This window comes from Pleuronectes platessa, chromosome 4 (assembly GCF_947347685.1).
Source record: "Pleuronectes platessa chromosome 4, fPlePla1.1, whole genome shotgun sequence".
Classification (NCBI taxonomy): domain Eukaryota; kingdom Metazoa; phylum Chordata; class Actinopteri; order Pleuronectiformes; family Pleuronectidae; genus Pleuronectes; species Pleuronectes platessa.
This window is the reverse complement of record NC_070629.1, coordinates 23,915,204-23,986,055: the sequence shown is the minus strand read 5'-3', so window position 1 is coordinate 23,986,055 and position 70,852 is coordinate 23,915,204. Positions and strand designations below refer to the sequence as shown.

General features: G+C 41.4%; 4 protein-coding genes across 5 annotated transcripts; 1 reads left to right on the top strand and 3 right to left on the bottom strand.

The window, feature by feature from the left end:
* Positions 1–26,220: 26,220 nt before the first annotated feature.
* Positions 26,221–29,643, bottom strand: pcna (proliferating cell nuclear antigen). The gene is made up of 6 exons (XM_053420624.1): positions 29,212–29,643; positions 28,008–28,105; positions 27,850–27,917; positions 27,564–27,758; positions 26,860–26,983; positions 26,221–26,749 (listed from the first exon to the last, which is right to left on the bottom strand). The coding sequence occupies exons 1-6, from the start codon at positions 29,430–29,432 to the stop codon at positions 26,673–26,675; spliced, it is 783 nt and encodes a 260-aa protein (XP_053276599.1). The 5' UTR covers positions 29,433–29,643; the 3' UTR covers positions 26,221–26,672.
* Positions 29,644–31,843: 2,200 nt separating this feature from the next.
* Positions 31,844–38,621, bottom strand: zgc:152830 (uncharacterized protein LOC767682 homolog). Its single transcript, XM_053421276.1, has 16 exons — positions 38,505–38,621; positions 37,626–37,667; positions 37,446–37,536; positions 36,254–36,402; positions 36,060–36,168; positions 35,362–35,489; positions 35,177–35,276; positions 34,941–35,016; positions 34,748–34,833; positions 34,291–34,395; positions 33,955–34,030; positions 33,723–33,841; positions 32,936–33,019; positions 32,759–32,816; positions 32,445–32,626; positions 31,844–32,356 (listed from the first exon to the last, which is right to left on the bottom strand). Exons 1-16 carry the CDS (start codon positions 38,513–38,515, stop codon positions 32,222–32,224), a joined length of 1,551 nt encoding a protein of 516 aa, XP_053277251.1. The 5' UTR covers positions 38,516–38,621; the 3' UTR covers positions 31,844–32,221.
* An 886-nt stretch (positions 38,622–39,507) lies between these two features.
* fahd2a (fumarylacetoacetate hydrolase domain containing 2A) lies at positions 39,508–44,228 on the top strand. 2 transcript variants are annotated; one of them, XM_053421277.1, is made up of 8 exons: positions 39,508–39,624; positions 41,097–41,353; positions 41,482–41,698; positions 42,112–42,171; positions 42,268–42,430; positions 43,220–43,328; positions 43,576–43,663; positions 44,053–44,228. In XM_053421277.1, the coding sequence occupies exons 2-8, from the start codon at positions 41,097–41,099 to the stop codon at positions 44,113–44,115; spliced, it is 957 nt and encodes a 318-aa protein (XP_053277252.1). In that variant the 5' UTR covers positions 39,508–39,624; the 3' UTR covers positions 44,116–44,228. The 2 variants fall into 2 exon arrangements, with proteins under 2 accessions (XP_053277252.1, XP_053277253.1); XM_053421278.1 differs by having other exon boundaries at positions 39,517–39,624; positions 41,123–41,353.
* Positions 44,229–45,482: 1,254 nt separating this feature from the next.
* Positions 45,483–70,303, bottom strand: gpat2 (glycerol-3-phosphate acyltransferase 2, mitochondrial; the record flags this gene model as incomplete). The annotated part of the gene is made up of 22 exons (XM_053421079.1): positions 45,483–45,990; positions 48,376–48,431; positions 48,808–48,876; positions 49,076–49,196; positions 51,521–51,643; positions 52,048–52,125; positions 52,767–52,951; positions 54,911–55,014; positions 55,137–55,297; positions 55,554–55,624; positions 55,752–55,882; positions 59,346–59,428; positions 60,019–60,117; positions 61,293–61,472; positions 63,521–63,620; positions 63,912–64,045; positions 65,005–65,104; positions 66,338–66,460; positions 66,888–66,998; positions 67,078–67,148; positions 67,474–67,584; positions 70,214–70,303. Coding segments are annotated over 22 exons (2,418 nt in total), but the record flags the coding sequence as incomplete, so codon positions are not given.
* Between the last annotated feature and the right edge of the window lie 549 nt (positions 70,304–70,852).

The following is a 70,852-nucleotide window of genomic DNA, read 5'->3' as shown; positions in this document are numbered from 1 at the left end:
CATCACTGAAGGTTATTGGGAAATATCAACACCACATGTTTTATATAGTGTTGTGCGTAATGTGTCTCTTTACGTGAAGCCACATATGTGAGAGGGCTGATGGTCGAGAGCTGGTGCTATTTGTGTCTTGACTGTTTGGGCCTCTCAGTATGGCTGTCAGTGCGAATCAGTGTGTGAGTGGGAGGATAGCACTTCCATATGGAGTGCATACTGTATGTGTGTGTGAGTGTGAGTGTGTGTGTGTGTGAGTGTGAGTGTGAGAGTGAGTGTGAGTGTGAGTGTGTGTGTGTGTGTGTGTGTGTGAGTGTGAGTGTGAGTGTGAGTGTGTGTGTGTGTGTGTGTGTGTGTGTGTGAGTGTGTGTGTGTGTGTGTGTGTGTGTGTGTGTGTGTGTGTGTGTGTGTGTGTGTGTGTGTGAATGTTTAAGAGAGAGTACTATTTTGATCTGTTAGCCTTCTCGTGGAAAAAGACGCAAGGCTACACACACACACATATACACACACACACTGGCACACACACACAAAGGTCACTTTTGAAGACATGGCTTTTGTCACCCATTGGACAAGCAGTCCCCAGTTATCTGATCTTTAATCTGAAAAGAAAGCCTATGACACACACTCGCACACATACACACACACGCACGCAAACACACATACTGGTTTCCATGGTTTGTGGGGCGTGCACTTTTTATCATAACCTGTGGGGACCACCCTTTCTAGAGGTTGTGGAAGTATGAAAAAAATCAGGGACACTAAGAAAAAATCTGTTAGTACATGCACACCTTAAAATATCTAAATTTATGAAGTAGTGTTTTGACTGTGCAAAATGGGGACCTTAGAAAAAACGGGTAGGTATGGCTGATGGGGACCTCATTTACATATCATTTGCATGACTCACACAACTTGTTATAAGACTAATGGGGACCATGCTTCAATAAAGCATTATTATATACATTATTACTGATACCGTAAGTCCTTCCATTATTACATTTGTTAGAGCTGTTTGTTTAAAACTAATAAAGTCTAGCCAAAAAAGAACAAAAGTTGTTGATAGAAAATGTAGAGATATAACATGATACCTGTAAATGGTGATAGGGATGCAAAGCATCACTTTGTACAGAAAATCTTGCTGTTCATGAACTCCGCCTTACAATGATGCAGAATTTGATAGGACTATTAGTGTAATGTGGTTGAAGTGAATATAAACTTATCAAACAGTGACGGGCTATCTATATCCCTACAAAGAATAATTCTTATTCAGTCAAATTTGTAAGATATTTTTAATTTCAGACAGACAACCACATAGCAACCGCTTACTGGTGGTAATCTTCCCATTATTTACTTAATTTCCTCTTGTTGGCTGTAATGCGGTTATATATGTAGAATTTCACATTCTGCCAGCTCCGGTCCTTAAGAGCTTCTGGTTCAGCCCTTTAACACTTCTCACAGTCAAACTTTGCTGGAACAATTCAAGATGTGATGAATCGATTCATGTGCCTTTCCACTGCCTTCACGTCTGTCCTCTTCCAGGGTGTTTTCTTCTTTTGGGCAGTTGTACCTTTAAGTGGTCGGAAAAACACATTTGTAAATACAAGGACTCCAAAGTGTGTAAGAGTTATAATCCAAAGTTACAAGTTCTATAAAGTATAAACTAACTTCTACAGTATAAGAAAACTAAAATATACAATTACTCGGCCAAGAAAACACTGATATGTGCATTCTGCCTGAAATTGTCAGTGGGAAAGAGGATTTTGATTCAATTTTCTTATAAGCTGTACATGCTGTGTTATATTAAAAAATACCCTGTTCATTCTGATCAATGACATGGACTCACATTCACTGACATAAATTTCTCAAAATTGTCATGAAGAAAATACTGTATTTATAAAATGTTGAATCTGTTGGATAAATAAAAACAATGTACTGATTCACTCATTAATCTAACTAACTATGGATTTGTGAGGACGTAGGACAGGTGGTTGGTATAGGGACTAGTTGTTTGTATGTTTATACTATTAAAACTAACTGTTTTGAGTCCTACTTTAAGCACCTAATAGACTCTAGAATCAGCCAAACAACCCTTTATCTGATTATTGCAGACATGAATATACAGATAAAACTAAATTAAATGGGGGCAGCAACAGTTATGCGGCAAAGGTCTGAAATGACAAAGTATTGGTGGCAACATCTTCAGTTGGCGACACCGAAAACAGTCTCTGATCTGGCCTTTTTTTTATGACTGCTATCTAACGATGTCCTTTATAGTCTGACTTGACCGGGGTTCTTCTACTGCTCTGTGGGCTTCAGGTGTAATGTTTTGACCATCCAAAATCATGTTGTCTGGTGTTGTATAATCGCAGACAGTGGGGCCCATTGAGCTATCAGGATCATTAAGAGGCAGAAATGTGTTCTTAAAGTTTAGTTGAACTGAAGCATCACTGTCACTGTCACTTTCGGATATGGTATCTGGTACGTGATCATCTGCACTCTCTGATGACGAATCAAATAGTTCAGAATCTTCCAGATCTGTGTCTTTCATCTAAAAAAATGTATGAAAAGATTATAAATATGTAGAGCTGTAACAGTTAGATGAGAAATTATTCATTGTGCTGTTTTGCAAGTTTTGTGTCATAATTTGATTATTTTAGCAGTTTATATTATAATAAGCAGAATAATTTGACTGTTCTGAAAAAAAAAGACTATATCAAATTGCAGCAACTTGAAAAATTGAAGTGCAACTGAAAGTGATTGTAGGCCGTCTTAATTTTGGTACAAAAGTCTCAGTTTCATTTTTGAACTCTGTAATCTGAAAATAAAGGCACATACGCAATAAATAATTTAGTAAAAATGCATATAAGAATTTTTGAGACCAAAGTTGTGTCTGCTCTGCTAAACTAATTCTGAATTCACAATCTAGAAAAAACATGTTTCACACATTTTACACACAACATTATAGTTCATCGTGGGGACCAGTTTTATCTAACTTTTCAAAAACAGTTACTACTTGCACACTGTCAGAAGGTGTGTTGTGGGGACCACGTGAATACAAAATGTAGAGTGATAATTTATCAAGAAAGAAAATACTGTGAAGTTTGAAATCGACCATGAATATACCTCTACCACTAACCTTCAAGATGCCATACTTGAAATGTCATTGTATACCAATTTACATAACTTCTGACCAGTAAAGCTATTTGTCATTCACACAACTTAAAACAGGCTTTGTGGGGACATTTTACACACAACATTATAGTTCATTGTGGGGACCAGTTTTATCTAACTTTTCAAAAACAGTTACTACTTGCACACTGTCAGAAGGTGTGTTGTGGGGACCACGTGATTCCAAAATGTAGAGTGATGATTTATCAAGAAAGAAAATACTGTGAAGTTTGAAATCGACAATGAATATACCTCTACCACTAACCTTCAAGATGCCATACTTGAAATGTCATTGTTTACCAATTTACATAACTTCTGACCAGTAAAGCTATTTCTCATTCACACAACTTAAAACAGGCTTTGTGGGGACATTTTACACACAACATTATAGTTCATTGTGGGGACCAGTTTTATCTAACTTTTCTGAAACAGTTTCTACTTCTGACCAGCGAAGCTCTTTCTCGTTCACACAACTTAACACATGCTTTGTGGGGACATTTTACACACAACATTATCGTTCATTTTGGGGACCAGTTTTATCTAACTTTTCAAAAACAGTTACTACTTGCATACTGTCAGAAGGTGTGTTGTGGGGACCACGTGACTCCAAAATGTAGAGTGATAATTTATCAAGAAAGAAAATACTGTGAAGTTTGACATCGACCTTGAATATACCTCTACCACTAACCTTCAAGATACCATACTTGAAATGTCATTGTTTACCAATTTACATAACTTCTGACCAGTAAAGCTATTTCTCATTCACACAACTTAACACATGCTTTGTGGGGACATTTTACACACAACATTATAGTTCATTGTGGGGACCAGTTTTATCTAACTTTTCTGAAACAGTTTGTTCTTCTGACCAGCGAAGCTCTTTCTCGTTCACACAACTTAACACATGCTATGTGGGGACATTTTACACACAACATTATAGTTCATTGTGGGGACCAGTTTTATCTAACTTTTCAAAAACAGTTACTACTTGCACACTGTCAGAAGGTGTGTTGTGGGGACCACGTGAATACAAAATGTAGAGTGATAATTTATCAAGAAAGAAAATACTGTGAAGTTTGAAATCGACCATGAATATACCTCTACCACTAACCGTCAAGATGCCATACTTGAAATGTCATTGTATACCAATTTACATAACTTCTGACCAGTAAAGCTATTTGTCATTCACACAACTTAAAACAGGCTTTGTGGGGACATTTTACACACAACATTATAGTTCATTGTGGGGACCAGTTTTATCTAACTTTTCTGAAACAGTTTCTACTTCTGACCAGCGAAGCTCTTTCTCGTTCACACAACTTAACACATGCTTTGTGGGGACATTTTACACACAACATTATCGTTCATTTTGGGGACCAGTTTTATCTAACTTTTCAAAAACAGTTACTACTTGCACACTGTCAGAAGGTGTGTTGTGGGGACCACGTGAATACAAAATGTAGAGTGATAATTTATCAAGAAAGAAAATACTGTGAAGTTTGAAATCGACCATGAATATACCTCTACCACTAACCGTCAAGATGCCATACTTGAAATGTCATTGTATACCAATTTACATAACTTCTGACCAGTAAAGCTATTTGTCATTCACACAACTTAAAACAGGCTTTGTGGGGACATTTTACACACAACATTATAGTTCATTGTGGGGACCAGTTTTATCTAACTTTTCAAAAACAGTTACTACTTGCATACTGTCAGAAGGTGTGTTGTGGGGACCACGTGACTCCAAAATGTAGAGTGATAATTTATCAAGAAAGAAAATACTGTGAAGTTTGACATCGACCTTGAATATACCTCTACCACTAACCTTCAAGATACCATACTTGAAATGTCATTGTTTACCAATTTACATAACTTCTGACCAGTAAAGCTATTTCTCATTCACACAACTTAACACATGCTTTGTGGGGACATTTTACACACAACATTATAGTTCATTGTGGGGACCAGTTTTATCTAACTTTTCTGAAACAGTTTGTTCTTCTGACCAGCGAAGCTCTTTCTCGTTCACACAACTTAACACATGCTATGTGGGGACATTTTACACACAACATTATAGTTCATTGTGGGGACCAGTTTTATCTAACTTTTCAAAAACAGTTACTACTTGCACACTGTCAGAAGGTGTGTTGTGGGGACCACGTGAATACAAAATGTAGAGTGATAATTTATCAAGAAAGAAAATACTGTGAAGTTTGAAATCGACCATGAATATACCTCTACCACTAACCGTCAAGATGCCATACTTGAAATGTCATTGTATACCAATTTACATAACTTCTGACCAGTAAAGCTATTTGTCATTCACACAACTTAAAACAGGCTTTGTGGGGACATTTTACACACAACATTATAGTTCATTGTGGGGACCAGTTTTATCTAACTTTTCTGAAACAGTTTCTACTTCTGACCAGCGAAGCTCTTTCTCGTTCACACAACTTAACACATGCTTTGTGGGGACATTTTACACACAACATTATCGTTCATTTTGGGGACCAGTTTTATCTAACTTTTCAAAAACAGTTACTACTTGCACACTGTCAGAAGGTGTGTTGTGGGGACCACGTGAATACAAAATGTAGAGTGATAATTTATCAAGAAAGAAAATACTGTGAAGTTTGAAATCGACCATGAATATACCTCTACCACTAACCGTCAAGATGCCATACTTGAAATGTCATTGTATACCAATTTACATAACTTCTGACCAGTAAAGCTATTTGTCATTCACACAACTTAAAACAGGCTTTGTGGGGACATTTTACACACAACATTATAGTTCATTGTGGGGACCAGTTTTATCTAACTTTTCTGAAACAGTTTCTACTTCTGACCAGCGAAGCTCTTTCTCGTTCACACAACTTAACACATGCTTTGTGGGGACATTTTACACACAACATTATCGTTCATTTTGGGGACCAGTTTTATCTAACTTTTCAAAAACAGTTACTACTTGCACACTGTCAGAAGGTGTGTTGTGGGGACCACGTGACTCCAAAATGTAGAGTGATAATTTATCAAGAAAGAAAATACTGTGAAGTTTGACATCGACCTTGAATATACCTCTACCACTAACCTTCAAGATACCATACTTGAAATGTCATTGTTTACCAATTTACATAACTTCTGACCAGTAAAGCTATTTCTCATTCACACAACTTAACACATGCTTTGTGGGGACATTTTACACACAACATTATAGTTCATTGTGGGGACCAGTTTTATCTAACTTTTCTGAAACAGTTTCTACTTCTGACCAGCGAAGCTCTTTCTCGTTCACACAACTTAACACATGCTTTGTGGGGACATTTTACACACAACATTATCGTTCATTGTGGGGACCAGTTTTATCTAACTTTTCTGAAACAGTTTGTTCTTCTGACCAGCGAAGCTCTTTCACGTTCACACAACTTAACACATGCTTTGTGGGGACATTTTACACACAACATTATAGTTCATTGTGGGGACCAGTTTTATCTAACTTTTCAAAAACAGTTACTACTTGCACACTGTCAGAAGGTGTGTTGTGGGGACCACGTGACTCCAAAATGTAGAGTGATAATTTATCAAGAAAGAAAATACCGTGAAGTTTGAAATCGACCTTGAATATACCTCTACCACTAACCTTCAAGATGCCATACTTGAAATGTCATTGTTTATCAATTTACATAACTTCTGACCAGTAAAGCTATTTCTCATTCACACAACTTAAAACAGGCTTTGTGGGGACATTTTACACACAACATTATAGTTCATTGTGGGGACCAGTTTTATCTAATTTGTCTGTAACAGTTTCTGCTTCTGACCAGCGAAGCTCTTTCTCGTTCACACAACTTAACACAAGCTTTGTGGAGACATTTTACACAAAACATTGCATTTCCTTGTGTGTACAAGTTTTACCTAATTGTTCACACACAGTTTCTACACAAACTCTGAACAAAGAGTGATCATATAATGATAAAACAGTGATGGACATGAATTTACCTCTTCAGGTGTGGTCTTTGGCCCAAAGGCACAATCCATCAGACTCTCTGAGTGGACAGGATCTGAATCATCCTCCTCCATGGTGTTAACAGTGATGCTGGTTGTCTGTAAACAAAAGTAAAACGTTCCCAATATTTACTTATATTATATTCCAATATTTCTATTCAGATAAAGTTTTGAGATTACATCCATGTCATAAGCGGGACTGGATACATTTGGCAAATGACCCTGATTCTTTAACATATAAAGTGATAGCATTTCAATGCTTTGTAATTATGCCCAAACCCATTTCGCCCCTTCTCCCTAACCCTACCCCTTGTTTTCGAGGGTATTCTTGCCCCTTGAAACAGAGGTTGAAATCTTCCCCATCTAATTGGGACAGCCCTCCAAGAGCCGTTACATAACCAGTGGTCATCGCAAAAACCTGCGACGACATCAGTAGTCTTCGATGTAAACACAAGCGACAAAAGGTTTTGCTTGGTATGTCATTGTAAAAACATTATTGAGATCTTTAATGAACCAATGCTATTGTTTGCAATCACTAAAGTGACAAACCTATAATATCCTAATATCATCTATGCTAATGCAGGTGAATCAATGACTTTTCCATTCATCCAATGGAAGTTGAAAAGTTTGGACACTCTGCACTATTTCACATATAAATCCAAATCAGAGCTTGAGGCTGCTAGCAGAGGTTTGTAGACAACCCTGCTAGGATGCAGTGTTAATAGAGGATCATTCAGTTCAGTAACATAATATCTATAATGATCTAAACTGACCTTCAATAGCTTCTTAAAACTTTTGTAAATTAGATTCCTGTTTGTTATTTCATGTTCCTGTTATTTTCACTACACTAAGTGGTCGCTCATGCATTGCAGCTTAAAGTCCAAACAAGTTGTGATAGGCAATCCTGGTATTTTTTGTATATGTAACGTGTACATGGTTATAACAATATTAATACAGCCAAATTAGGTCCACATATTTCTCATTCTACTAAATTGTTGTGATACTTGACTCATTGTATTTGCTGTGTTCTGTGCAACATACCTGTGTTCGCCATGGGCAGTCTTCACCTCCATAATTATAGGCGATTTCTTCTCCTTCTTTAATGTCATCCAGGGCAAATAAACAAAGGTGGGGTTCTCCATTAACATCAATTTTTTTTCATTTTGGAGTTAGTACGTCTGTGTTCATCATTAACTTGTCACCCAATTGAGCCATCTTCTCTAAAGGCATCAATACTTGAGAAATTGGAAAAATTTAAAAAGAAAAAATACAAATGTCACAATATATAGTATATGAAGTGTAGTTTAGGAATTCTTAAGTCCACTTGAAGGCAAACATGAATGCAGCACATCAGGGGTGGTAAAGTTTTCTCCTTCTCTGGGATTCTGCATCACTTATTATATCCTTAAAATGCAGATGCAGATTAAGATGCATTTATTATTCCCAAACACATGCACAGACATGCAAAGGCACACTCATGCAGGTAGGGAAATGTAATCTCTGCTCTTGACCCATCTGGTGCAGGACACACAGAGCAGTGAGCGACCATGTACGGCGCTCGGGGAGCAGATGATGGGGGAGTAAGGTGCCTTGCTCAGGGGCACTAGACAGGGTAGGGAAACTCTTGGATTTTTGGACAGATCAATCCAGGTTCGTCTTTTGTTGTCTCTCCGTGGAGTCGAACCAGAGACGAACCAGAGACCTTCTCTGTCCAAGTTTCTGCCACTAGACCACCGCCTCTAGACCTCCCCCCTATATTGTACAACAAAGTCTCCTTTACAAATTGTACCCTTTGCAAATATACCACGTCCTGCAAACAATAAAAACATTTTCAATAAAACAGGAGGATCCATTAATTATATTTGTTGACAATGAGTTTATGCTAATATATACTACAAAAGAAACCAAAACTGACCACTGCAGCATTCTAGTCCCTATTAAATGTACTCTGGAGCTTTTCTTTTGATTTTAAATGATAATTATTCATTGATTATTTACAGCAGATACCACCTTACCTTTTACTGCATACATATACTGGACCTCTAATTTGCAGATTTTGTCAGTCTGTGAAATATCATGTTGAATTGCTGATCCGTGGTGGCATTTCTGAAGGAAAAGATTAAAACAAATGAGTTTACTTTAAAATATTTGTTTGATTTGTTTGCTTAGTAAGATTTTGTGGTACTACAAATTGTTGTTGTTGCCTAAAACCTCATGAGGATTGTTTTTCTTGCAAAATTCAACTACAGAAACATTCTCCTTCACTCTCTGTCATGAGTAACGTTTCTGCCTACAGGATGATGCATACTCCCGTGCGTTGTTGCATAAACTATACACATCTACAAACATATATGCACCGTATATCTGTCTTGTGCATGTGTGAAAGCTAAACCGGGTCAAAATCTAAAGCCAATTCTTTAGATTTTACCTGCAGGTCATGCCTGAAAACAGCTTAAATGAGAGATGTTTATGTCTGAATAATTATGAAGGAGTTTGGCTTTCACATATAAAAAACACAGCAGTAGAATTCAGAGAGGAGGAGGCGCCTGGGTAGAGCAAGCCAGAGGCATGACATGATGACAAATTCAGTAGCAGAGAGCATAGTATTTTTGTTAACAGCACATCAAAGATGATGGCAAAAGAATGTCATTGTATTTAGTTTTGCATTTACACCAATGTTACAAGCATTTGAATATGTCCACATTATCAACAAAGAGTCAACAGGGAGATTTTTCATGCTGAGATATTTTTATTATCCCAGTCTCACGTGTGTGAGCTGTTAAAAACACTATGAATTTGCCTACTTGCCGGCTCTGAATCCTCCGGATAATCTCCTGCTGTATTTTCTCAATGGCTTATTCGGACAATCTGCAGAGTTTTTACTGGGGGGGTGACAGGAGAAACTCTGGATTATCCGGAGCGTTTGCGTTTTTACAAACTGCCCCTATCTGGATAGTCTCTTGGTATAATCCAGATTGCAGTGCATGTTTAAAAGCAACTTAAAGAGAGTGAAGTAAGAAGGAAAACACAGCAGCAGCTATTTTTCTGTTGTGATTTTAAACAGGAAATAAATGCATCACTATTTTTACTTCATTTAAATTCAACAAATGTGGTGTTATTCCCACATAATAACTGGTAGTGTTGACACCTTTTCTCTTATCTACCAGGGCAACATAGAACAGAACTGGGTTAAATGAAAACCATGAAAGAATTATCCATAGACTATTCAATATTATTAAGATTAAGATTAAGATGCATTTATTAGTCCCAAACACATGCACAGACATGCAATGGCACACTCATGCAGGTAGGGAAATTTAATCTCTGCTTTTGACCCATCTGGTGCAGGACACACAGAGCAGTGAGCGACCATGTACGGCGCTCGGGGAGCAGATGTTGGGGGAGTAAGGTGCCTTGCTCAGGGGCACTAGACAGGGCAGGGAGACTCTTGGATTTTTGGACAGATCAATCCAGGTTCGTCTTTTGTTGTCTCTCCGTGGAGTGGCACCAGAGACGAACCAGAGACCTTCTCTGCCCACAGTCCAAGTTTCTGCCACTAGACCACCGCCTTATGAATACAGATACACCTTTCAATTACATTGACCTCATCACACAAGAACTTCTCTCTCCCCTGCTTTAGCTGTACAAACACTTTAACTTTCTATCTGCAAAAAAAGTAATATTTACAGTAAAATTTCTCAGCTTTTACCTGTTTATTTGCCTGACTTTAATAACCTTTCTACTGCTCTACTTTTCTATTCTAGACATTTTATCATATTAGTGACTTGTCATTTGTGATTGTGGCTAATTTAACTTAACTGCAGGTTTTAGATTTAATCTTCTATCATTTAATTCCAGATTTATGACTCTGACCATGTTTCTTTAATAACCTGCTCTGCCTCTTCCACATGAACCTGCCCATTGTTAAATAAGAAAATAAGTTAAAAGGGCCGGTTCATAACCAGCTTCCAAATAGAGGCTATCCAGAGCAGCCAGGTTACACTTCCTCTGTTGTTTAAAATTTAAAGCCCCTCAGCGGAAGCTACAGTCAGACTTAAATTATTCTGTATAATGGTACTGTCTACAATGAGAACAACTGTAATTTGAATTGTCTGACTTTAGTCAAAACCTGTGCTCTATAATGTTCTCTATTAATTAACTTAAACATACTAAATATAGCATAACAGGGCTTATATTGATCTTAAGTTCATCATAACAAAATGAGACTCAAAACTCAGAAATGCTTGACTTGATTGTCTCCTTCAGTTTACATAAACTCCTACATATATGCATCATGCATGCAAGTAGTAAGAGAAATGCAGTAAAACATTTGAGGTCTTACACTTAGCCTTTGTAGCTAATCAGAGCTATTAATCATGCTAGCTAGGTACAGGTAATACATGCAATTTGAGGATTCAACACTGCTTATACTTATTTAAGATACAACTGTGCTTACCTTATGCTTTACTTTTGCTCCTCTGCACATGTTCTTATCTTCTTAGCTAGTTTCTCCGGCAAATAATCTTCTTTTACTGTTGATAGCTACCTCTTGATGCTGAAAATGTCATCGCTGCTTGAATCATTACTAATGGGGACAAGGAAGTGGGTGGCACCCAACCATATTTGGAAGATGTGTGTGTGTGAAGCAGTGGGTGCAGTACTAACTAGAAACAGTAGGGCCACCAATGAGCAATGCTCACACACTCACACTCACCAAAAAACATGTCATATGGGCCAATGCTTAAAACTTCACGGGCACCTTCAGAGTAGCTCTAGTAGTCATTTAAAAGGGTTATCCTCATGGGGACCGGGATTTTGGTCCCCAAAGCGCAACCGGTCCCCATGACGTGACTGTGTAAACAGTTAACGGTCCCCATCGCGTGATGATTACCCGAACACACACACACACACACACACACACACACACACACACACACACACACACACACACACACACACACACACACACACACGCCTCCTCAGTGTCTGGTGTTGAACTTTGATCAGAAGTGTATGTTGCCCATTCTTGCTCCCACTTTGACAGATACAGTTCCCAGATCTGTTCAATTATTTAAACGAGTCTACATCTAAGAATCACTCCACCTATTGGACAGGTGGGGCCCGCAGTCCCTGTATCAGGTGTGTGTGTGTGTGTGTGTGTGTGTGTGTGTGTGTGTGTGTGCGTGTGTTAGCCGTCAGCCTGTCTGGTGTCCTGTCACTGATCTGTGCAGGTCGACTTTGTGTCACTGCTTTGATTGATGTGCTCTAATGTGAAGAACTGCAGCATCAGTCTGAGTCTCTTAAAGCTAAAGTCCACTCTAAAACACAGTAGTTGTTACCTGAACTTTACAGTCGCACTGAAACCACAACTTTAAGAAACGGTCAATAAAGCATCATTGTGTTAATCTTTATATTATTATGCACAGTCCATTTTATATTATATATATAAATTATGCCAGATATAATTAAAAGCTCATTTATATCTGCGGCCCCTGTGTGGGGGCCACACGGGATTCCACAGATAACTGAGGATAAGAATAACTGAATTGAAAACCCTAAACTATAAAAAACTGACTAGATTAAACATTAATATGACAAATCTAAAAAACAAAAGAAAAACAACAGAGGCAAAAACACACCACATCCCAATTAGCGTTAGCATCAGTAAACTCAACATCATTAAAACAGACATTCCATTATTTCAATGCCAGCCACATAATCAGAGTCTCTCAGCTCAGTGACCACAGTGTCCTGCAGCCAGGCTCCCAAACTAGATTTAAAATATTTAAATGTCGGCTTCTGCTCCCTCAGAGACTTCTACGTCTGTGTTTATATATAACGGCTTCACTTCACTCAGTGTATTTATACGACTGGAGTTTAATCCAAGTAGCTCTAATTAATTTAGTATGAAAAGGAAAAGGCTGCTGAACCTGTCTTCATCTGCTTTTAATGTGTCATCTCCACTTAGACATCAGGAACCTGTTCGTGTTGCTGCTGTGCACATGTGGAGCTCCTGGAGCTGCTGCAGCCGGATTTTTGAACATGGAGGTAAAGTCAAACAATAAATAAAGACTCTTCTCGAGATACTTTCCAAGTTTACCAGCTCCAGCTTATAAAAAACAGACATACAATTATGGATACACACAGAGCTGCCATTCATATCGTAAATCATCGTTGAGAGAAGAAGAACAAGAAGATGAAAGTGGATGGAGCAAAACATTTAATATTTTTTGGAACCCACAAAGCATTGTGTGATGACAGAAAGCAGAAGTGTAGCGATGATACAAAGATTGAATAAAGAAAATGTTGGGACTCTTTCTGACAGCCACTGTGATCTCGCTGAAAATGACTCTGAATGAACAATGACAAACCCCCACTGAGCATACACCCACTCTGCAGCCGAAACACCCACACACACACACACACACACACACACACACATACCCAAACATACACACTAAAGTCACACACTGAAATATCCGACACACATTTGCCTAATAGCATGATTGAATTTCAACACGGGCATGTCAATAACTGGAGAAAGAAAGAGGGAAACAAATGTAAATGTTGGAGGAGGAGTCATTACTTCCTTTTTAAAGTAGGTTTGAGCTGCATCACCTAATTGATCGATTGATTGGTTGATTGATGGGGAAATTAATATGCAACTGTTTTGATGATCAATGAATCATCAGTCTGTGTGTGGCTCACAGTCGTATCTCGAGAACGGCTCGTCTCATCGGCTTCACGCTTCAAATGTGTATTGTCAAGGGCCAAAAATGGTGCAGTGTCAGATTCGATGCAATTTGGACACATTCAATATTAAAACATTTTTGAATTAACAGGGACAAGCGCTCTGTAGCAGGGGCGGATGGGATTCATCAATGGGAGTGAGGTTGTTGATCACATTCATGATAACTTATTCTCCAGTTGGAGCTTCACAGAACTTTGAACGAGCAGGTGAGCAGCTCTTTGTGCAGCAGCAGTAGAGCAGCATCAGGACCGAGTCCAGCAGAGGCTTGAATCACTGCAGGTCACTCTAACAATAACAAACAGATCTGAAGCCAGCATCACCACGCGCCGATTCCCATTCCACACAGGCGTGTTAAGAATGGGAGCTGCACTAGTTCAAGTCATCTTTTAAAGCAAAAATAATTGGTTTCATCTTTTCAAATGCAAATATTTTGAGATGTCTATATTCTTCTGTGCAGGAAAACTAAATATCTTTACGTTTCGGACAGTCAGTCGGACAAAACAAGACATTTTTAAAGCATCACCAAATGCTCCGGGCAATTGGTGATTAACAACAATTTGCTGACAATACAATTCAATGGTTAATTGACTTATTCAAACAAACTGCCTGTAGATGAATTGATAAAGAAGACAATCGTTTGTTGCAGCCCTGACAGGAATCTATACTTTGACCATTACCATCCAGCACCAGTCACATGATGAGCAAAAAACAACAGAAAAACAAGTCCACATGCATCTAAAGAAACAAAGACACCCAGGACCATGTTTCAGCCCAAAGAGCCCAGCTCTCCATCTCATTATGTTTGTGATCGATTCAACGAGTCACTGAGTGATTGATGATAAGTCGCACAACTCACAGGGAAGCGCTGGCTCACTCATCAGCATCATCACTGGCGCTCATGTATGCCAAGAGATGTGTGTGTGAATGTATGTGTGTGTAGGAAGTGACAAGTTGTTCCTGTCCAACGTGACCACATGTATCATTATTTCTCAGTGATCCGTTGCCTCCATCTGTCCTCAAACACACAATGGTGAGATTAAATAATGCACACAGACAACGCAGCCTCCTGTCGCCCCATGAACACTGTGCAGACAGTTGCTTCCACCCTCCCTTAAGAGACTGGATTTCCACTGACAGTAACATGTTCCCCTTGTTTCCCACATGAGGTGTAATAATTCATTTTGGGGCTTTTTCAGACTCAGAAGCTGCTTGTTGCTGAGGACTGATCTGCTAAACTGACTCATCTGCCATGCAAGAGGTAAAGAGGAGAAGCACGGGGAGAATTACAACAACGATCTCTCCTCTTCCCAGAACTGAGGATTTTGACTGTGCATCTGTTAGGGCAGACTATGAAGTCACACGTAAACTGCTGGGAGCAACACGAGGTGCACACACACACACACACACACACACACACACACACTACGAGAGGCACATGAACCACGCTGAAAAATTAAGGATGTGAGAGGAAGGAGAAAGTCGTGGCACAAGACGTGATGCAAGTGACACTTGCTGGAAGCAGCCGTCCTCAGGATTTCTCTCTGAGCGCACAGCCGAGTCTCCTCCACCTCAGCTGCCAACAGGAAGGATGCAATTACATAACTTCACTCCCAAACTCAGCTCTGGGCAAAAGTGGGAGCGAACGAGCTGCTGAGGGTCGAGAGGGAATTTAAAGAATTAAGAATACACAATATCATAATATCAGCCAAGATCCAGGCTTGTTTAACTTGTTCTCATTTGCAACCTGCAGGGGGAAAAAATCCTCTTTTCTCTCCCTGTCCTCTTGTTCTACAGCACAACATGTTGTTCTATAGAAGATCATTGAAACTGTTTCTCACCTGCATGTTTGCGGAGCTGAAGCAGCGACACTGATGGTTTGAATTTCTGCAGAGTGAGACCTCTCTGTGCGGACTCTCCACCTCCGACTGCCGCTCCACTGGATGCGAAGGAATGCGCGCACACACGTTCCCTCTCTCCCTCTCTCTCCCTGTCTCCCTCTCTCTCCCTCTCTCTCTATCTTTCTCTCTCACACACACACAGACACACACACATGGAGGGGTGGGGGTGGGGTGATGGGAGCCGAGAGAGAAGAAGAAGAGGACCTTCATCGTTTCACAGCCTATTGAGAATAAAGTCAACAGGCTGGAAGAGCATTTTAACACCTGGACAGATGTTGATCTGGAATATCAGAAAACTGCACAGCTGGCTCCGCACATACAAACAGAGCTGCATGATAATAGGCAGCCATTTACAAAGCTCAACTATAATGACTTCGTTAAACAGGCTGAATATTTTACTAATGGTTTACGGATTAATAGGAACATATTTTAGGTTGCCAGGTTGCGGAAAATCCTCTTTTTGCCTCTTCACACAGAGATTTAATGAACAAGGAGACAGTGGGTTGTTTATCCTCCTGATAAACAAACAATTGTTTCAGTGACTTTTAAAGACAACATTTCCCCTATTTGTTTGTTCTTAAATGTCAAGCTCTTTTGTTTGTCTTTGTCCTACATAATAGTAAATTAAAAGAAATCATAATTTATCATTTAGAAGTAGTATACACACGTAATACATGTTTTCAATTACTATATTTGAGAGCAGACTTTAATGTATATTAACATATTTATCAACAATTATTCCTCATATGAAGCCTGGAGTTTACTGTGGTTTGTATAAACTATCAATCAATAATATTCATAAATAATTAGCGATACACTACAGCTCACATCTAATCACATAAAGCATTTAGAGAGTCATTACTGCATATAGCCTGATGGGGGGGGATGCATCACATCAAACATTTAGAGCTGCAGACTTATTCATTATTGTGAGAAACATACTAATTAGTCTTACCTGTAGATTACATAGTAACATTTGCTGCTGGTCTAATATAAAGTAGTGATTAACAACCTGGCAGACTCTGATGTATCTGAGCCAGTAAATTATGCTAATCAACAAGTGGCTATGTATGCTTTATTAAATCTATTAGTGTAACAGCATCTGAAAAAAAGACAAATATTTCACCGTAACAACCTTTTACATTAATATATCCATTCAGCCGTGATCGCTGAGGCCAATGTAGGGATGTCAAGTGAAGAGGAGGAGGGTGTGTGTGTGTACGTGTGTGTGTGTGTGTTGGATTAGATTACAGTACGTAATTGTCATGAGAGTGATTGGTACAGAAACGCAATTAAAGCCCTGCTGGAGAATCCCTGTGAGCGACCTTGTCTCCATGTGAAGCTGCCCGGAGGAGAGAGAGGGGGAGAGAGAACGAGAGAGAGAGAGAGAAAAAGAGAGAGGGGGGGCGAGAGGGAGAGAGAGAGAAAGAGAGAAAGAGAGAGAGGGGGGCTACTGTGCAATCAAGCCAGGTCAAGCATCCTCACACATCATCCTGATTGCATAATGAACAGCCATGAAAATGTAAATAGCCGACGGGATGAATGAGGAAAGGCCATCTGTCTAATAAAGCCGCCTAAAGCCACCAAAGCTGAAGACACGTTTCCACATGTGTCCACATGTGTCCACATGTGTCCACACGGGTCCGACAGCACGCAGAGGACAAACACACATTCACACACTCATTCATTTGAAGGTACAGCCTACAGTAGATCAACTAATAGAAAACAGAATTAAAGAATTACAGAGTTGTGGTGGAAGTGAGAATGTATCACCCGGGGCTGCTGACTCACTAGAGAAATTGAGCTTGTTTATAATGTTTCTTCTTTAAACACCACATCCTCACTTCTTCACCTCAGTTGTGCTTGAGCTAGAATTTCGCAAACTGATCATCTACATACACATAAGAGGAAATCAAGACATGACGTCTCCAGCCCGAACAGATCTGCAACTTTTTGCTGCAGTTTGATAAGAAAATGATTTATCTGATTGCAGATGTTTCGATTGTTTAACGCGGAACAAACAGGATCAGGTGGAGATGTGAGCAAAGGTCAGGAGGAAGTTCAAATTCTTCTTCTTGAAGTCCTTATCTCTAAAGTGACTTTTAACAAAGTGGGTTTTTTATAGTCTCAGATCCATTAGCATCCTCGTTCTTGCGTCACTCAACCTTATCTCAGTCTCCGTCTCTCCTTCCCTCCTCCTCTCTGTTTTCCACTTTATCTCTGCCCCAGAAACACACAAACACACACACAATTTCTCATTCTTTAAACCTAAATCTTACCAATGCACACACACGGACACACACACACACACACATGCTGCATTCAATGAAGGTCCTACGGGCTCAGTCGGACAAACAATCTGAGCGAGAGTCAGTTCCATCACAGAATAAACATGTTGGAAACAGCTGTGGTTGGACGTCAACAGTGGCTCTCTAACCCCGGAGGGACATCAGCTGGTTGAGCGGAGCCATTTAAATCAGTTGTTGGAGCCCCCCCCCCCAAGGACCTCCATTGTCACAGAGGAGAGATAACATCCAGCAACCAGGAAACCCACTGTGGGAGGGGGGGACAGATGTTAGAGTATCGAGAAGCGTGATGTGGAAAGCCGATGGATTATGATCACTCTAATACTACCAGGATTCAAAGGTGCGTGTTTACACAAACAGGGTGTTTAACATTTAAGAAGGATAAATCTCTTCAGACAGAAGTTGCGATCGATGCAAATGTTATTTCAGCATCTTTTTTAAAAGCCTGACGAAATAAAATAAATATATATAATATAAAATACATTTTTCCTATCCAATCAATCATCCTGATTCATCTGTCCTTACCCCCACGGGCAGGAAAAACTACATAATAAAAAAAAAGTACTGTTGCAGTGTAGATACATATAACTTCTGACTAAGAAATGTGTCTTCTGTTTCAGGCTAAAACCCGACACACCAAATATTATTTTCTTGAAACACAAGTCAACTTTCTTATATTCATTTATCATAAGACGAGCATCAAAACATCAAACTGACTTCATCTTCAGTTTCAAAATCTCATGACAGTCAAACGCAGGTTTATCATTCCTCCTGTGGAACCAGCTCCCCCTTTGGGTCCCCCCCCCCCCCCCCCCCCGCCGCTGCACATAAGGTTTGTCTTTAAAACTCAACTCTATTTCAAAGCTCATAGTCATTATGATTGGCTCAGGTGAGATTTGAAGCATCCCTAAGTTCTGCTGCTGTGGGCGTAAACTGCTGAGGGAACTCCCATGATGCATTGAGCACTTCTATCTCTCTCTCTCTCTGATGTATTTATATCACAGTACTGCTGCATGTCATTAAGTTTGTTTTTTTCTAGCATCTGTACTTTGTGCTTTTTCCTCTCTGTCCTCACGCTGCAGGTTCCTCTGACTCCAGAGCTGCAGAACCCAGATCTGCAACTTCAACTCTAACACACCAGCAACATCGAGTATTAGAGTTTCCTCATTCATATCGCCAGTGTCTTGACAAAGGGAGATTCATGTCAAAGTAATGAACGAGCTTCAGGTGAACATCAGAGAGAGAGTTCCACAGCAGCAGGGTGATACTACACACAGTGCAGTGTTGATTCACAAGAACCAAAGAGCAAACCTCACCTTCCAAACAACAACAGCTAAAGCATCTTAACGGTTTGTTGAAGACATTCCATCATAATATGGCTTCTCCTCATCTGAGCATTTTTAAACAGATATTTCAGTTGGAAATGTTCACGGAATTTCGCCTTTTCTCCTTCAACTCTAGACAATGTCTTCCCACACACACATCTTTACTGTAAAATAATATGCATGAATACACTGTCAGCTTACAGCCCCTCACTGTGCAGGGAGGTTGGAGGGGGTGGATCATCAAAGCCGTGTAAAATCCAGTCTGCTGTAGACTGAGAGCAGAGAATCCCCAAGAAGGAGCCTCACGGCTGAGATGGTAGTCAGTTATTTGCTTTCACTTTTAAAAGAAACAGAAGAATAACACACACGCGTGCTCGTGCACACACACACATGCACGCGCACATGCACACAGCAGCTCGAGAGTAATTCGCCGCTCACAAGGATTTCATGTTTCTATGGAGAAGAAAGTCTATATTTAGTAGTGATATAAATAGATCTTCCCGTGGCTCCGATGCTTGCGTTCATGTCTGAGTATACCCTGCGGCCTTTACAGTATATTATTTTCTTATCGCTATGTGCCTCTGTGGACGTGTTTTTCTAAATCACAGTGACAAACATTCCTCCTCTCTCCTCCTGGGAGTGTGTACGAACGGTTTCCCGAGCAAGTGCAGACAACGAGGAGCAGTTTGTCACAGTGACATTGGAGCTGAGGTGACTGGTCCCTGTGCAAGGTGACACTCGGCCGAGGAGGACCGACACCGAGGACACGTAGATGTGGCTGAGTGTAATTGGCAAAGATGTTGTCACATTCATCAATTAACTTCCTCCGACCCTCCTCAAATCGAGATAACAACCATTTCTCCACCCGGAGGAATGATGTCATGTTGAGCTGGATAACGGTCCTGAGACAAATGACACCGAAACAGAAGGATTGCTTTTTCCTGATGGCTTATAAAAAAGATAACCGAAAGGCTCACAGCATCCCCGGGCTTTAGGAAGTGGACACAAAGGAGCGGGGGGAGGGGGGGGGGGGGGGGGGGGGGGGCACCGGCGACTTATTGCGGAGGAGGGAGACGGGGAGCAACTTTGTATCCGTGGAAACAGTTGCTAAGTAGCGAACCGAGGCATCCCTTGACAAAGAAGGACCAAGATATGATTGTGAGGGGGGGGGGGGCAAAGTGTAGGGAAAAGAAGGGAATATAAAAATGTGTGTGTGTATTATTTTCCCCTTAATGGATTCATTTTTCAAAGAATTCTCAATAAATTGAAATTCCAAATATAAGGAGAATCTATATTATCTCTACTATAGAGTCTTAAAGTGACAGCTTCCTCTACACCTATAGTTCCAATCTATTGATCATTGATGGGACAATCATTTCATGCATTAACATTTGAATACCGTAGATCATGTACCTCCAACAAAGCCCTACAACCCCCCTCTGAAACCACATTTAAAATAGTCTCTATTTCCAAATGGTGGAATGAAACTTCAGATTTAATACTTTATGGATTCAGGGGGAGAAACACTGTGATTTTAGTTTTTGTCTGTAAATGGGTTCGGTGTCACTTGCACAACAAAACAATCCACAACCGTATTGATTCTTCTTTTCCCACTTGTTCCAATTACACACCTGTGTCTCCCGAGCTACACCGCGCTCCGCCCTTCCTGCACCTCCCTCCCCTCTTCCTCCCCATCTGCATCCCCCTCTTCCTCGCTGCTGTGGAACCTGATTGATAGAAAACAGGGACAAAGAGGACAGCCCATTAATATGCTAATCCGTGCAGGGACGACTTCGAACACACGCAACGTAGTCTGAAATACATGTGTGTCGACTGTGAGGCACGCAGTGTAAAATCAAAAATCGGGCAGGAGGTGGAGGAGGAGGAGGAGGAGGAGGGGAAGAGGAGGATAAGGGGGGTGGGAGAAGGATGAGGAAGAGGAGTGTGATGTTAATGTAATGTGGGCAGGGAGCTATGGTTGTTGGCACATAAAAAGTGAAGTGGTGGCATTTGGAGGAGGAATCCCCCGTCATCCTCACACAACACCTACATGTGTGCAGCAGAGAGAATGACATGTGACCTGAGTGCTATGTCCTTGCCATGTGCGGCCTCGCTCACTCAGCCCTGGCATCAATAATCCATGCGACCTGCTCTGGTGGAGAGACAACAGGGCGCAGAGGGCTTATGTAAGAGAGTGTCAGGTCTGAGGGTCGGGCCGGGATCGATTCCTCCAGGACCTGACCGAGTGACACGAGGGGACGAGTCCACACGAGCGTGCACGATCACAGTGGAGGAGAAGCAGCAGAAGCGTCTGTGCTGTGCGTCCACGTCGTCTCTGAAACAGAAATACACTTTGTTTTGACATTTGTAATCTACAAGCGGTTCGTTCTGTTGCCGCTTGAGGCCGGTGGCTGTTTGAAGTGGGTTTGAAAGGATGTCGCCAGCATCTCCACGGCTCCACTGACCCGAGGGATGAGCGAGTACACCCCCCCCCCCCCATCCCTCTCTCATCCCTCTCTCCTCTATCTCAGTATATGTACAGCGCTCGGCAGACTCCCCCTGCCTCGCAGAGAGAAGACTGAGATAGACAGCCAGCGAGAGAGAGGGTTCCATCCGTATTCCCCTTATCTCCCCGGCCAAAACCCCCCCAGCCTCCGGTAAGCAATTTAAAGGCCAGACAGAGACAGAGAGGGAGGGAGTCGGAGGGATTCATCTTAACACTGTGGAGCTCAGGCTCACTATAGAACAGGATACATCCAAACCATAAGTACATCAAATACGCCTTAACAATAAGGGAATGAAATACTTTTGTTTTCTTACAGGTACACAGTCTGTGTTAAGGAGTAAAAGAGGGTTTTTAACTGATCTGCATTCACATGGTGAGAGCTGTTAATGGAGATTAACTTCAACACCAGAAAAACAAGTATCACTGTTTGTGTTTCGTGAGGAAGACTCTGGTGATAAGAGAAACTAGAGGGACTGTCAACAGTGTGCGTGGAACAGAAGACAGAGTCTCGGCCCAGATTTCTGCCGTCTACACCAGAAGCTAGCAAATATCGACTGTTGCCCCCCCCCCCCCCCGCCCAGAGGCTAATTTGTCATTCGACGATAACTGATGACCTCCCAGGTTTTCGACTAGCATACTTTCGCCGCTAAACCAGAGCCTTTTGTGTGATGTGACTACTGTTAACATTTCTCAATGCAGAACAGGGCTTCATAAGGAAAATCTCAGCAGATGAGCCATCAAGACTTGTTCGTGAATTTGATGTGTGTGAGGACGTGTGGGTGTGAACAGGGCTTTGAGGAATCTGTTCCTAATTAACCAAATCAATAAAATCACTATTAAGGCTTCACTGCTACAGGTGCTATCCCAGTGTCGGCCATTTAAAATGTAAAAACAGCTCTCCTGCCTATGAGGAGATCAGAAGACTGATAGCACACTCATGTCTGAACAGTAAATATGAAAGAGAGGAAATAAGAAGGAAGAGCGAGTGTGGCTCTGCCCAAACGTAACTCCACTGTTCTCCTGCCAATACTCAAACACCCACTGCTCCAGTACACACCCCTCACTACATTCTGACATTTGTAAGTTTAAATGAATCGGTTAAATGGATTTCATTCATTTAATTTGGAGCCAGAGTCTGGGTAGTTTTTCGACCAGTCAGCATCAGCGGTCAGTCTTATATTCTAGAAAAAACCGAACTTACTGGGAAATGAACACGTGAAGAAAGATCCGCGTGAGCAAGGGTGTCCAAACTTTTTTCCCCAAGGGGCACATGCAGAAAAATATAGGAAGGACATGGCCACTCATTACAAGTGAAGTATACTGCCTCACTTGTAATGCACAAAAATGGATGGTGGGTCGTAGTTGGCCCTAGGGCCGAAGTTTGTACACCCTGGATTAGAGCTACAGAAAATGACAGAAAACATCTTTGAATCTTGTGTATTGGGACTTTTTAGTTTGGTCCATCAACTAACATGAAAGAGGCAAGGTTCACGATCAACACCGCAGCCAGCCAACAGGGGGCGATCAAGATGATTTGGCCTCACTTTTTTTGGGGTGCTGTCATGTTTTGTCCATCATTATGAACAGGTAAACTCCACATTTTAACGTGAAACAACAAAACAAAATAATATCCTGAGTGAAGGAGCTTCTACCATCTACGTTAAGGCCGACTGTATTATCTGACTTGGAACTTCTGTAACTGTTAATAAAAGTCATATTAATTATCTGACGTGATTTGTCATTAAGAAGCATGTCTAGTATCGCCGTCGGAAATCGGGGCCAATTTGGAAGCGGACACCCCAATCAAGCAGAATCCTCTTAGCTCTGTTCCAGGAAGTAATTAATCTTAACCCGGGTGGCAGTGGTTAATTAAATATTAAGACATCTTAAATTCCTGTGCCGCCGCTTTGCTTTATCGGTCACCTCCGAAAATGACAGTCCCATCTTTTCTCTCCGTTCTCTGTCTAAGGACAAACACTTCCTCTCTTATCGGCTCCATCAGACAAAACCCACAGTGGAGCTGCGGGGACATTGTGTTTCAGAGAATAAAATATGATGAGTACATCTTCCCTCAAAGGTTTTCAGAAATTCAGCACAGGCGGAGAAAGCTGCCGAGAGCTGGTGTATATTTAGACATCCTGAGCAGGCATGAATTATTATAGTGTCAAAATGTCCCTGGCATAAATAAATCCATAAAATAAATGAATAAACAAATAAAATCCTCTTTTCCCGCCGCGTGGTTTCAGCCCATGAGAGTCCTGCCCTTTCAGCAGATGAATTCTGTCACTCCACTGGAGCCTGGGATTACACTGGCAGGCAATCTACTGAAAGTTATAATCTGCTGTGTCGATGCTGCTTTTATTCTCCAGTCAATCAGACGAGGCACATTTTGGACAAAGAGAAAATGCCTCTTCATATACCCGCTTATATATTTATATCAGTATATTCACATCTGTGTAATTATAATTTCACTGTGCTATTGCATTTTGTTTTACTACTTCCCTGGCATATTCTATTCTGTCTGTAGTTAAAGGTGTATGTACATATCGCTATATTTTGAATATATTAATACTTAACAGTGCATATTTTCTCTTGTCATTATGTCTACTTAGTTTAATATCCACTGCAGTAACAAGTGTGTTTCCTCTGCGTGGGCCCAATAGAGTTGATCTAAACGGATCAGAATAAGGAAGAGAAAAAAAAAAAAAAAGATGAGAAGATAACGTCTGTTTTAATAAAGTCTGATATTTTGTCCATATTTTGTGGTGAGAAGGAAAATGAGTGTTTAATCAAATGCTGCTGATTTCATGATAAAAAAACCGAAAGTAAAAAAGTCCATGAATATAAGTAGGCTACACTGGCCGTGGGTCCCAAACATACACAACTGTATCCTACACGTTGTGTTAAAGTTATCAGAGTTAAGTTATTCAACAACTGGAACTTTCTCATACACAACATAAAAATTAGGGGTTTTATCACCTGAAACTTCGTATTATTGTGTTTCCGTTACCTTAAGATGAGACAGAGACGGCCATTTTGAATAACCCTGATTCTACAGTAGCCAAGAACAGACAAACTAAGTGAGAACTTTGTGCTTTTCTAATGGAACCTGAAGGCCACCGTAGTTTTCTACACTTGGAGGAGGAAGGGGCCGGGCGAGGGCTATCTATCCATCCATCCATCCATCCATCTATCTATCAACACCCCTAAACTCATTAATTTAAACCTTATGTTGGTTGAATTCTCAGATTAAAACAGTAAAATATTTACTATTGACTGCTAATGGCCTCTTCTTAATTGCTTTTGATATCGTTTACTTCATTAAAATGTACTAATTGTTATCCTAAATAATGCTTTAAAATCTAATTGCAGACCATAACTCATTGCACCATTGTTGTAATTGGGGGGAAGCTCATTTAAACAAAGTGCAGTATTATAAACTGTGGTGCAGTAGATGTATAAAGTGGCACGAAAAGAAAATAATAAAGTACATATCGGTCAAATTTGTACAATTTGAGTAAATTTACTTGGTTATATGCCACCACTGTCATGGTATTATAATAAAGTCCCAGCTGGTTTCTACTTAAATCACATTATTTTGCAGCGTGTAGAGAAGTTATAATCAGACGAGAGCCAGATGTGTCAGATTAAAGCTTTGTGAGGATTAAAACTGTCTGACTGCACATTAACTCCTGCAGAGACAACCACACACACAGATAGACAGTCAATGATCAGCTCCAGACAAACTCATACACAGACCGGCTGCAGACATACAGACAAATAGAAAGGCAGAGACTAATTGACAGAGAGACGGACTGATGGACAGACACGTGTCTGAGTTTTTTCTGGCTGCCTCTGAACTGAATCTCTGAATATTCAGCAGTGTTTCCATTTGCTCACTGAACTGAAACTGCCCGACTCTCAGATTCAACTGTTGTGTAAAACTGAATTCGGAGAAATGTCAAATCTCCAAATCCTCATGTGGTTGAATAACTGAGGAAGCAGCAAATGAAATGTCCTAGACCCTGGACAATGGTTGTGCAACTATAAAGAGATTATCAATGTGATGCAGAGTGCTTTCCAGAAATAAATCAACTTCTATTTTCGTCTGTTAAACTGTAATCAGTAAATTTCTCAGATTTATTCCTCAAACCGGACCGGGGAGGATTATTTATTTTCTCCTAGAGTAAAGAAAGAGCTCCACCTGCTGGCTTCATCTGGTTACGACTGTAGGACCCATCTCCATATTTTCAAAACACAAAGATAAATTGGAAACAGCTGGAATCATTTATTTTGCACTGAATCGATTAATACAAAAACATTTGGGGTCGACGCGACATTGCGAAACCACAGAAAGTATTTACAAATGCGTTATCTACAAGGAAAAATGGGATATGTGAAATCTGCTTTTCCAAATCGGGCAAAAATAGACAGAGTGAACGAGTGCTGAACTTACGCCGGGGCAGTGTGGAATGAAAACAGCCAGTGGCTCTGAACACGTCTTCAGAATCAAAGCTGCATCACTCTACAGATGACATCATTCATACAGTGGACAGCTGACTGTTTATAGAAGGGTTGACATTAAACCTCCTGCTGTGAATCTCATTAATCTTAGTCGTCCTCCACCATGTGATCACTGAGCCCTTCAGTCACACAGGACAAGTCCCAGTCACCCGTTTTATTCTATTCTCCTTTTTTGGGGCTTTTAGAAACAATCTATGAAGCCTCTTCATCGATCTTCGGCGCCAGGTAGTATTTGACGTGTCCCATGTCGGCAATCTTGTACTCCACCACTGCAGGAAAGAAGAAGATGATAATCATGCAAGGGCCACTACAACTTCTGAGATCATGATGAGAATCGACATGAAGCGAGTGATGCAAGAAACCCGTCTGCTGCACTCACCCAGGGGGATGTCGGCGGACATGCTGAGGGTGACGGTCTTGGACAGGGGCGTGGCCTTGGTGAAGAAGTTCAGGTAGTTGAGGGCAAAGATCAGCTGCACGGGCTCGTTCATCTCGATGGTCACCTACAGACACGAGGAGGGAAACGGTCAGAACCAGAACATGAGTCATCACAACAGTGCAGGCAGAAAGGGACGATGAATAATTAGAATCATTATCAATGTCTAAGCTTACGTTCCTGTAGTGTTACGGTTTTTCTAAATACATTCAGACGGTCAACATCAGATCTAATGAATTATAACCAACAATTGCAGATACATTTTGATGTCAATTGACTAAATTAATTTTTTTTCAGTTCTTAACTAAAGATCTTAGTCTTTGGTTCTGGGGACAAACAGACATAAATTAAATCGGTAATACATATTTTAAATAAAATCATTTTGAATTAATGATATCAAAATAAAATTGTAAATTTGCAGAATTTGTGTCTTCTGATCCACAGATTAAAATCGTATTGTATTCAATTAAGTGGATAGAAAGAACCAGCTGCCTCTGAAGTTTTAAACAGCTTGTGAATTGTACTTTTTAACTATCTTAGTGAATACTTATGACAAATTCACACATCAGCAATGTACCAACATCACCGTTTTGCTTTGAATTAACTAAATATATTCTGTTGTCTTTAAACTGTAAGTTCATGCTTACCGCTTCATCCTCTTTGTCTACATTGCTGGTCTGGGACAGTTTGACGTTTCCTGTTCCCAGCTCTCCTGAAGCAGAGAACTTGACTCCATCCTTGGCACAGGAGATCATGACGGCGTCGCCGATCTGGGAGAGATCTCTGCAGATTCTGGCGAACTCCCCGGAGGGCATCTTCACCACGCAGCTGTACTCCTGCTCCTGGAGGGAGAGATGGTTGGGAAAGGGTCAGGAGCTGTGTGCCTCAGAAACACGTCGGACACAAACTGAGGACGGATGACAGATTACTTACTGGAATACCCAGCTGCTCCACATCCAGGTCCATCAACTTCATCTCGTAATCGGAGACTTTCTCCTGGTCTGCAATACGATGAGAGGCAGGTAAGACAATGCTGAAGATCTGGGGAGATCATTTTAAAGCTGCTGCTGATCGTAATAAGTCAAACTTACTGAGGGTCTCAAACACCAGGGCGAGTGTGTCTGCATTGTCTTCTGCTCGGAGGGTGATGATGTCCTCGTTTCCAGCACACTTCAGGATCTTTGACATACTGGATGGGATTGAAGAAGAAAAAAGTCAAACTCAAGATGCTTTGGAAGGCAGTGAATTCTAGATGAGAAATCCATACGCTCGGGATGAGACAAGTGGGGATGATTCAGCGCCTTATAAACATCCATACAGTTTGCTTCTATGTGCCAGCTTTCTATTTTAAAGGTCTCAAATTGCAATCAGATCAGTAGGACTAGAAAGATGGGATGTACATTTGACTATTATTCTGAAATTTTACAGAGTTAAGGATAAATCATTAAAAACAACTCGCAGATTGTTGTCATAATCATGGTCTAGACTCTTACTTGAAAAAAAATACCTTCAACATTATGTAAACTGAGCTCGGTGAGTATTTGGTTTGGAAACAAACTAAAAATAGATTATCTTCAAAAGAAAGGAAAATGCATTGTGAGAACTTCAAAACATGATCATCTTTGTGCCGATCAGCTTATCAATTTATTTCATGTTTACAACATTTTGTCGATAATAAACCTAAAACATCTGATCCTAGTCGAACCGGGTTAAGAAGGAAGTGGCCGGAAGTGGAAGTTCCCGGGTTAAACAACAATTCCCGCCAACCCGGCCGGCAGAGGAATTGGCGCTCAAATGACGTCATTACGTATTCATAAAGCAGCAGATGTCTGTGAAAACTGCGCCAAGTGTGAATTTAAACACAAGCCGCAGTTAATATGGTGAACAATGAGAAACATCAGCAGACTGTAAGCGCGTGAATCTGCGCGTTAGAGAACTGACAATGAAGAGTTAACAGACATGTCCGGGCAAGAACCAAGATGGCTCCCTCCTTTCTTTTTTCCCCTCACCATCTTTCCCTCTTCACGCATTAAACACCGACTTCTAATACTGGCCAACAGCTGCATCGTGTGTTCCCATCGCCACGTTGTGTTACCGCACTAAAACCGGCGCACATAAACCAGACCCCGTCTACTTTATAACGAATTTAACAACAAAACTTTAACAACTCGAGCTGTCAAACTTAAAGAGTCGGTGGATCCTTCATCTAAAACTCCCCGGGGATCGCGACGTGTTATCCGGGAGGGAGAAAGAAGCACAAGTGTGTGTGTGAGTCGGTGTGTGTGTGAGCAGCACCTGCTGAGGTTCACCCCCATCGCCAGGTTCCTGTCGCAGCGGTACGAGTCGAAGCCGTCGTGCCGGAGCGTGAGCTGCACCAGGGACACGTGAGAGGAGTCCATGCTCTGCAGGGAGATGCCGGACGAGCTGACGTCCCAGCAGGCCTCGGTGATCAGGTCCTTCAGAGCCTCCAGAACCTTCTTCAGGATGGAGCCCTGCACCAGGCGAGCCTCGAACATGGTTCCCGTGTGGCGGTGCTTCTTCTCCGGGTAGAATACTCAAGAAGAGAGGTGGCTGCTCGAGTCAGGATGGAGGACCGTGGGTTGAAAGTAGAGTGTGTGTGGAGGAGTTCAGTCTTTGTGTTGTCAGATGAGCACGAGACAAACACACACACACTCTCACTGCAGAGGTTTGAGCTGCAAGCGCGCGCTAACGTCCGGTTTTAATGATTCTGACTCATTGCGTCATTTCCGCTTCCTGGTTCCGTCTTCCTGAGCGCTAAATAAGACGGGAGGGGATTTCAGCCATGATGGTGAGGACACGTCTGTGAACCGATACAGTCTTCATACAGCAATTATAACAAATGATGGAAATACGTCTTTAAAGGCATCACTCTGTACCCACGCAAAACTCATTGTAAGATATTAAAGACTTTTAATTCCACATAGAGCACAACTCAATAGTGTTTTCACTTTTGGTTAAATACACTTACATCTGCTGGGCCATCATTCTACAGGCTATGTTAGTCTAATGCACAACTTTGTATTAGTGCTTCAGTTATTTACCTTTAAATCTGTATTATTATGTATTATGTATGTATATTATATGTATAATATACACCTTATACTTCAAATATGGTTTTGTCAATATTTCCATCGGCACAAACTTCTTTACAGTGACAGCTTTGTAGTAGTTCTGGTGGCGAGGCTTTCATCTCACTGCAGTGAACTTATGCTTGACTCATTTTGACTATAGTGCACAATCATTGTCCACTGCTGCCATCAGGATCCACCATCAGCTGCCACCTCAATCGTGGTCCACCACCACTATCAGATTCCAACACAATACAGGATCCACCATTATTATCACAATCAGCCAGCATGATACAGGATCCACCATTACGATCCCAATCTCATCCACCATCATAATCAAGTCAGTAACATTTATTGATGAGATATTAGTGTCTTTGATCTGATGAGTAGGAGAAGAGGAAGGAGAAGCTGGGAAGAGAAGCTCCCTGTGTCATGTGTATTCATTACAGCTTAATGAATGAGGGCAGTCGGGTGAATCAGTCATAACACTACACATTGATCTGTTTTAGTGCCACAATAACAACAATAACAATTTATGTGGGGCTTCAGGGTTTGAGCTTCTCTCCCACATTAGTAGTTTAGTAGTTTCTGAGATATACCAGTCACACACTGACACATAGAGGAAAAAGTAGCTCATTTTTAAAGTGATACAGGTTGATGGAGGGAGGGAAGGGGAGGGGAGGGAAGAGGGTAAGCCTGGGAGGGGGGAAGAGGGGATGATTGACAGGGCAGATGAAGACGAAGGATGGGAGAGGAGATTCAAAGACCAGACAAGCGTTTTCAGCCTCCAGCTCCTCCTGGAGGGCTCTGTCGAGGGCCTGCAGCATTTTGCGGATGCTGTTGATCCTCTCCATGTCGATTAACAGGTGCTGCAGTGTAGCACGAAGGTTTCTGTAGAGTGTTTCCTTCTGTAAAGTTGTTGAGTATTCTCGTGTTGTGACGGTCAAAGTTACTGGAGAGACGTTTCTCGTGTGTCTGACGTTGGCTCACGGTCGTTGTGTGTGGTTCCACTGACAAATGTTTATCTTATATAGGTGAGCCAACTCGCTCTGATCTCACACACATCCTTCTATGATCATCTTCAGTCATATTAGCTTTCCATGTGGGTAGGGGGGTGCCATTGATTCCATTGATAGATAATACAAATTTTATTGAGTTTAAATGAGCATTTTTTTCCTTCAAGTAGCTGTAATCAATACCAAGCTATATGGTTTCCATTCAGAAAAGCTACAAGTATTAGTAAACAACACACCTGCATTGTTACCAAAAATCTCTTTTAATTGAGCTACTCAGGTGAAGGCAAAGGTGTCTTTGTGTTAAAGACAGTGGTGGAGGCACAGCCAGATGAATCTCTTTGGGGGCCTCAAGGCAGAGCTGTCGGGCCCCTGCTGCCTCCAAGTCTCCATCAAGTAGCATGAAATCCTCGGGATCATAAAACAGATTTTAGATTTCACTTTGGTAGCTCTGCAGAAACCCTCAATACAGCCACGTCAAGCGATTTCTAACTTAATAGAATTTTAGGCATCATTTTTTTAAATAACTGCTAGATTCAGCGTTTGATCTCTGAAGTAACTGGTAACTAGAGAGTCACACAAATAGATTGGAGTGGAATGTAGAGTATTTTCAAATCTGGAAACTCCAAGTACAAGATGTCAAACCTTTACATAACTAAATAATAATGCGTGTACTTTGATGGTTTCATGTACTCAAAGTCTTACACAAGCTGTTACCATGGTGCCTCTTCTGTACCTCTGTCAACTGGAACTGCTCCGATTCCCTGTATTAACTAAATAAACATTAAAACCAGTGAGGAAATAAATTGTATAGACAGAAAACAATGAGCTCTGATTAGTTTTATTGGTCAAGGGAGAGTTCTCTGTCACACAGCGTCATTCAGCACACAACCAAGGCCAAGGTCTGTCGCACACATACAGATGCACATAAAAAAAGGATGATTATTGTCACACTGCCATTAAACCCCTGAGTATAAATGGATTCAGGCCACTTCAGAACAGGGACATTTTACATGTGTTGCAGACAAAGGTCACATGATCTTAGAAAACAGAGGACACTGTTGCAGAAAAACAATCTGAGGTGTTAGCCATGAAATACTGCACATGTTGCAGGTCACTGGTTTGTTTGTATTTGGACATTAACAGATTTGTGTTTGGAGTGAGCGCAGAGACCGAAGTCTTTCCTGTACGTGGGATATCAGTTTAGAGATCAGACAGGAAGTAGTTGGTTGCCATTGCGAGGATGGGGGCTCCGGTCGGGACCCCGGGGAAAGGACCGCTGGATCCGGCGATGTCAACGTGGGAATAGGGCAGAGGAGTGTTCGAGTCCACACCAAACTGCGGAGAAAAGTCCGGATTGACAGAAGTTAATGACTTGTCTTCTTCCATGTTACATTTATAAAAGTAAATATACAAGTGTGAGGACCTTGTCGAGCCCGGAGGCCATGATGAGGAAGGCTGCCGGGGTCTGATGTCCTCGAGGTGTAGCGGAGGACGGCAGGTTGTTGCATTGCAGGATGTCCTCGTATTCAGACTGGCCCTTGTGGAAGTCGTAGTCCTCTCGTCTGATGCTGGACATCTCGAACACGTCGCCCAGCTTCTCTCCAGCTGCACGAAGACAAAACAAAGACCAGGGGTGATTCAGTAAAGCTTTTGATACAGTTACAATTGCGACATCTGCTGGACAACTGTGGGATAAATATTTAGTTCCCAAACTCAAACATGAACTCTCACACTCACCTTTCTGCCACTGAGCAGCGTTCCCATTGCGATGGGCCGGTCCGTTATCCATGATGATCTACAATGAGAAATTCTAAATTGAACTCAACGCACGTTTTCTACATTCAAATGATTAATGTTGAAATATCCACTCATCTGTGTAAATGACAGCTTTGTGCACGTTTGAACACGACTCACAGAGTAGTTGGGCCCCATGGCTCTGATGGCGTGACCCGTCAGAGTGGCGATAGTGAAGAGCTGAGGAGAAGTCTCGCGAAGCGCCTGCAGGAACACAGCACATGATCAGAAGAAGAAGAGATCAGGTCTCGATCACTGGTTTGAAATTATCTTTGCTTGTGACACGAGTTCAGTGGATCTGATGACTTGAAAAAGATGAAACAACACTAACAAATATGGAGAAGGAGACTTTCGGGATGAATTTAAGTTTGTCTGCAAAGTGTTGAAAGGTGGAGGTGGGAGGTTTCAGTTCTGAGTTTGAGTTTCCATACTGAGAAGTAGCCGAGTCAAATGTTGGTAAACTTAGCGTTAAATGTTCATGTTGACAGTGAACCTCAGTGTTTAACTCTCACTTACACATTTCAACTTCATTTACTGATTCTCACCAAAAAGGGCTGAGAATTATTCTACTATGGTATAAATGAATATTTGAGGAATATACAACATAACAATCTTAATTTGACACGGATTCTTTTTGTAAAATTTCTTAAAATACATTGGACATTTCTGTGTTACAAGGGGTAAAATTTATTTTGTTTCTCAAAATATTTAATAGATTAAAAAAAATACTGTGTGTGCAGTTATCTGAGTATTTAATGTGCTATGTACATAATCTCTAAAGAATCTAAGTCAGACGTGTAGTTTACGTGGTCACGAGATATTGTTGTGACTTGTCATAAAAATAGTCCAGGAAATAGCACCGAGTGTAGAAACTAGTTGCGAAGTAATAATAGTGAGATGTTCTGACCTTCTCCTTCATCTCACAGAGCAGGTCGACCATCACCATGCGACCCTCAGCGTCTGTGTTTCCCACTCTCACCCTACGACCCGCACGGGAAACCACCAGTTCATCAGCCACATAGCAGTCTGAGAAGAGACACACACACACATACAGTGAACCGAGGGAGAAAGAGCTACAGCACAGATCTCACTGAGCGACGTTAAACCAGGAACATGAGTATTGAGCTGGTTAGACTGACCTGAACCCACACTGTTCCTCACCATGGCCATCGAGCCGATAACCTTCAGATGTTTAGGCTTCAGCTTCGCCAAGATCTAGAGAGAAAGACAGAAGTAAATAACACTGACGATTTCTAACTTACAAAGATACACACAACACTGAGTATACGTAAGCCTTTATCTGGAACTAAATATCACATCACGTTTCCCAAACAAGAAGGAAATGATGTTCTCTGGTCAACATGACTCAGCAGCATCCAGGTCTGAGCCCCTGGGAGCTGATTCCTGACTCGGTGACAGTTGAGCTTCTTTATCGGTGAAAGCTCCCTGAGGGTTTCTTCACTGAGTTCATTCACCTGGAAGAAGCCGGCAACAGCAGCAGCTCCACACTTGTCCCTGTGCATCCCGGCCATGTGGCCCCCGGCCTTGATGTCAGCTCCTCCAGTGTCGTAGGTGATGCCCTGGAGACGCCACAACAAGAAACAGATCTCAGTTTAATTAGCTAGTCAGTGACATGTAGGTACAGTACATGGCATCTATTAACAAATACTTAATCAAACAGAGAATGTCCCTTAAACTCCTTGCTGATTAGTCTTAAAGCGCTCTAACTGAATTATAATCAGATTTTTTCAAATGACCTAGTCAGGGGCCAAGCAGGAAGATCAGAGCGCCCCAGATACTTTCTACTTCCCAAATTTGGGCCAATAAAGGTTAACTAACCAAACTGGCCCCCGCTAACAAGTGAAGACAAGTTAACACCAAAAAAACTGGCCCTCAACTGACACATGAGCGCTCCTCTGATGTCACTCTCACCTTTCCCACCAGCATGAGCGTCTTCTGGATGGGTCCCTCTCCACAGTACTGCAGCTTGATCACTCTGCCCTGGTGACGGGGGACACCTGGAAGAGGAGGATGCTATGAACAAGTATGCAAAACATTCACAGTCCTGGAAATCAGTGTCCAGAGCCATGTTGATATGTGGTGAGAACAGAACATGCTCCCGTACTGCTGGCACAGCGGTTGACGGCAGCCAGACAGGGATACTCCTTCTCCAGAACCTTCAGGTCGCTCACCACATCCACCTGGAGGGGAAGAAACACATCACACACTTTAAACAGGGGATTCAATTGTCACTGAAGAAACAAACTGTCCTGGACGGAGACAGGAATTTGACATTTTCCTGGTTCCTGGGAGGAAAAAAACAGGTGATTCTGTCGGCACATGTGCTGGAACATCTCTTACCTTCACAGGGCTGTTTTTGAAAAGCTCCTGGACGTAGTCGGCCACGCGAGGGGCGGCCATGCGCTCGGGGTCGGAGCCACCGATGTCACGACATGCCAACCTGAGGAGTGGGAAACAGGCCGGCAGGTGAGTGAGCAGTGGGAGAGGAAGTCTCAGCAGGAAATGAGATGAAGGGTGCGACTCACCTCCCGCTCTCCAGGGCATCAGCCAGCTGCACCAGCCTCCGGCCCTCAGTCTCATCTGAAGCCCACAGCCCCAGGACACACACCTTGCAGTCAGAGGACTTCACATTCGCCTCCCTCACTTCAATAGGCTGTTTGTAGACAAGACACAAGATGCTTTCAAACATGCAGATGGTGTTGAGCTTTACAATATTTCACACCTATGATCAGATTTGACTTTCCTTGGGACCTGTGATAATTAAAGAACAAAAATAATAAAAGAATCAGCTTTTTACATCTGGAGACTTTGCCTGTGCTAAATCTCAGGTGCTTTGCCTCAAGCGTGGACCTTGAACAAAACATGCAACAAATCTTCTCCAGCATCTTAAATAATCTCCATTCTAACACCACATGTTGTCAAACGCCTGCGGTGAGAGGTTCACGAGGGGTTGTGCGCTCGAAGCAGAGATAACGTTTTGTGCTGCTATTTACTTATCGGACTCGAGACAGTTTTTGAAATGGTTAAAGTTGAAGGGGCAAAAGCTGAGATATGAATAAACTGATCAATGCCCCAATTGTCCAAACTCCAGACCACAGAGGACATTACAAAACTTTTGCCCTGACTCAGCAGAACTTCATCAGTTCAATCACCCCAAGTGTCCCCTGTGATCGCATCAACCAAGGGCCGTAAAGTACCAAGTGTGAACGGAATCTTTTCTTACCATGTACAGACCATGAAGGGCCCCGAGCGCAGCCACCAGGGTGCTGTTCTTATAGTCCTTGTGTGGCGGGCAAACCAGCAGGGGGCGCTGCATGCCTGCTTTCAAGGCCCTGGAAGGAAACACAGATGAGTGAAACAGCAAAGAAAAACCTGGAGTTTAATCCCAGTCCTGTTCTTCAGTCACCATCAACTGACCGTTTGATGCCGTTGACGGCTGCATCACTGAAGCGCCTGACATCGTCGTAGTCGCGGTTCACCGGACCGGTGCTGGCAAACACCAGCCGGTTCCCAGGGAGACCAGGGACCTTGAGGATGACCACCTCCTCTCCCAGTCCGCTGTCCACCTGGAAGCACAGCACCATATACGTGTGATTATCTTTTTACTATCAAGGGCCATTTCTCTTCTTTTTTTTATAACATCCTTCGAGGGCCATCATATATTATTGAACATTAATCACATGCACTAATGTGATGGCTGGAGCTGCTTCTATTTAGCAGTTTTTCAGGTTTGGATCAGTGAGTCTTCACAAACAGTTTTATAAAGATTGGCTCAGAGCAGCAAGTTGTCCCAACACTACAAAACTTAACTGTATAACATCATCCATGTCAGTAACTCTCCTGAAGAGCGTTAACTTATCTAAGAGCATCTGTCTGGACACGGATCAAGTTGAGCTGCATGTTTTCAGCTGTAATGATTGTTCATCTCTGTGTGACACTCTGATTCTCTGCACTGGATTGTGGACAAATAATCTTTTATCCATTTCTCTTGGAAAGCACCATATTCCATAAGCTGTTTGACAGTGTGAGACGTGACAGAAGAGACCACCCTGAAGGGGACATGTGAGTCCACTAGCTGATGTTATTTTACCTTAGACTGAATCAGACTCTCTTACCCATCCCGGCTGTAGTAGGGACATCTGAATCTGGCCCTAGTTAGCTGAGTTAGACCAAATTGAATGATTTCACTCAATTGTGAACTTTGATCTTAATTTCTGAAGACTGATTCTTCACATTTAGTTTGATGAAACACTTACTAAATTAAATGTCTTTCATCTCACCCAACAGCAGCCAATTTACATCACATCTCCTTATTTTGAACATTGATGTAACTTATTTGATGCATAACATTTGCAGCAAATTCATAAATTTCCACAAAGCCGAGGCTCAGATACACAGATAAATCCTGGGTTTTTAAAAAGGTACACAGGATTAATTAAGCGATTCAGACATACATGAGAGGATTTTGTGTTATGTTTGTGTTGTTCTTGGTAGTGCCATTACAAGCAGGGATGTGTGTATATTATATGGAGTTTGTGTCAGAATGTAAAAGACAATGCAGTTCTGCTGAGGTTGCTGGTCTGCAGGAGGTGAAAGAGGAGACACTCACAGAGCTGTAGTCCTGCAGAGGAGCTTTCAGACACTCGAGCTCCGAGGGCAGCGTGTCATGGCTCTGGGTCACCAAGACGAGGCCGTCAAAACTAGAAAGAAGGGAACACCGTCATCTCACACGCCTGCACGTTAGGATGCATCGCTTGCTCTTGCAGACAAACAGGAAACACATGCTTACTTCTGGTTTTTGAGGTCGCTGGTCCATTCAACAGGCTGGACGCTGGAGAGAGAGAGAGAAACACAGAGAACAAGTCATTTCCTCACATGCAATAACAGCATTGTTTGATAAGCTATCTCAGCCTGAACAGTGCAATAATACTTTATAATGCAGGTTCATGCTCAGAGTGGAAACCTGCAAGACCTTTGAGACCTGCTTCAATGCGAGAGGGCAAAAGGTTAATTTCTTTTCTCACTGCAGAATAAGTCAAGACTTTGTACCGAGTGTGCTCTTCACATGGAGCAACTCACACATGCTGCAGCGGGTGTCCCTGTGAATTTACACTTTTAAATTCTTCAGACATCACATGAGAAAACAATGAGCAGATGAGAAAGTGAAATGAAAGCGAAATAGAAATAAGAGTAGAGGCACTTTTTTTTTTTACCAGAAACTTAATCCACCTCTGTTGCAATATAACGTCAAATATACTTTTATTGTCCCCTTTGAGGCTAACTGTCCTGGGGCCAGCAAATGCTACAGCACATTGTGCAAACACAACAAAGAACAGCACAAAGGACATGTCGTGTGATGAACAATGCAGGATGAACGTGAGATGAACACCGGAGAGTAAAAATGTGACAAAGTGCAAAGGTCAGTGAGATGTTTCCTCGTTGAGTCGCGTGACAGACGCTGGGGTTGAATGGGATCACGTGACTGAATAACACACATGAAGCCCAATCAGGTAAATGACATGAATAAATAAGACACAAAGAGAAAGCGCCTCTGAGGCTCCGGGGCTGCTGCTGCTGCCGGGACTCCAGTCCTGCGTGAAGCTGCAGGAGGAAAGAAGCTGAGAGAGCGAACATGGCGTTCAGAGACACAGACGGAGGTTGTTCTCACCGGGTGCACATCGTGTTCCTCCTTCTCCTCCGGTGGCTGCAGGGGAAAGAGGCGGAGTGCAGCCGGTGACCGGGGATCCTGCTCCGGTTGATCACATGACACGCTCTGTCCCACTCGTGCTGCCTTCACGGCCTCCTCCTGGCTCGTGATTACCAGCACCCCAAGCGCAAAATTCAGATTTAAGGGTATAAATTGTGTATAATGAGATCAGGTGATGAGCTGTTTACAGCAACACAGTGCATTTATGCAAGAAATGTAGTTGGTTATAGTTTGGAAGTATTTGTATCATACATTTGGTTAAATTTAAGGTTTTTCTTTAGCTCTAAACCACCAAGTTTAACCAGGACTCTTAACTCCACAACTCAGTAGTATCAAATTTAAGATTGTGCAAATGATATAGATGACTGTAGATTTGTTCAAGATTTCTATGAGTTGTTGGTTGTTGCATCAATGCTTCTCACATGGTTTCATTACAAATCACAATTTGAGTCCCAAGAGGTCAGGAATATCAAGTTATTCTCTTAATCCAAGAGTTAGAAGCAAATAGAAAACATGAATGTAAATGTGAGCAGCACAATTACTGCTCGTCATCTTTTCTATGCCATTAAAGTAATCCCATTACACCAGACAGCCAAAAAAGAGCAAGGGGACATTACAAAAGTGCAAAAAATAAAAACTATTTCAAAACTGCAGACAAGAACATGTGTGGCAAAATTACTTTAAAGTTAGTAAATGTAAAAGTGTCACAAATTGTGGAACTTATTATTAATTGAAACATCACAAAGAGTTAAGTGATTAGTTAAGAGTTAAGTGATTAGTCAAACTCGCTAAGTGAATTAGCGAGTTTGCTAAATTCCCATTGTATTTGAAGGCGCCTTCGAGGGTGAATATGGTAGTTGTAGTTTGTTACTGATTAAAAAACCTGAAAACAAGCATCAAGATGAATATATCAGCAAAGTTTATATTATTTAACATAACATTAATGATAATAATAATAAAAAAGCCTTGACATTAGGATCGTTTGTTGGATTTGTCTCGTCTCGGATTGGTCGGACCTCGTGGACTACAAACACAAACCGGAAGCAGCTGGAAGTGGTGCTTTGTGTGCAGGAGCGGAGAGGTGAGTACGTCAGGCTGAGTCCAGAGGGCAAGAAACTAAAAGCTCTTTTGTTTTTTACTCATTCGACAGAAACGTTGTCTTATTCTAAACGTGTTGAATAACTGAGGGGAAACAGTGAAGTGCAAGTTCAGCAGGAAGTGAAGTGTCGAATCAGCTGATGAAGGGTTTGTTGAGGCTCGTCAGCACCAGAGAGTGAAAACAGCTCAGGACACATTCACACAGATACAATGATCTCAGACCTAATTGATCAGATCTCGAATGTAATGAGTTCAGGGCCCTGGTGTCTGCAAAGCTAAATGAATCTGATCTAACCTGAATGCATCTTCTGTGACCACGTGATCAGGCCCCCCCCTCCCTCCCTGCTCTGAATGTAAATAAACACGCATGTCACCTCTGTCCTACAGGCCAGTGTGTAGATCTGTAAGCACATTAAGAAGTTCACACTCCGAGCTGTCCTCCTGTGATCGGATCCCTAAGGACAGGATCTGTCCTCAGATCAGCCATCAGAGTTTTTTCAGTAACAGGCCACAGATCCACATTCTTCTCCAAACAAGAATACAACCTTTACTTTAACAACTGAAACCAAATCATTTCATCTTTGAGTCCAAAGAGACGACTGATCAAAAGTTGAAGATATTCCCTCAAGTCGCTACAGATGACATAAACATGTTTGTTTTTTTTGGGATGGCGGGGGGGCACCGTGACATTGACCTTTGTACACAGAAATCAAATCAGTTAACCAGTGAGTCCAAGTGAAGATTTGAACCAAATTTGAAGAAATTCCCTCAAGCATTTCCTGATATATCGCGTTCACATGAATGGGTCGGACCCAGAGATCACATGACATCTCAGATTAGAGTGGTTTTGCATTAACTTATATTTACTACCAAGGGTTTTATAAGTTGTTGTTGCAGCTGTGCTCTTGTGTCGGGCCTGTTCTCACACACGGGTGATTGAACATTGTTTCCCAGACTTGCTGACACAAAGGACACTTTACTTATTTTGGCCGCTTCCTCTCAACAAACTGGTTTGTGGAATAAAGAAGTTCACATTATGATCATTTCTTTCTCACAAGTCTTTGTGTCTTTATTTCTGCTGTGACACTTGAGGTTATTGAACTTCCCAACAGGATCAACGCAGATGTTATAAGTTAATATCAAACAGAACTGTAATCGCTGAATCTGTGGTTGATAATCGATCTCCAGTCTATCAAGGGAAAAAGAATTCTGGCTCCATCAAATTAAATGCTGATTTTTTCTCTGACTTTTTGGATAAAACATGTAATCATTCACTTTCTGTCTGTCTTCTATTTAATGACATCTGACAAATTACTTAATTGATACTGGGCAGAAAGAAAACGATCAACCATTAAAATCCCATTAGCCCTGTTGTTTGATTTCTGTTTCCTCTCTGCTCGTCTGTCGTTATCCATTTGTTTGCCTCGACACTTTCATTTCTCTTTTCCTCAACAGATGAGACTTCCTCTTTGCTTCTGCAGAAGTTTGCTCTCTCAAAGGCAAGCGACAAACGTCCAGAGGCGAAGCGTGAGCGGTGCGGCCATGCGCCTGGTGCAGTTTCATCAGCATGGGGACGGAGGGGGCATCCGAGTGGGCGTGGAGCAGGGGGAGGGGCTCGGCGTGGTGGATCTGAAGGCGTTCGACCCCTCCATGCCCTCCACCATGAGGGAGCTGCTGGAGCTGGGGGACAAGGGTCTGGAGTGTGCACAGAGGTGTCAATCACTCACTCACACTCAGTCATGCTAGAACACTCCAACTTTTGTATTTTCATAAACTCGTCATGTTTATCTTCTGTCCCAGATCCACATGCTCCCTCTGACCCCATCTTCTTCCTCCTCAGAGCTCTGGCGTCTGGTCAGTGTGTGTTGGAGCGATCAGGCATCCGTCTGCTCTCTCCCGTGTTGGCCCCAGAGAAGGTGGTGTGCGTGGGCATGAATTACCTCGACCACTGCCTGGAGCAGAACGCCCCGGTGCCCAAAGAACCCATCATCTTCAGCAAGTTCCCCAGCGCCATCACCGGGCCGTACGATGACATTACACTGCCCTCAGAGAGCCAGGTGAGAACAAGTGACCACTCAAGATACAAGACTTTATTGTCATGTGCAAAGGAAGCGAACAAATGTGTTTCAAGATGTTTTTAAACTTTGTGTGATGTTTAAATCCCTCAAGGCTCGTACCAGCCGCGAGAGGAAGCATCATGTTTATGGGATGATGCAGTAATTTACATTTGTATCTCACATACTGCAGAAGAAAACGAGCACAAGACGTGTGTTTACGTGTCTTGGATGGTAAAACTAAATATGTAATACCCCGTCTCACCAGTAGTTCTGCAGCTCAAGCATCAAGCACATTGTGTGTTTTTTGTGAGCACACCTGAAACTGCAGTCCTGCGTATACTGAATGTGGAGTTTGGATCAATTTTGTTTTGATGCTGCATTTGCTTCATCTCGGTCTTTCTGTGGGATTGAAGGAGGTGGACTGGGAGGTGGAGATGGCCTTTGTAATTGGACGCAGAGGAAAACACATCAAGGTGAGTATCACCTCTGACGTCCACGATGCTTTGATCTGCTGGAACATCTCTCAGAGCCGTGATTCAGACTCCATTCCCGCTCCTCTTGTTGTGCAGGAGGAAGACGCTCTCTCCTATGTGGCCGGCTTCACTGTGGCCAATGACGTCAGCGCACGTGACTGGCAGATGAGGCGCAACGGGAAGCAGTGGCTGCTGGGAAAAACCTTCGACAGCTTCTGTCCGTTGGGCCCGGCCTTGGTAACCACCGACTCTGTAAAAGGTGAGGGAACGGGAGGCCGCAGCAGGGAGAGAGAGAGCACGAGGGGGGAAGGGGAAATGAAAGTGTGATGAATAAGTTATCTGTGATTTTGATCTGTCAAGCTGTGACTGGAGCAGCAGGGCAGCAACTAGTGTGCGATAACGATTTCGTATTTCTGACCATCACTTTAATTTATAATTTACGAGTTTCTAAGAAGCAATATTAACGTGACAGTTTCCCAACACGCTGAGCTTTATGTGTACAATCAAGAAAACTAGAAGGAACACCTCATCATGAACAGGAGGTCTGAGAAGTGTATATATATATATATATATATAAAAATCATTATTTAGAGACGTCCTAAACGATGGAGTCTGTGTAAGCATTGGCCCTGCAAGGTCTGACAGTTTAATAATAACACTAGGTGGCGTTATGAGCCATGTTAAACCCATGAATCTACATTTTATTTAATACATTTGGGAATAAATGTGATATTATTATTGCGTTTCCTCAGAGAAAATTCATTTAGCTGGAACCTCAAAAATAACAAATAAGTATAAAGTGTCTATTAGCACAATAATATGAGGTACAATGATGGAAACTGATGAAAGCGGTGCTACAGAATTAATCCCTGAACTAAATTTCAATAGCTCAAAATTATTTGGCACTTTGAATATCAAATAATCAATTTTACTTGCTGTCGTGGTTTAGTGTGCAACTGAGTCCATTTACCTTCTTGAGGAGTTGTCGAGGTATAAAGTGAGGAACATGAAGATCAGCTATTCTGTTGTTTTGCGTCCCTCCCTCCAGATCCTCACAGCCTGGCCGTGCGCTGCCTGGTTAACGGAGACACAGTCCAGAGCAGCAACACAGAGCAGTTGATCTTTAAGACGGAGCAGCTGGTGGCCTGGGTCTCCAAGTGAGTTCACCCTCTGTTTGGTGTCTGCACAGGAGAACCTCAGACATCACGTTTTCAGTGATAAATAACATAAAATAGAACTTTCTGTATTTTATCTAAATGAGCATATGCATGATGCTGCATGTTTTTGAGAAACAATTTTCCGGCAGCTACAAATGTCCAGTCACTGTAAGTTTGAAGCTACTTTACAGCCTCTGTCTCCTCCCTGCTTCTGAATCTGAATCTCCATTTTCTTTTCCTGCATCAGGTTCGTGACATTAACTCCAGGAGATGTGTTTCTGACGGGCACTCCTCCGGGCGTGGGCGTTTTCAGAACACCACCCGTCTTTCTCAAGGTGACGTCACGTGTGAAACTACGACTGGGCGACAGAACAATGTCACTGATTATCACAATATCACTTCCGGCAGTAAAAATAGAACAAAAGTTCCATATTTACTGATGGAAATCAAGTGTTTGCAATTCTCTGCTCATACAGAAGAATTTAACCTTCAGCCAGGAGCAAAAATCTGTCTTTACATTTAAAACGAATGATGAGACAATTATCAGAATTATCAGTGTCAGACGAAAATATGTAGAACTGGTTTGCTGATCCAGCTCTAGCTTTACTTTTCAACGACTGCTGGTGCAGAGATGGAGGGACTGTGTTTTGCCTGTAGCAGTATTTTAGTTGACTTTGGGAAAATCGTGTGTTCCAACTGAGTGTTGAACGTTTTTCTCTTTCAGAGAGGAGACGTGGTGGAGTGTCAGATCGACCAGCTGGGCTCTATAATCAACAAAGTCGTCTAAACTCAGAGCCGCTGAAAACACCAGCAGCACATGAAGAACTGCCGGCTGTCAAATAAACCCAATACACTTCTAAATCGCTAGCTTTTCACAATAAATGACTATTTTCCTGGTAACATTTCTCAGCCTGATTCTGTGAAAATGTGTAAATTGTGTGTATTTCTGATGCTACACTCACTGTGGGGAAGGAAACATCTCCTTTTAGAAACAGTGCACTTACATGACTCAATATGGTGTTTGTGGCCAAACCCCAGTTCTGAGTCACAGTGACAGTCGTCAGCAGCTGTAACGTTCCCCCGTTAGCAGCCACCCACTCAGGCTCCACAGCGGAGACAGTGAGCCTCTCCACGCTATTTCTAATTATCTTCGATAGTAGGATAAATCACAGATGAAACTTTTTCTACGCTCTTCTAGGGAATCATGAATATTTTCTCATGACGCTGGAAATTCAATCAAATGGGAAATATACCGTCCTCCGTTGCCTGAGAGAAAATTCTATACAATTACTTTGACTAATGGAGCTGCCGCCTTCACTGGAATTTTTTTCCCACTGACAGATGAGCTTTAATTTAGTCACGACTGAACAGAGCCCTTAACTTTTTTCTATTCAACCATGAGGGGTTGTGTTGAACCCGGTAGTTATGTTTGACCACTGAGTCACTTAATGACGGGAGGAATTATTATATTCAAAATGAGGGTTTACGTCACAGCATGTGGACACAAAAGCTCAGCATCAACCCCCCCCCCCCCCCCCAGCTACAGGCTCCTCAACAACTCACCCTATGGATTCTTTCTTTGTAAATGTGAAAACAAAATGAATATATTTAATCTTTAAATAGTCAAGTTGTTTGATATTGATGATTTAGTTTGTATCATTTTTTGTATTACTTTCAAGCTGATGCTTTAACTGGAATATTACAGAAACATACTCGGGTGACTGTTAACGACGTTGAATGTACATCCACGATTCAACACTGGGTGGCAGTAGAGATTCACAGCCTTTGTGCTCTGTTTCACGGCCACTGAGATTCTTCACTGTACAAACTATTGGCTGTGAACTCAAAATCATTAACACCTGCCAGAGGAAGCCATGCCCTGTTCAAAGAGAGTTATCGATTTGTATCTGTGTCTTGGAGTCAAAAGGTCGATGTGGAATAGACCCACTCCAGAGGTTTGAGTCAGCACACAGAGATCTGCATGCAGGAGAGGAGCCACTCAGAAGGATGAGCTGCCTGGAACAAATGTGATCTCCAGGAGGGGGAATTGAATGTTTTCCTCTAAAAGGCTTCACCTCAAGTACGAGAAACTCACTCTCTCTCAAGTGTTGAATTTATGAGGAAATACTGATTTATTTTTAAGGATCCATCCGTCAAACACTAGGAAACAAACAAGAACCAAAACATTCTCCACATGTAACGAACACAACGTCAGCAGCCTTAATTACAACGTAAACATGAAACACAAGCTGCGCTGAGCACCATCATCCTACGAGTCCTCACATCTGATTACAGGGACTTCCTAATCCCCGTCTCCTGTGGCTTTATGCTAATGCCATTACTAAAGATAAACTCAAAATCAATGTCTCATCTCTGACAAATCAAAATGCAATTAACCTAAAGGCTCGGGCGTCCCGGCTCGGCGCAGATCTTCCTTCCTTGTAACACTGAACATAAGTTTCTCTGATACTAACACAGGATGAGGTCAGACTCTACAACAAAGAGTCATGTTGAGGCCTCGAGTCCGGCTGCTCAGTTAGGCACTTTAGTTGTAGAGGTACTGTTTGATGAAGAGCTGCAGTTTCTGCCTGTTCTCTGGCGACTGGAACAAAGGACTGACGCCCAGGAAGACGCCATCCTTCTGTCGCTCCTCCGAAAGGACCTGAGGTGAAGACACACACACACACACACACACACACACACACACACACACACACACACACACACACACACACACACACACACACACACACACACACACACACACACACACACACACACACACACACACACACACTCAGGACACTTGCAAACACTGAGCCTTTTTATTCAGTCACCTTTGTTTGGACAGTGTGAGCACGCAGCTTTCCTTATCTTTAGCGAAGTACCTTTTGTACAAGGCCAAATAAAAAACACTGAGGTAATAAAAGAGATTAAAAAAAAGACCTTTCCAAAAAAGAACACATAAAAAAAGATATAAGACATAACATAAATAATACTAAATCACTTCATTTATACTTTATTTTACGAGTGCATCATTGGAAACAAATATCCTCTTTTCGATTTGCCGTTGTGATCAGAATTGTAAATCATCTGTCAAATCCTAAACACAAACAAGATTACAGCCATTTCGGATAATAACCTTAATAAGGAAGTTAATAAGAACCTCATGAGATCTTTGCAGATATATGGGTCATGCTGCTCTATTTTTAAAGACAGTGATTCCCAACCCGCAGACTGATACGACTGAGGGGTGCAGTCACTGCCTACTTCACAAAGTTGAAAGGCTGAGTGGCAAAATGTTTTTGTGCCGAAACACCCATTTAAATATTTATGAATAAAAAAAATTAAGATTTGTTGGGAGAACTTCTCCATTTTTCTAGGGAGAATAGGGGAGATTTCTCTTCACTGCTTTTTAAGTTGGTGCCAGTCGGCGAGGTCGCTCTTCTCCTTTTCACGAGTCCCCGCCGTTTGCTAAGTCTGCTCAGACAGCGATAACAGATGCACACATCTCTGCAACACAAACCATTTGCTGCCTCCTTTCTTTCACTGTATGAGAAAAGACTTAATCATAACAAATTGTCTGGCCTCATCAGAGCTTCTGCTATATCCTCAGTGGGAAGTTTTCAGTTCAGGTCATAGCCCAAACAAAGCAATATTTATCTAACTTTACTAGAATAACGCTACCAGCCAAGAATCTGTCCTCATGCATTTTCTGAAAAATACTCAATATTATAACTCACTGAGGAGATTTGTTAGCAGATACATCTGTTACAACAAATCATATTTTCTAAGCTAATTATATTATTTTGATGATCAAATACTTTCTGTTGACAATTCTTGCGATATAAGTAACTTTTAACGATAGTTGTAAAATTAACATAGTGAAGTAGAAAGCACAATATTTATTAAAGTGTAAAGTAGCATAAATACATACAAATAAAACTTGTACAAAAGTACACCGCTGAACCCAGTTATATTTTTATTTAGAGAATTTAGAGACTTAATTCCACACAGTAACTAAATTTGCTTAATGTCGATAACAGACAATTCATTTTTTATGTTTGAAATGTTTTGAAATCTAGTTCCACTACACTTGAAAAGTGTCCTTAGGGGAAAGTAGTTAGATAAAGACGTTAATAATGGGATTATAGGTCTTTAACATACACTGTATATAAAGATTATATAAAACATGAGTGCTCCCCAAAAGCGAAGCAAAAGCGTAGTGTTTGGCTGCAATATAGTTCAGAAATCCTGACTCATCCATATTAATGGAGGGTCAAGGACCAAATAAAAAATGCAAGGCATATGTCGAATGCATTTTTCTCAAGATGTCATCTCAGGTGGTTCTTATCACCCTGATGCCTGTTCAAGTCTTCATGTTTTTTTAAAAAAAATAGTTATTAATGCTATAAGAAGTGAAAAGTCATTATTTACAGCTGAGACTGACTCCTGATTGGTCAAGCTTGTGTATCGACGGGTCCTCGCTGCAGACTCTCACTCCAAATGTGCAAGATGGTAGCGTCTATCATCTACCTTCATTCTGGGTAGAGAGAAGGAGTGTAGATGCGCTCTTCATCTAGTCCATGGTTAAAATAATACCTGTGCTCTGTTTATAAGACATGAATATGAAATGTAGATCACAATGCCACAGTTAAGGCACGTGCTACTTTTTCAATTTCTGGTTTTAAATTACTTGTGTCCTTGGCCCAGTGACTACAGTTCCGATTGACATTTCCGCCACAAATATGATTGGATATGGATCAAGTCAGACTGAGTGTTGCATTAAAATCCGGTTGTATTCCTGCTGACGTTAAGAATATTGTTGAAAAATGCTGCCAGCAATTGAACGATCGTTTGCCATTTTGGGGTTTGGGGTTTTATTCACATCCATCTGGGAACAGATGAATGTTTGAGCTAAACTTTTTAGGAGTTGGAATTTGCCTAAACTTTCAGGCCTGAGTCGATATGGCCTTATTCTTCACAGACTGACATATTTAGACACACACAGACTCACACACACATTCATATAGAGGCTGTCACTCACCCCCAGGTCTATTAGTGTTCTAACTGCAGTGTGTACAGCCTCCTCTGAGCAGCTCTCTGTGAGATAGGACACAAAGGCACACATGAATCAAAAGAACAGGCAGATATCAAATATAGAAAGACCAGGTTGAGATAACAGAACAAAGCCATTTCCAGCAGGACTGAGGGGATTTTGTTTAACTGTGTATTATTGAAGGGTGTCATTTGGGTGGTTTCTGATTGTCTTATGTGTTTTTTTTTAAGAAGAAGCAGAAGAATGAGAAGGAGAAGAATAACAAGTAGAAGAAGAGGAGTTTTTGATGCGAGTGGGGGAATCTCTCAGCGTTTCTTCAGCAGTGTCTGATTTGTTACAACACACTGTATCAGTGGGACGAGGCAAGTTTACAAGCTTTTATAGATTTTCGTGTTTGTGTGTGTGTCAGGATGAGTTCACCATAGTGCTGTTTCTTCTTCTTTGCCGTGTCACACAGATGAGAGTGTATCTGAGCCACAAACTCTGTTTCTACAGCAGGAAAAACATGAAAATAAGGCATTATTCTGGACAATCTGCACAGTTATTATATGGAGAATTCATGGTTCAGCTACATGCTAATATACTGTATATTTAAGGCTGGTGAGGGTTCAACAGGTCAGTACAAATGGCACAGGGTGAAACATAGACACAATTTTTTTTAAGAAATTGTCCTGTAAACAAACTGTACCAGGCAGAGGTGAGTCTATGAGGTCCAGTGCTGTTGTGGTCCAACACAGCGCCCTCAGATGTCCAGCCAGCATACTGCAGAGGAAGAAGAGCATTTCCGGACAGAGGCTTGGCTGACTTATCTAGGAAAAGTGGACAGGGATAAAGCAGAAAATTAGCAAAATGGTGATGAAGGAAAAGTTTTTCCATTACAATGAGCAGATAGGGATACCTAAGTACATATGGTTTTGCTGGACAATTCTGTCATAAAGAAACCTTTCCTCTGTTTCAAGGGTTCAGAAGCTGGAAATCTATTCCTGCTCTGACTTCATGTATTCAGACATTTACCATAAAACTGAGCTCACGGTTGCATTTGGTCGTGAGGGAGAACAAAAAAACAGAGGATTCCTAGAAGCACTTTCTGAACAGTTCACAGTGAACAGTGTGGATGGGGCCATTATAATTTTGTTACATGGGAATGTATTCTATAAGAGCGGAGGTTAGCAGCTGCTCCTGTAGAATTGCCCTGTATTACTTGGTCCATTATGAAATTATACATCTCTCAAGGGATGGTTGCCCATACTAGTACAGCATACAGAACAGTCTGCAGCAGTTTCTCTGTGCTATCTACAAACAGGCTCAGGACAATTCTTATTTATCCTACTGTAATCCTTACAAATACAGTGATATCTGAAATCCAATATCGTCTTTAAACAAATAATGGTGTGGATATAAACGGTTTAAAAGCATCAATACACAGTAGAACTTTAAAATCAAAATGGTTCAACAAGCGGGAAACACAGATTATGACCAAAGGGCAAATACAGCAGCTACCAACAAGGCAAGAGATGCTTCTTGGCATTGTAAATAAGATAAAGTACCTTTATAAACACAAAGACAGCGAACACAACAAAAAGGAGTTTTAGAGTTCAGGTGTTAGAGCATAAATCTCCAAACTTTGAAGCTGAACAAGACCAGGCTTCTTCTTGAGAAGTTAATACTGTTGCAACTTAACATGAATCACTACCAACCTGCTTTGAGAGACCACCCCAAGTGAATTTATGCAGGCTAAGAGATAACAGGCAGTAGAGGAGGAGGAGGTGAGAGAATATTTTATATTGTTTTGTACGGAGTGTGTTCTGTCCTCATTCAGAACCTGAGCTGGGGGCAGCGGCACAGAGGCACTGGGAGAAGAAGAGTGGTTTGGTAAAAGAGGAAGAAAAAAGTGAATAAAACTGTATAAACATAGGCAAGGCTCTTCCTCTGTAGACAAAGAGGAAGTTAAAGAAAGGATTTCATGCAGCACAGAGGTGGCTTTGCTCTTTCCGGACTGGTAGATCAACTTGCTTGCAGCACAGGTTTGCATCAGAATTTATTTGGTTGTCTTCTGTGTAGTTCACTCTAGCCAGTTGCAGTTTGTTAAATTTTTTAATAAAAGCCGGGTCTCAAATAATGGCTGCAGGTAGAGGACTAGAGGCCGTGTGCATATCTCACCCCAATTCGATGGAGGTGAAGAACAGAAGCAACATTCAGTGTAGTCCACACTGAATATTTCAAGCTCTCAAATTTTTTCATAATGCAGCGTTTCAACTTGAGGGATCAAAAAAACAATCTTCACACTTACACTCACAAGATATGAAAGTGCTTCGGGCACAAGCATAGGTCAAAGGTCATGGTCATGTGAAATTGGACACTGAGACAAGTTAAATGACTTCCATGTTTGCTTGAACTACGGCAGACACCTCAAAACAAGAAAGGTTTCATGACAGTTGGTGCTTTGAATTTGTTTTTTGATGCAACAAATGCACTCAAATCAAACTGTTAAACGTTGAGTAAAACGTCTGCTCACGAGAAAAGCTCCTCATGATTTGAAAATTCTCTCATTTGATCTGCTGAAAATGAGAAAAAAATGGATGACTGATTGATAACGGTGATTTATCCTTTTATTAGTGGTTCGATTAAAGTGTTTATCCAATCACGTCGCTGTGCTTTGATTGTTGCTCTTTGTTAGATGCGGTTCAGGTCCTACTTTGACTGTTACGACTCTTGAAGCTGTCACATTAATGTCACTTTGCAGCTTTATTGTGACAGATGCACGCGCACTTTGAGCTCTGCCTGCCTGGTCCCTTTGGAAGTCGGTTAGCTTTCTTGTGTTGCTTTGGAAAATCACATACAACAGTCATGACAGTTCGTCTTCTTTTAAAGCCGACACAAACCGCTAATACTGCTAATTGGCATTCAAGATACGCAACTCATTTGTGTAGGTGCTTTTGTGATGGAGATTTAGTTACTTCAAAGTTCCTTTTCATGTGGTGTGTCTTGTATTTTTCTACGTGCCTCATAAGCAGTCACAGAGGGTGCCATCTATTGTGGGTCTGCCCCTTGTGGAGTGTTCCTCCCTTCATGTAACCTCTGGTGCTTCTCTGAGGCATGTGAAGAAGCCTGAGGGGGCTCAGCAGTGTTTTACCTTGTAGGAGCGCAGGTCCTGCTCATCACAGTCAGAGTCGCTGTGATAAGGGTCGTCAGAGGTGGTCCAGGTCATAGTGCCCTCTTTCTTCCAGAAGTCACAGATGGGGACATCTCTGGGAATCTATACAGGATTGATGGTATGAAGATAAAACTTGAATATAAACAAGTGCCTGCTGTGACCAGAGACAACAGTATGAGAGCGGCTGGAGTGAAACCCAAACAGTGAAGATGAGAACTGGATACATAAAGAAGAAAACAAACTTTAAAGCTCTGTAAAGATGAGCACAGCTGCAGATTCATGTGATAATTCTCTGTGGGTTTTGAATAATTGTTAAACTCATTTATTTAAGAAAATGCTTTGATTTCCAAAAGCTGTTGGATGCAAGAAGTGAAGACACTTTAAACATATAAAAGTCTGAACATTTTACTGGATCAATCTTGAGGCAATTGTATTTTCCAAAACAATACTTTGTCATGTTTGAAAAACTACGTTTGGACATTTATTAAAAAAAAAGGTCTTCTTACTTCTTCCATGATCAGGATGCCACAGCGTACCAGACTGTCAATGGCGTCCTGAGCAAAACTCTGGGATGACTGACAGGGCTGGAGAGAGAGAGAGACAGAGAGAGGACAGCTGAGCTCAATGGAGAAGACAGGTTTGAGGCACAAACAGCGTCAGTCTGTCCATCAAGCAATCGAGAGGAGTGCAGAAACAGACAGCTGGCAGAGCGCATGAGGTGTGTAGCAGAGATGTAGCAGAGATCAGACGAGTAGAATGAGAGATGGCCGCCAGGGGGATGAGAGCAGGGGCAAAATAAAGAACAGGGTGAGAAGCGTAGCTGCCAGCAGAGGAGATAAGAAAGAGCTGCTGCTGAAATAAAAGATGAGCAAACAGAGAAAGAAATGGTGCTGCTGGCTCAGATTCAGCCCTTGAAGTCAGTCTGATGGAGCATGTAAATAAACAACCACACACACACACACACACACACACACACACACACACACACACACACACACACACACACACACACACACACACACACACACACACACACACACACACACACACACACACACACACACACAATCCAAAAGCTCTCTCTGCCTGAGATAGAGGCAGTAGAGCAGGATGAATGGCTTTTCAGCTCCATTTAACATCCACTGAATGAGATATACTGTGTGTGTGTGTGTGTGTGTGTGTGTGTGTGTGTGTGTGTGTGCGTGTGTCATGAACTCAAACTCACTGGCATGAAGCCCGGAGGCAAGAGGTGGCAGAGCTGCAGGGCTCGCTCCGTCAGCTCAGACTGGCAGAGCACCACATCAAAGTCTGTGTCACCTCCGACCTCCACACCGTCCATGCTGTCGTTCCTCCCCCCGCTGCCGACGCCACTGACGGCCACCTCGCACAGCATGGCAGACACCGCGCATGCTAAGGACAGAAACGCAACATCTGACCATTTGCTCCGATTCATAATGCACATACTGTGGGAAAAGTGGGTCTATATTGAGCAAACTATCCTAAAATGACACTTGACATAGCCTTTGTGTGATGTACGATTTCCGCCATTTCATTTACACAAGTTTATGTCTTTATTTATACTTTAAATCCCCCATTATCCTACTTTGATGTGCTGGTGGGAAAGTCTTAACATCCTGATCATTCATGTCCATAAACACAGCTGCCTTCACACTCAATTTTATCACAATGTAAAACCTGCAAGAGAAATACTGAACACAAATCCTGTTGCGGGTTGAGGCGAGTGTCCTCAAATCAGTGTTTATTTTATGGCAACTCATAGTTTCAATAGAACAGATTTAACTTATTTTTATCACTCGACGTTAGCCCCCAGTCTACTGCAAAGAGGCTTTAAGCAGTAAAAAGCCCATTGCCCACCAGCTTCACTTCCAAAACCACCAAACAAATCGAACAAGGAATAATGAGTCACACGGAAGCAGACTAATTCCCAAAAAAGGTTTGTTGTTCATAAACAACAATGCTTTATTTTTAACTCCACTAGTGACGTACAAGTCTTTCTATGCTTTCACCCAAATCTGCCTGCGACCATGTTGTCTAGAAACAGAAGATACAGATATAGTAGGTTTTTGCTTTAAGGACGAGTGAATATAATATAGAGTGAAAATTAAGGATCTAGGCTTCCCAACATTACACATTACCATATATTACTCATATGTATTATGCTGTTCTCCAAAACCTTCGGCCAGACAAGACCGCCAAAACTGGGTGATTCCGAAAATCCCTTGATTAGGTTCAGTTCCAAAATTTCTAATTTTCTGCGATATCTGCGTGTGGCAGCTACAGTGTGGTTAGGAAAAGATTGTGGTTCTGGTAAATTAACGATGATTATATTATAGTTAAATAAAATAACAAAAACACTTGGGAAAGGTTCGGGAAATCATCAACTCTAGAGTTCCACATCCACTGAGTAGATTTGTATTTAACAGCTTCCACACAAAGACAAACTAATAAAACAGCCATAAATATTAAAACATGAAGGTCCTCTTCCCTCAAAGGAATGAGATTGCTTTGGTGTTTATATGAAAACACGGATATACTGGTTTGCAGAGATGACAATCCTACCTTTACATATAACCCTTTGGTGAGTGTGATTACAAGTCAGCCGGTAAATTGAATGGCTCTGAGGTATATGACATATCAAACAGTTTATTACGAATCGGAAAAAATACAGGATATCGCCCAAATAGTACGGATTGAATGATGAGTTTTCTGTTGTTAAAGGACAGGGAAGGTCCTCTGTGTTGATTGCATTTTTTATATATTTGGAGCTTTTAATCAATAAAACAGGTTTGCAAATCATTAAAACTAATGTCACATGGAAAAGGGCTGGTTTTGGAGTATCTGAATCTTGCTGCTGAAAAATTGTATTCTCATATATGTTTGCTACCTGTCTTCAAAAGATAACTCTCCTGTTACAGGTGTAGAAATTCATTAATGAGGGTTTTGCCAACAGTCACTACACGTCACACTCGTTGACAAATGTTGAAATTTAGAAGAAAGGTACAAACAAGAATTGACAGAACAAAGAGTTCAAACCAGCTGAGGGATTTCAGTGCCACTAATGATCTGTCATCACTTTTTTAAAGTGGAAAACAAAATCAGTTGCGTGCACAGCACCTTGACATGGCTCAACGTTTGGTCTTCCTTAAACATTGAGAATATTGAGTTCAAATACTTTGAAATGTCATGATTTAAACAGATTTTCCGTCCTGACATGCCAACAGTCAGAGCCACTGCCAAGGCCTCCCACGAAAAAGAAGGTGCCTGGAGAACACAGTGTCTCCAAATGATACTTCCACTATAAGAAAGTTTTCACTGCAACAGAAAATATATGCATGAAAAGTCACTCACCACCAACAGCTTCTGATATAAAGGTGTGTGTGACAATCTGAGCCTGGAGGGCGAGGTGAAGTGAGGCATCGAGAGAGGGACGGGGAACAATAAAGAGGTCTTTCCTATGAGAAGAAGAAATGACATTAATGGAGACAGAGGTTTCACTGAAGGGGGAATTGGATTTTTGATAAGCAACACAGTTTTGCTGGGTGCAGTTGTCTGGGTTCACAGACGGAAAACCAACCTAGATGGCACTGCACCTATGACGAGGTGCGGGGCAAGCAGAGAGAGGGAATAGTGGACAACCTGCGGTAAACTCCCCCCAAAGCCGACGTCTTTGTTCCTGAACAATAGTTCCTCCGTGAGCCAGGCCACGTCACGACACAGGACAGATGCACTAACACCCTGCGGAGGAGGAGGAAGGGGAAGTTTAGCTCCAAAATCCGACGTGAGCATTAACCATCTGGTGACATTAATTAGAGACTGCTGGGTATGACTCAGGAAATCACTGTCACACTCTAATAAACTAGAACGAAAAACCAATTCTGTTTATGAGCCTCTTAGAGCACTGATGGATCCTTAGAGGGGCGGATTTTAACACCGACAGCACCGTGGGGAAAATCGCTCAACAAACACACCAACACAAGGATGATGTCTGTACCTTGTGGTGTTTGTACAACAAAAGACTGGACACCAGACTGGTGGACATCACAGCCTTGCAGGAAGTTGCAGCTAGAAAGAGAGAACACACACACAAACACACCGCGGCGGATAATCCGGCGCAATTTGCATAAAATTAAAATAACAGTTTATCAAAATTCATTTACAATTCAGCAGGGGTACATAATCCTGGGCCTACAGAAGATGAGGTGAAGGATGATGGCGATGCTGAGGTCTCTCTCTGTTGGAGTAAGCTCATCAAGTTCAGATGCATAATGAGAAGAGGTCAGGAGCCACAACATCCTCCTCCGCCCAAACACAGTGTCAGATCTTGAGAGGAAACATGAGAAGAGGAAGAGAAGGATGCAAGGATGAGTTTCCAGTTATTTCATTTTAGATTACAAACTCAATCCTCCCTCAAATTGTAATCCCCTGAAATTTGCATGAAATCAAACCCCACTTCTCAAACTCATGATTGTTTTTCCTCAATAGCTATTTAATGATTTTTTATTTCATTGCCTGCTTTTCTATTCTGTAGCTGTTATTTTGGTTGAGTCCGACATTTGATCCAGTGTAATTCTATCTCAATGATAACAGCCATACTATTCCCTTATCACTCTCTTCTCTGAATAACATTAAAAAGCATTTGACTAGAAAGGACCTGGAGTAGTTTTTAATGTGAAACACCCGTTGAATACGCAATGTATTCATCACTGCAGCTAGTAAGATAAGAAAAGACAATCCTTTATACTCCCACAACAAGGATTTTTATACAAAAGGTAATCAGAACAACGTCAGCAAAACAAGACAACCATCCTTTTCTGTTTTGTTTGTTTCAAATAATGAAACTACAAAGTTCCTAGATGAACAACTGCAAGGTTACAAATCCCAACTGATGGGGGGAAAGTACCAGTTTGTTTTTCTGCCCTATTCACTACTGTCATATTAAACCCAATTTCCTGTTTCCACGGTTTTCACCAAATCAACCAGGACTACATTTTCTCGTAAAACAGTCAATTAAAAAAACAACAACAGTTGGCCTTATGCCGTTAGAATGTGTTGCAGTAAATTGCATTCATTGTCAAGAGTTACACAACAAATCATGTGAGTCCCAGTAAAAATATTTGTTCAAGCTGGAAAAAAAGGGGTAGTAATTACAAAATATCATATGTCATAAATCATAGATCATTCATTCAGTAAGGATCAATTCATTTTTAATACAGGATTTGTCACAAAATCTCTAGGTTCAGTCTCTGGAGGGGCACACGAGTGTATTAAACCTCAAGCTGTAGGTGTTTTATGAGGTTTCTTTCTCAAGCTAGCTGCAGTAAGAGTAGGTATTATTCAAGCTTCTTAACTGTGAGAGTGAGAGAGACATTCACACAACTCTTTATTGTTACAGTATTACATTAGTAATACTGGGTTGTTCCTCCTTTTTGTTCCCATAAAAACAGCAGATTTTCGTGGTTTGGATTCCACAAGACCCTGGAAGGTTTTTCTTTGAGCTTCTGCTTCATTGTTAACATGATTACATCAGATATATCAGATGAAAATTCAGGCTGCCGATCTCCTGCTCCATCACATCACGGAGGTTTTCTGTGGTGATTCAGATTGAGGGCTCCCCGAACTCATTTTCATGAACTTAAGTTAGTGACATGGGGCCTGAAGTAGCCATTACAAGACTGTGGCCATAAAGTGATGAACATGGTCAGCAACAACACTCAGGTAGACTATTGGCATTCAAACAGTGATAAAGGGCCTAACACACACAGAATTCCTACACAGACAACAGGCTGGACTGTTAACAGAAGTTATGTTGGACCATGGATTCATGCTGTTGATGCTAAATTCAGCAAGACCATTTTCAGCCTCAGCAGAAACTTACATCAGACCAGGCAACATTTATCGAGACTTGACATGGAAAGTTGGCCGGGGGGGGGGGGGGTCAACAACTCTCCAGATAGGGAACGATCCGGAGAGGTTTCATACCTGAAACCTCCCACTAGTCATTAAGAAGTAAAGAAGCCTCTTGTATGAGATACAAGATCCAACCAGTCTGTCTGCTCTCATTTGACCTCTCTCAACAGCATCATCAGAACAGCTGCTCACTGAATGCTTTGAGTTTTCCACATCTCTCTGAGTAAACTCAAAGTCACTGAGACATCCCCCCCCATTCTCATGTGTGAAGCGAACATTACCTGAAGTACCTGGCATATACCTGTATGGTTTTATGCTTTTTGCTGCTGCCACACAATTGGCTGATTGGATAATTGCATGAATAAGCAGAAGTAGTAGTGCTCTTACTTTAGTAATCACTGCACAGCCTGGTATCAGGTTATTTCTGGCCTTGTTAATAAACATGTCCTACAGACAGCAACACTTTGCATCTCGAACAAAAATAAATAATCCGAGTGTGTGCACCTCTTTGAAATGAGACTTGTGAGTAGGGCTCTGTGATATGACTTCAAATCAATATCATGATTGAGTAACTATTATTTAATTACATCCCCACATTAATGGAGCCATTAATTACTTGCTGCATTACTCAGTGTCGGTCAACAAGAGACTCTGCTCCTCTGCTCTTTTCTAATCACTCACACACGAATTCATATTATGTTCCTGGATAAATGTTCGGCGTGGCATCTACTGCTACAATGAAGTTGAACCCATAATCTATGGGAAGGGAAATTCTCTCCTGTCTGAAGGAGTGTGTGTGTGTGTGTGTGTGTGTGTGTGTGTCTCCCCGTCCCTGTCCCTGTCGAGCCCCATACAAACTGACTATCACATTTAATAAGTTATTAATCGATGTTGTCGGACACTGATTCCAAATCGTTCCGGTCACTTTAACCCTGATGTCCTGGCTTTGCGTGTCGCGTCTCGTGTTGTGTGTAAACGGTGTGCGTGTAAAATTATGGATTTTTTTTTCAAAGTGTTTATACAACCCTCTCCTAACCCTTAAAGTAAATTAGACTTCAAGTCCTGTAGCCTACGTGTCCTAATAACTTCTGATTGGTGTCAGTGTTTATGGTTAAAGGGTAATGTGAGTGCAGGTCAGCGGGGAGGGCAGCAGGCTGGTAACTGCACGGAACGTAGTGGAAACCTGACAGGTCCTTAATGCCAGCCTTGGGGAAAGTATTACCTGAATTAACTTTCATGAGCAAAATAAAGTCGGTTAGAGGTTATAAATGTCGGTTTCAATACATTTTCTCTTAATTTTCCAGCCCTACTTGTGAGGACTTCCATTACGTAGCCCTGACATTTGCTGTATTTTTTATATATTGGCACAAAAACAAGGCTTCAAAAGCTGAAACTTAAGTATCTGGGGACCATCAGAAAGACTGTGCATGTAAATGATGTAGAACCAAAACAGCTCACAGGCTAACAACCCAGTCCATCAACCCCCTCCACCTCTCTGGCGCTGTTTCTCCTGTGTGCTGCTCTCTCTTGGAAGAAATAAACATTTTAAGAGAGAAGCATCTTTGTGCAAAGATGTTATTTTTCGGTTATCTTTTTCCACTGGCGCTGACTGTGTAACGCTGATGGTAATTGGACCGAGTCTAAGAGGATGAAAACTCCTTCAGAGCTTGCGTCATGTCTGTGCCAGATTTGTGGTTTAGAGGAAAGTTGATCGTCAAAGTTAAAAAGGAGGCAACTTTTTAATTTCACAGATGTTGGATAAAACGCAATCCACATCTGAATCGTGTTTAGGGTTTGTTCACAGGCAGTATGAACACTCACTGGAGCATACAGGTGCACACACACACACACACACACACACAGGTGATTTGACTACCTGTTGTTGAGGATCACAGGCAGCAACAGGTCCTGTAGAGGGAGCCATTCATCTACCCGGCACCTCCCTGAATCGCACATCTCCTACACACACACAAAAAGGATAATGAACGCATACACAGAGCCGCTAGGGTATTATCTCTAAATCATCCGGCAGCAGCATCACAACAATGAGGTTAACTGAGTAAGTTTGCACAAGTTAAAAACTAAGTTTGTATCAAAACATTTGATTTCATATATTTCTTCAGCTGCTCTTTTTCCTACAGTATTTCTGCCAGATGTTGACTGCACTCAGAAGCCAGTTTGCTAAATGCCTTAATCTTTACACTAGTTCAGAGGGCTGTGGTTTGCAGCGAGTTGCCTCTATATACTGAGATGTTTAATATGCTGAATGTGCTGAAATATGTCTCCATTCCAAGTAGGAAGCGTCCTAAATTTACTGGCCCAAAATATAAACTTCTGGGTCAGGATAAAGTTTAAAGAAGAGCTATTTTATTTTCGCATTTGAGAGAGAATTCGTTTTTGGGGGATTACAAAGGTCAATGTGTCTGTTGACCTGTGGAGAGGTGTCAAAAGTAAATGTAATAAAGGGTTTAAAGGGTCACAAGACAAAGAAATGAGAACCACTTTTGCCAATGACAAGTCCTAAATGACACGCTCTTCCTAACGTGCACCTTGAGAGAAAAGGGCTGCGAGAGGTGGATCCTCACACATCCTTCTGGTCTCCTCCAGAAAAAAGACAACAACCACTGAATCACAGTGCGTAGGCCAACCTGCAAGGATATACAACACAAACACACACAAATACATACGACAGAGTTAGTGATCATACTATAATAAGGTCTTGCCTTTGGGGACAACAGCCCAACAGCCCAACAGCAATACCACTAATTAGCAGATCTATGGTGAATAAGACATACCCAGTGACAGAGTGTGTGTATGAGTGGAACTGTGTGTACAGTACTGTATGTGAAATGTGTCTGAATGGCAGAACAAAACGATGAAGCAAGGACCATATTACTGTAATTGACCTAAAGTTAAACCCACTCTCCGGTGTCATAAGTGAAGAGGGCAGAACCAATGGAGGCAACTGACCACCGACTTTGAAAAAATGCAAATCTACTCGACTAAAACAAATAATATATTACGATATTAGACAAGAAAGCTGTGACAAAGACTCTCGAGCTGTAAACTGGATCACCACTGGCAGCTGCAACGATCACTACCCCACTCTGATATTCTGAGCTTAAATTTTGTCACAAATATTGATACAAATATTTTTTTAGTAGTAATTTTATGAGGGAACAGGGGAAGGCGCAGCAATACATTCCAAAATTGTTCATTAAGCCTCTAAAACTACTACTACTGTATGCAATGGAGGCTCTAACGGCTCAATTGCAATTAAAGTCTGATGTTTTTGTGAGGAGATGGCTACCTATTGCAGGATACCTCTCTAATTGAGGGGAATCCTGTGGTACGATGGAATGTCTTTACTGTCCCTTTATTTATTTATTATTTTTCACCAATCAGTCTGTCATGTATGATCTGTGATGTTGTCAAGGAATGTTTGTGTTTCTCTTCAATAAAAACAAAGTTTAAAAAAAAAAAAACTACTACTACTAATAATATGTATTTTCAGTTTCTGTCTGCAATGTTCCCTTAGATGTAAATACAACTTTCACAAGATTACTTTTATAATGAATAAAACTTAAAACATTGCAGCAGCCACTGTTAACCTTGATAGTGAGCTGGATGAATAACTGTGGCAAGCTACAGTAACTGACTTGTTGTTCTTAAAACAGCAACATGCACCTGTCCCTCACACCTCATACAGTTTTCTTACCTCACGTCTTTTCCTCTTCCTCTGAGGCACATCTCACAGTTTGAAAACCTTGCTTTAAATGTAACCTGTTCACTTGATGGCTCTTGTTAAGAGTATTAGTCTCACCTGTATGCTCGTTTTGGGCAGACAGTCGTAGGAGATGCCCACAGGGACCAGACAGACATCAGGGACATGTCCTTCTTTGATGAGCTGTCTGATGCGAGCCAGCCACTGGCCACCTTGGCCAGACTCTGATGACACACCAACACTAATCGCCTGGCCCTCATGTAGCAGCTCACGTACCAGCTGAGCAGAGAGGAGAGAGAAGGGGGGGGGGGGGGGGGGGGGGCAAGGTCTGAAAAGTCCTGGCAGTAGGGGGGCAATCAACATAAAATGCCTGCCTTCTATTTTTTTTTAAATATACATAGACAATAAAAACAGCTGCGGGAGGAGAAGTCAAAATTCATGAAGCAGATGGAATAACAAGCAGAAAGAAAAGGGACTGCGGGGGACACTTCATGAAATTCAAAGATATTTCCTTTTCCCCATCGATGTTTTTCCCTCACAGACAGGAGGAATTCAATTACCATTGAACAGCAGCTAAACAGGCCTTTACTCAATAAACAATAAAGGTCTATTAACATTGAAATACAACCAATAAAGAAGCCGGCTTTCTCACGCACAGCCAACATGCTTCTTCACACAAATGGTCAATGGAAAAAAAACATAATTGCTGCTTCAGTCATAAACAACTTGTTCATGTTCCACTGCGGCTGAAGTCTTGTAGATTAATCTCACACTGAGACATTTCAGTGAGCTGTATAGCACAATATTGATCTTAATGAAGCCAGTAACTCCTCGAAATGATTTACATCGTCAGGTTAACTGATACAAAGGACAAATATCTCTATAGCTAGACATAAAGGCAGAGTAGCAATGATGAACAGACATTGATTATTGACAAAATCAAGTTAATAGAGGCACTTAGACAAAGGGAACAAGGAGGAAAACTGTGATACATTCAAAAGAGGGAGCCATTAACACATGAAAATCTCCCAAATAAGAGGAAAACACAAATTACCATCTGATAAACACTGACACAACCTCCTCAGACCCTCCAAGCTCAAACAATCAAACTAACCATCGCTATTTATCTTTCTCCGCCCTCTCCTCATTGCTTTGTTGATCCAGAAAACTCAAAAGCTGCAATCTCTGTGGTGAAACTCAAGCCCCTTGGTAATTTCAGAAGGAATAGAGTGTTAGATGAGGCTGGGAAATGAGTGAGAGGGGGAAAAGACAGCTCCTATTCTGATTGAGGGGCTGAGTGTGATAACACTCAACCATCGAGCGCGAAGAAAAGCGTGCAGACGTGAGGAAGAATCCATTGAACTGAATGCACAAGCAAATTGGAAGAATAGGTATCTTTAGCTTACCATTCAATTTTATACAATTACCCTCTGTGGAAAATATTAGCATTATGATTTGTGATTCATGACCCAGTGTTGCACTCCTGTATACAAGACTATTGTTGGTTGCATTTCGACAGCTAATGAGGAAACACTTTAGCTCCAACAGCCTGAATGACTTCTACCAAGAGGTTGCTTTTATGGTTGGCGACTCTGAGGAAGTCGTACACGAAACCCAAATTAACTTTTGACTGCTGAAGGGGGCATTTACAAATGTGGAAACAGTTGTTGAAAACCTTCTTTGGCTGAAGGAGCTTTGCAAAATGTGTGGATGTAACTGTATTTAAGTTCATTCTCATCGGGGTTGGAGACAACAAATTGGAAAAAAGAAACTGTGTTGTTGATATGCATCACCAGACACAAGCTCCATTCCAGGTCGACATTTAAATGAGCTCAGTGTTTGTTCTCCAAGGGGGTTTTCAGAATCCTGTATATTAATAAGTGTGTTTTTACAAATAAGGAATGTATTAGGAGGTAAGTTAATAGTAATGTTAATACAAGGAGAAAGAAAATATGCTTTATATATATATATGACATAAAAGTAAAAAAAAATTATTGTGAAAATGTGTGTATTATATCGGTACGAGTCCAAAGAGGATTCATATCTTAAAAAAATTATTTTAGATTTCTTGCTATGCAATAGAATCTCAGCATCTATCGGATGGAATAGAAATAATAGATAATGCAGAGAAAATAATTTCTAATAAATAAAAGAAAGTTTATGGTTAATTCTTCTTTTCTCAATTAGATCTACAGATATGTTCTTCTTAATTTGATTGTATCTAAATACATGTTAAATCCAAAAGGGAGTAACACAATTGAATCTATTGATCAGTATGATCACCAACAGATTCCCAATAAAGGCGCGATAAACGTCAGATTACTTACAGAGGTCATGACAGGTGAGTACAGTCGGTCCGCCTCAGCTTCCTGCTCCGTCGATGCAGACGGTGGAAGGAGGACCACGCCCACTTTCTGCAGGATTGATCTATAGGATACATTTAGGATTCAGTATCACAGACATAATGAGTTGATATTAAGAGCTTGGTGTGGTGATGCATCTTCACACTGTGTTTAAATTTAAATCAACTGGACTAAATATGGTGCTGCGAATGTACAGTAAGTGATAAATTCAGCATCTCAGTGCTGGCAAACAAAAGGGTGTCTGCATTATTGTGTGTGTGTGTGTGTGTGTGTGTGTGTGTGTGTGTGAGAGTGTTTTTTTGTTATCTCAGTGCGACTTACCTGGAAGCTTCTATGTGGCTTTGTGTGATTTTACCTGAGGGGCGAGCTGTAAACCTGAAGAGGACAAACAGTGTACGGGACTCTCAGGTTGTGACAGAAGAGCACCAGAGGGATGAGGGCACAGTCCACGACGCTCTGACGCACGTAAACATAAACCAGCAGAGATCCCTGAATTACAGGACAGGGGAAGCTTTAGATTCTTCACATTGCGTTTCATAATGGCAAACAAAAGTTGACTGTGCTGTCTTGTGCACAGATTAAGTTTCTGTGCCCCTATATTTAATCAATGTTATAATAAAGCTTCAGATAGTATCAGTGGACGGGATCAAGAAAATACATGTTTAATTTAAAAACAACTCAAATAAAAGTAGTTAGATGTCAGCAGAGAGATATGTGGGGAGGGTTTTAGACTGAGGAAGCCTTCAGGGATTCATTCCTCAAGGTCAAAAACAATGCTGTCATTCTGTACATGGTCTTTCTACTGCACCATTCAATTATTTTTCATTAAATACATTAACATAAAGAGCTACAAACGCAAACTCAACTGTATATCGAGTGAAGTAAATGATTTTGAACAAATACAAAATAATCTAGGAGACAGGACAGTGTAGAGAGAAACATTGAATCTATATATAAGACGACCAACTGAATATCATCAGCATCTGTAAATTATTTTCCTGGGGAATTTGCCCTTAAATCTGTCACGACAGCATTTCATTGAGATCTATTCATGCTCATCTTGAACCAGTGAAACAGTGGCCTGGCCCAGTTATTTACTTGTTTTTGGTTAGTCAACCATGTAATTAAGAGTTGTGTATTCTTTACTCACATAATTAAATACAACAAGGAAAGTAGGAAAAAAATTAATTAATTAATTGAAAAAAACTTAGAAGTGTAGCTGTTTACCATCTCATCAGATGACTGAGCATAACCACGTCCTGAGCGAGGATGTGTGTGGAGCCAAAATATCAAAGTGCCTAAACTATGTCCAAATAAAAACGGTATCTTCCATTCTCTGCAGGAGGAGCTCACAGTCTTTGCAGTTATGACATATTCATATATTTATGAATTCAAAAGTGAGAACCTTTCCTCTACATATGCATGTGTATGTTTACTGATACTTGTACCTCTTGCGAGACTCTGTGCAAATCGGGCAGATGGTTGAGGTTAACTTGAATGCTGTCAAATAAGGAAGAAAACATCTTCAGCATCACCCAGCCCACGAATCTGCATAGAATGTGGAGAGATGTAAAGATGGGGGAAAAAAATGTATGACTTGAGAGAGAGGGCAATAAAAATAGCCTGTCGAGCAAGAGAGGGTGGAGTTAAGTGTGACAATATGTAAATGAGATAGATGGAAATTAAACAAAATGGGGATAATAGGGATTCGGATGAGAAAGAAAGTGATGTCAAAGGGAAGAAGCAGACAGAAAGGGATTAAGAACGGTGCGTGATGATGACAACTGTAGATGGAGCGATAACCCCTGATACAGAAGTTTCCACTCAATTTCTAGTCATTCACATAATTTCCTGCATGGCTACAGAGAGAGACTCTGACAGAGAAATACCACCTGACTTCTATTTTAAGTATAACAGCGCGCATGTCTTTGCCTGGAGCGACAAAGTCTGTTACATGCCCTTAACTGCCCATAGAAGAGTTTTCTTGCCTCAACAACTGTCATCTTGAAAGGCATACTAACTCACTGGGTCACAAATCACAAGAAATCACTTAAAATGTTCAAAAACACATTAAACAAGATAAATCAGGTTATTTTAAGATGTTTGCACCATTTATGGTGTGATGTTTTGTTTGTAACTGAAAAACAAATCGCAATTTGCTACAGCGATTGCAGTTTACATGGCTCCTGTTCGATAGCAATGGCAGCTGCAGCTCCTGGGGAAAGAGCTGGACAAACAGTATCCTGTAAATAATAAAAGGTGTTTTGATAAAGCTCCCATCAAAAGAGCAGTTCTCAAGTTTCTCCCAACTTTCAGACTTTTTCAAAATTCTGTTAACCTTTGACTTATGCCCCTTGGTTCCCACTGAGGAAGTAAATCTTCAGAAATAAAGTATAAAGACAAAAAGCTGCAGATGTGGTGATCTAGTGAGCAGCCATTAAAAATCCTATTACCACAATGTAAGGAACTGTTTGGACAACCTATGGCACAAATGAATGAGCTGTGTAAAGCTTTGTCTGGATACTTGTCTGTTGGTCCAATTGTTTTCATGGGAATAACTTTAAGTACAGGCCACACCATAAACATTGAGTAGCATTAAACTATCCAAAATAATCTAGTCCATTCAAAAAAACTTCCCCCGGATCTATTGGTTCAATCGCACAGATAATGTCAGATATACTGTTTTCATTTCTTGATTTCTTCTTATTGGAAGGTTAAGCAACCATCTTTTAATGTTGCCCTTTGCCCATCCGTGCCCATCCCATAAACAACCCCACACACCGTAAGAATCCAGGGGAGATGCAGGTTTTGATGGTAGGGAGGAATGGTGAGAGGAGCTTGAGCTGCCCTTGGCTGTCTTGCCCCTCAGGTGCTTCATGCTCTGCTGCTAACACATCCTTAACCCTGAAACACAGTCACAGGACAGCAGGGTTAACACCACACAAAGCCTCTCTTGTGCTTCACACAGACAAACACCCGCCTTCCAGGAGAACAACAACATCATCCCTGAGTAGAGGGGTTACATAAAGGTTAAACGCAATTACATCTAAGGAGAGACAACAACACATACAAACTGAGGACTCGCAGACAGAGATAGGGAAAGTGTGATCGCAGTCCAAACTTATCACATTTCTCTTCATTCGCTCTGCATGGACCCCATGATAGCCACATTTTCGATATCTTTGTTTGTGTCTCTTATCTCCTCCCCTCCTTTCTCTTTCTCCTTCCTGAACTGCAGGATTCTGTTTTATTTTCTGTATCTCTGCCTATCATTCATTTATTCTCCTCTGGCATCTCTACTCCTGTCCTTCTCCTCTTTCCCCTCAGGTACCTGTTGCTCTGAAGCACTCGCTCCAGTCTGTTTGTAGCTGGACTCGCGTAAACCTTGCACCCCCTCACAAACAATGCACAGCACACCCTCCGCACCAGCCAGCCTCGATACCTACAAGAGAAAACACACCACTCAGAGGAAGAAAACGTGCCTGGACGAGTGTGTTCAGGCAAAAAAAGTTTATCACTACCTGGTTTGTGTCTCGTTGACATCTAGAATGTTGTGGAAGCCAAGCAAAGAGTTTTGTCCAAACCTCTTACGCTAAGCCATGACAGAAAAAACATAATCAGACAGATGGTCGGTATTAACATCAGTCCAAAAGACATGCAACTCAAGGATCACATTAGCATGTTGCTCATCGATGAAAGCAAGGAACCTAAACCAGGCTCGCATCACAGGTCAGTACTTATTCAGTTAACGAAATAATTTGTTTAACAATATTTTGGACTTTGACGAAAATCAACAGCAACAAGTTTGTTGGTTGATTTAAAAAAAGCTGCGTACCTCTCTCATTTCAATAGTTTCACTTCCTGCCTTGCCTGTACTCTCTTTTCTCTATCTAACCTTCTTTGGCAGCAACACTCACCAGGCTGTCCGGGGTGCACTGGTGGCAACACTGGCCCACAACTGGTCTGTACTTGCCAAGACATGGAGGTACAGTGATCCGCCTTTTCTTGATCTTCAATTCCCATGACAACTGAGAGGAGAAAAAAAATGTACAAACGTGAAGACTGCAACCACGTCCATGTAGGCAAGGTACTTTAATGGAATAAGATCATTACTCACGGCCGTGCATCTTTATATCCAAATTAATTACACACACTAAATCAAACTTTAAATAAATTGACCATATGTAATCAAAATAATCTGTAATCAAGAGATAGTTGTAAAGTTGAGATGTGAAGAAAAGTTATAGAACCTGCTGTTTCACAGTAGATTTAATATTAGAGGGAAATCTGATCACAGACCTGCTGCATCTATACACATATTTACAGCAGCCAGCCAAAGAACAAATAAACATATTATCTGATCCGAGTAACCTGATCTCTAGTGTGCATGAAAGAGTACCATCTAACAAGTTGACAAATAATGGCAGTGTCGATAAAATTGTATCTTAATTAGCGGGAGCTACATTGGATTTCATCGTCTCTTCAGGGGATGTAAAGGCACTCGAGAATTGAAAGAAAGAAAAAAAAGCCAGTTTAAGTGCTCAGATTATTTGCTCTTGATTTCATAATTTTTGTTATGATTCCTGTGTTGCTGCGATTTGTTTAACTCTATATCCATGGGAGCACATAATATCTTGCAGTGCAGTACTGTAAATATGATACAGGGCCCATATGGGACCCAGTGTCAGGCAAACAGTGCATGTGAGGTATTAAGCGATGAGGCACTGAAGCACAGGAGAAACTGCGCGTGTTCCAGTCAACCAGACTGAAGATCTCTTACAGCAGCTTGACAGCTGGTCAGCTGTGCAAATATGTGTGTCACGTGACAACAGCAATGATACACATTCATTGACAACCGCATGACATTGACATCAACAATGTGTGTGTGTGTGTGTGTGTGTTGTTGCTTCATCTGTTAGGAGTCAGACTAATTACACCGTTTAAATCAAATCAGCTAATGAATGTCCTACAATCAATGAAACCTTCTCCTGTTTGACTGATGATGAGAGATTCCGGTAAGATAAGCACCCGTGTTAATCAGCATCCTCACCAACAATGTCCAAAATGTCTAATTTAAGCCAAAACATTGCTTTAATGACTAAGCAAGAATCTAACTATCAATAATTTAAATGACTATACCGGTTCAGAGGAAAGGAAATAAAAAGGGAGTAGCAGAAACAGAGAATGAATGATCAGAGTGAGATGAGAACATTTTTATCACTCTAGTGTTGAAGGGCAGATTGATAATTTTCAGGTCTGTCCAAAAGGACCACACAGGTAACTGTATGTGCTTAAACTTGCATTACTGACAACCATTTCACAATTCATGCAAATGGCACATCGATTTTTCAATAAACTTTTACAACCTTCCAGGCGACCTCTGGATAAAGTTTGTTTTAGTATGCTATTAAAATTAGTTCACAGAGGCTTGAAACTTGCTCAACGTAGCAAATGCATCATAATGAAATGCAGCGGTGAAAAGTTATTTAGTTTTAATAGTGTTGAAATTGAGGAATGTTATGCGTCAGATGGTGCATTCATGTGTTGACGTGACGGTCGGATTAGAGAAGTTTAGTGGCCACAAAGAATTGCATTCAGGAAATGTGGTGTCAGGAAATTCAACGGAGAATATAAATGTTACCAGATAAGATAAGACTGTAGGAGAAGTTGAAGTTCTGCAAAGTAGTGACGCTTTTAATGCCAAAGCACACAGCAAATGTTACTGCCACTAACAATTGTAGTCTCCCATCCCTGACAATGGAAGTGCATTAGAAAGGAGTCTCTTTGTGATTATATCTGCCAGTTTGTTTAGCTTGTTTGGTTTTTAAAGACCATAAGATGTGTATTAAAAATGGCATCCAAATATTTAAGCTATCAAATGTTCACCTCTCTATCTGCTTCTTTTGTAAATGTCGACCTCTTGAGAAAACCACTTGAGTTTTAGACCATTCTTACTTTGTGCCAAGCTATTTCTTTAAGAAATTTTGGAAAACATTGAAAGCTATCAGAGAAACTTTGTAAAATCTGTTTGTGAATCCAAAATGCTGCTCCCAGATCAATTTGGAGCTTTCAGACAGTGTTAGAATTCCAATATGTAACTGCTGCGATAACCCACATCCACTCAAATGAAAGCCTAAGGTTAAAAAAGTTTGATTGACTGGCAAAGACAAACAGAGCTGCATTTTCAAAAGTCAGGAGCAGTGTAGAGGGATGAGAAAAGCCGATGGTGAACATCTGCTCTCACACACCTTATTACATACAGATTGTAGCACCATGATTTTTCCACTGCACAATCTGACTTGCCCCAACCAGATATTGTACCGTACTAGACTGCACAACGTGACATGCACCGAACGTTTGTGGTCTAAACATGCCTACAGGGTCCATCTCCATTATCAACACACAAGACATGAGACTGGTGTATTTTCATTTAGTTATGAAAGAGAACGCTTCTTAAAATGTTAACATACTATTAACAAAATGTTCAATGTCTCGCTGATGCATCACATCTTGTGATTCATTAAACGACAGAATCAAGCACATGGGTGCGTACACTGTGCCTGTTCTCTTGTGACTGTGGAGAACAAAGAGTTTGAGATTAGTGAACAGGGAGTCAGTCAGAGAGGACAGTGGGAGAGATGCAGGCTGTGCTCTTACTGCAGGTCTATTATGTTGATTTGATAGAGGGACCATGTCTTTGTCTATCCCGTCATTCTTCTCCTGCACCATGGTGAGCCTCCTGCAGTTTCACCCACAGACCTACCAGAGAAAAGAGCGTACGATACAGCGTCATGTTAAAACAGGGGTTTCTAACATTGTGTTGGATAATAGGGGTTGTTCTCTGAGCATGTGAGTGTGAGTGGGCAGTCACATTCATATGTGCCCAAATAGAGATTGTTCTCTGGGCACATGTGAATGTGAGTGGGAAGTAGAGTTCGGGAGCATTATTAAACAAACCCCACTTTTCAGAAACAGCTCCATAACTCCAGTTTAAGAAAATAAACAAATCCACTCACACAAACACAATCTCAGTGGGACATAAAATTTATTTCATCCACTGTTCCTTTGCAGCAGAGGGTCAGCAGCACTCACCGATCTATCTCCCAGTGCCTACAGCTCCAATTTCATCCACCTAAACAACACTTTCTTCCTTCCACCACCACAAAGTTCTCTGAAATTCTTGACCTTCTGTCTCATTCTTTTCAAGTTAAGGGAAAATAGCATCTTGCTGCTGATTTCCTTTGTCTTAGCTTCCTATTATTTCCTCTTGGCAAACTATAAAGTTCTCTGCTCACG

Bases quoted from the DNA above. Each gene is read 5' to 3' on its own strand.
- pcna (XM_053420624.1), bottom strand. From the start codon at position 29,432: ATGTTCGAGGCTCGCCTGGTGCAGGGCTCCATCCTGAAGAAGGTTCTG. The intron at 27,918-28,007 runs GTAAGTTTGACT...ATCGTATTGCAG, and splicing joins CCTGGTGTTTGAGACCCTCA to ACCAGGAGAAAGTCTCCGAT. The intron at 26,750-26,859 runs GTGAGTGCAGCA...TCTTTCCTGCAG, and splicing joins GTCCGCCGACATCCCCCTGG to TGGTGGAGTACAAGATTGCC.
- zgc:152830 (XM_053421276.1), bottom strand. The intron at 35,490-36,059 runs GTAAGAAAAGAT...GTCTACAAACAG, and splicing joins CCCTTCATGGTCTGTACATG to CCTATTGAAGTGAGGGAGGC. The intron at 34,396-34,747 runs GTGAGAGTGACA...TGGCGTCTCCAG, and splicing joins CGCTCATGCTGGTGGGAAAG to GGCATCACCTACGACACTGG.
- fahd2a (XM_053421277.1), top strand. From the start codon at position 41,097: ATGAGACTTCCTCTTTGCTTCTGCAGAAGTTTGCTCTCTCAAAGGCAA. The intron at 42,431-43,219 runs GTGAGGGAACGG...CCCTCCCTCCAG, and splicing joins AACCACCGACTCTGTAAAAG to ATCCTCACAGCCTGGCCGTG. The intron at 43,664-44,052 runs GTGACGTCACGT...TTTCTCTTTCAG, and splicing joins CACCACCCGTCTTTCTCAAG to AGAGGAGACGTGGTGGAGTG.